Source organism: Xyrauchen texanus, chromosome 7 (assembly GCF_025860055.1).
Source record: "Xyrauchen texanus isolate HMW12.3.18 chromosome 7, RBS_HiC_50CHRs, whole genome shotgun sequence".
Lineage (NCBI taxonomy): Eukaryota > Metazoa > Chordata > Actinopteri > Cypriniformes > Catostomidae > Xyrauchen > Xyrauchen texanus.
Window position 1 is genome coordinate 14,504,571 of NC_068282.1, and position 72,089 is coordinate 14,576,659.

At 39.3% G+C, this 72,089-nt stretch overlaps 2 protein-coding genes across 3 annotated transcripts; one reads left to right on the plus strand and one right to left on the minus strand.

The window, feature by feature from the left end:
• The first annotated feature begins 16,570 nt into the window (after nt 1–16,570).
• On the plus strand, nt 16,571–20,448 carry LOC127646213 (peptidyl-prolyl cis-trans isomerase-like 1). 2 transcript variants are annotated; one of them, XM_052129711.1, is made up of 5 exons: nt 16,571–16,736; nt 16,952–17,106; nt 19,240–19,308; nt 19,744–19,946; nt 20,178–20,448. In XM_052129711.1, exons 1-5 carry the CDS (start codon nt 16,681–16,683, stop codon nt 20,268–20,270), a joined length of 576 nt encoding a protein of 191 aa, XP_051985671.1. In that variant the 5' UTR covers nt 16,571–16,680; the 3' UTR covers nt 20,271–20,448. The 2 variants fall into 2 exon arrangements, with proteins under 2 accessions (XP_051985671.1, XP_051985672.1); XM_052129712.1 differs by having other exon boundaries at nt 19,744–20,305.
• A 1,204-nt stretch (nt 20,449–21,652) lies between these two features.
• slc6a11a (solute carrier family 6 member 11a) lies at nt 21,653–53,642 on the minus strand. The gene is given in 14 exon segments (XM_052129677.1): nt 21,653–21,777; nt 22,215–22,385; nt 23,380–23,480; nt 23,566–23,668; nt 24,617–24,754; nt 24,882–24,994; nt 25,378–25,508; nt 30,306–30,409; nt 30,559–30,693; nt 42,795–42,927; nt 43,173–43,260; nt 51,864–52,004; nt 52,505–52,646; nt 53,481–53,642. Coding segments are annotated over 14 exon segments (1,779 nt in total). The 3' UTR covers nt 21,653–21,660.
• Nucleotides 53,643–72,089: the final 18,447 nt, after the last annotated feature.

The window sequence follows — 72,089 nt, forward strand, 5'->3', positions numbered from 1 at the left end:
AGTTACTATGCGCACACAGAGACCAGGTGCTCAGCCACCTCAGCCGTTTGGGAAAAGAGCAAGCTCTCCCCGGTCCAGAGCATCTCTTTTCTCGGTCTGGAGTTAGACTCAGTCTCAATGACAGCACGTCTCTCCAACGAGCGTGCTCAGTCAGTGCTGAAATGCCTCGCTTCCTTCAAGCCAGGCGCCGTGGTCCCGCTAAAACGTTTCCAACAGCTCCTGGGGCATATGGCATCCTCGCGGCGGCGCGCGCCGGGTTGATGCATATGAGACCACTTCAGCACTGGCTCCGGACTCGAGTCCCGAGACGAGCATGGTGCCGCGGCACGCACAACGTAAAAGTTACCTCTGCCTGCCGCCAAACCTTCAAACCCTGGACAGACCTCTGCTTTCTAAGGGCAGGAGTACCCTTGCAGCAGGTGTCCCGAAGCGTTCTGGTCACAACCGACGCCTCCAAATTGGGTTGGGGCGCCGTGTGCAACGGGCGCGCAGCCGCAGGCCGGTGGAACCGAGGCCCGCTGCGCTGGCACATCAACTGCCTAGAGCTGGCCCTGCAGAAGTTTCTTCCATTAATTCGGAACAAACACGTCCTAGTCAGGACAGACAGCACCACGGTCGTAGCCTACATAAACCGCCAAGGCGGAGTACGAAGCTCCCTCCACATGTCACAGCTCGCCCGTCGTCTCCTCCTTTGGAGTCAGCAGCGACTCAAGTCACTGCGTGCCACTCACATCCCCGGCAACCTCAATGTGATAGCGGACGCGCTGTCAAGACAAAGCTTTCCTGGCGGAGAGTGGAGGCTCCACCCCCAGTCGGTCCAGCTGATTTGGGACCGGTTAGGCAAGGCTCAGGTAGACCTGTTTGCCTCCCAAGAAACCTCCCACTGCCCGCTCTGGTATGCCCGGACAGAGGCTCCCCTTGGGGCAGACGCGTTGGCACACAGCTGGCCTGCGGGGCTGCGCAAGTATGCATTTCCCCCAGTGAGCCTTCTTGCACAGGAGCTATGCAAGGTCAGGGAGGACGAGGAGCAAGTCATTCTGGTAGCCCCTTACTGGCCCACCCGGACTTGGTTTTCGGACCTCACGCTCCTCACGACAGCCCCTCCCTGGCGAATTCCCCTGAGGAAGGACCTTCTTTCTCAGGGACGGGGCACGCTCTGGCACCCGCACCCAGACCTCTGGAACCTCCACGTCTGGCCCTTGGACGGGATGTGGAAGATCTAGCCGGCCTACCACCGACCGTCTACCAGGCATCTTTACGCTCTAAAGTGGCGTCTGTTCGCGGACTGGTGTTCTTCCCGAGCCGAAGACCCGCAGAAGTGCGCAGTTAGGTCAGTGCTCGTGTTTCTTTACGAGAGGCTGGAGAGGAGGCTGTCCCCCTCCACCCTCAAGGTGTATGTCGCTGCTATCGTGGCCCACCACGACACGGTAGACGGCAAGTCTCTTGGTAAGCACGACTTAATCGTCAGGTTCCTAAAAGGTGCCCGGAGGATAACTCCCTCCCGGCCTAACCTGTTAACCTCCTGGTATCTCTCGGTTGTCCTTACGGGACTACAGAGACCCCCCTTCGAGCCGCTTGACTCAGTTGGACTCAGGGCCCTCTCTCTCAAGACCGCCCTGCTGATCGCGCTCGCTTCCATCAAGAGGGTCGGGGACCTGCATGCGTTCTCTGTTAGTGACGCTTGCCTCGAGTTCAGTCCGGCAGACACTTTCGTGATCCTAAGACCGCGACCGGGCTATGTGCCCAAGGTTCCTACCACACCCTTCAGGGATCAGGTGGTGAACCTGCAAGCGCTGCCCCGGGAGGAGGCAGACCCAGCCCTTTCACTGCTGTGTCCAGTACGTGCTTTCCGTATTTACCTGGACCGCACACAGAGCACCAGACGCTCTTCGTCTGCTTTGGGGGACAGCAGAAAGGGAATGCTGTCTCCAAGCAGAGACTCGCCCACTGGGTTGTCGACGCCATTTCCCTGGCTTATCACACCCAGGGCGTGCCCCCCCTTGCGGGTCCGAGCTCACTCCACCAGGAGTGTTGCGTCCTCATGGGCACTGGCTAGGGGCACTGCCCTAGCAGACTTTTGTAGAGCAGCAGGCTGGGCAACACCTAACACTTTTGTGAGATTCTACAATCTCCGAGTTGAGTCAATATCGTCCCTTGTTTTCTCAGGTACCTAGCCCATAGAACTCGGTAGCACGCCCATGATCTGACCGGGTGAATCGCTTGCACCTAGCTCCCTTCCCCCTAACCAGGGGAAACAGTGCGCCTTCATTCCCAGGAGATCTCAGGTTTGGGACACTGGTTGATTCCTCCCTAGCCCTCGTGTGTCACAGTTCAGCAGAGGAACTCGCCGACCCAAGCCACTGCGGGTACCGCAAGCTACCCTGTACTGGTACAGGTGCTCCACAGGTAAGGCCTCCTTCGGACTCCCCCTGTGTGTAACACCATGGTTCTTTCCCCTCTGGCGAGCGGACTCCCGTGTTTCCCTTAGGCAGTCACGGCTGCCTCGGTTGCCGTGCTGTATGTTCCCCCCTCTATGAGGCTGGCTCCACCACCGCACCAACTTTTCCACATAGGCCCTGTAAGCCCGTTTATCGGTCCAATGACGGTCTCCAATAATACGGGTGAAGGTCTCTGCGCGTTACTGTCTTTCTTGTACGTAACACAACAATATTAAATGAAATACATTTTCTCTTATGTATTATCTCGTTATTTCATCTGACTCCATAAATGAAAAAGGTTTTTAATGATATCTGAGCATCATTAAAAGTGAGCGAATGTTTGATTATTCCTTTAACTCTTTAATTATACTTTACCCGTTTAGATTAAGAAACTATGTCGCTTTGAGGTCCTCGCGTGTTTTCTCTACACCGCGGGTCTCACGATCACAAGCGGCCAGTATTGGATCATCAAACAGAGGTAATTGCTATATACCTGAGATCGGTCACGTTCACGTTATACACAATCAAAGATACTTCAGTATAGCCCCATGGAATTGCATACACTTGAATGTAACTTAACGTTTTCTTCAGTAGAGGTCACGGCCACTATTACAGATGTAAGTTGACCAACATAACTTCTCTTATAATAGCTTTGGATTGGCCATGCGTGGTTTCCCACGTACACTTATCTGGAGAAACATCAAATTAAAACAGAGGTAAGACACCCAGATTTAGATTGGTCAAGCAGCGTTTGCTGTTCTAAACGGAAATTCCCTTTTGTCTTTGCAAACCAAGTACACTTGAATCGATGCCAAATATTAGTCGTCACTAATCTGACGCAGACTTGCGGTAACATACGAATCGTTTAATCTGTTTGGGAAACACAATGTCAGAGTCAGTCAGAATAAAATCAAATGTTGACAATTTATTGACCAGGTAACATAATCAATTCCTCAATTCCAATTAGACATTGATAAGTCAAAGTTAGACATTTTATCAAAACATAAGAAATACGAATTGCAATCACCTGAAATAAACTACAAACAGTAAACTGTTTGGGATCGCTCTGATTACAGAGAGCCATGAGCAATGTGTCGCCCTTCCTTAAATACCCAGATAATTCAATATGCTAACCAAATGGTGGTGTCTGTCATTCTAATTAGATTTTGGTCCCCTGTTGAGGGGGTTCCTGTAGATTAACATACAGGAGGTATGGAGGATCTGGGGAGGGCACACCTTTAAGGGGCACACCACAGTTCTCATATTTTATAACTTCTTTTGCTTTTCATTATGGCTGGGAGGATGAGACCAGTTTACCAGGCGCACTGAGAGACTTTAAATGATACCAAACATGTTATAGTTACTTTTTGTACACACTTCACATTGCATAGGTTTTTAGTGAGCTTTAAGTGAGGAGGAGGAGTAAGATGAAGATACTTTAGAAGGGAGGTGTTAGCTGCACAGTATGTTGCATCTCGGATGTTGCTGTTACATCTGCGAGAGAGAGTTCAGATGTTAATTCTCATGAGAGCCTTTTGTTTTCTCGAGGAGTAGCCCAGACTCACTGGCACCCGCCTTACAGCCCTAAGGCAGGCCTCTGATGGTTTTGCCACTTAAACTTGCCTCCCCTCTCGGGTAGGCGTGGCCTCCGCAGGGTCTTCTCCGCCCTGAATAAGGGCTAAGACCCCCTTCCCTCAATGCGTGTAAGGGCCCAGGCCTTAGATGCTCTATGCGAGAAACATAGAGAGAAAAGAGGCCCGGCCAGGCTTGGCCCGTTCCCAGGTTGGCGGCCAGCACCTTGTTCCCCCCCCCAGGGTAACGATAAGGAATCCTGATGGCTTAAATGGGGCATTGGGGAAGGGTACGTGCAGCCTGATACAGTTGGTCGTCCTGCACGTAAGAATACCTGCTCGCTCCTGTATCAGCAGTTCACGTACACGGCTCAGCGCATGGCACTTTTATAAGTGGACCCCTAGTGTCGCTTCTCTGACACAATGTGGAGAGAGCGATAGAAGGGGAACATCTAGGTTACGTATGTAACCTCCGTTCCCCGATGGAGGGGAACTCCATCGGGGAACGGACCATTTCCGGCTCCTCAGAAAAATCCTGAATGAACTCCCGTATTTGCGCCGCTTAAATACCCGTATGTCCGGGGGCGGGACATGCAAATACTGGTTGCCAACTCTCATTGGCCTTTTTTCATAGTTCAGAGGTGAATATCGGCGCTCAAGAGAGATCCCTAGTGTCGCTTCTCTGACACAAGGTCTCGTTCCCTCCATCGGGGAACGGAGGTTACATACGTAACCTAGACGTTTGTGTGCCCTTTTCACTTTATTGGCAAGAAGTCAACAGTGGCGATTACTTCTATTATCCACCCTTACGGTCTGATAGCTTCGATAGATGTCCAGAAATGTAGCGCAATTAATTATATAAATATATATAAATCATATAATTATTGTGATAACAGGTGTGTGTGTGTGTGTGTGTACATGTGCTGAAATTCAAGAGACATTTTGAGAGTTTGTTCATTTCTATGCATCGTTGACCTTTGTTGAATGCTTCACGTGTTTTGAAATGCCATTATTACTGAGTATAAAATGGAACAATGCTTTACCTGAACTGTCTGTGAGTAGTGACAATGTTTTCAGCTGTTTTTGTGCTGTGATGCTAAATGGATAAATTATACAGTGTTACCTTCTACCCAAGTGGCGATCTCAGCAGCTGTGCGTGTGTAAAAGTTTGTTAAGTTCATGTTTGTGTAAATGATGAGTTGGATAGGATTATCCCAAACATGCCACTTTATTTCCTCAGCACAGATCCATACAATACATCTTCTGTATTGCAGTGAACATAAATTCCCGGGTGGTTCAAGAGAATGTAACAAAAACAACTCTATGGCTCTCCCATATTTTTACAGAGCCACACTATGACCATGCTTTTTCCCGGACTTCACTACCCATCAGTCACTCCGTTAGGACTACAAAAACCACAGTCTTACAATCTTAATGTAATAGTTCTCCCCTCCACCCTTGTCCCGCAACGACAGTGAAAGACCATCATTTTTTAGATGAGGCATTTACAGTAGTGAGATGTTTTATCACGTTTGAAATTAACTGTATTCTGATTTCCGTCTTTCCTGCCTGCAATTCACTTTCTTTTGAGTGTCTTTGCAGAATGTGCTTGCCTTCCCTTAAGGGGAAAAGGTGATTTGGAAACAGTGTGAACATTAATTCAGTATCAATTAAATGTATTTGTTCAGTGCTTTTAATAGTACATTTTACAGTTGCTTTACAGAGAACACTGAACTTTTGTGTACAATGTTTATAAGGTATGTCCAAATAAATGTTTATTTGTATTGTATGTAGTTCTTTTTGTATGGTACATTTTATTGTGTGGCTGCTAAGATATTGTTATTTCCTAAGAAAAATAAATTCAATCTATCAACAGGATCAGTTGTTCAGTCAACACTGAAACATTTAATGTAGATTATAGCATTTAAGTAGGAGATTAAGTATGTAAATTGACAATTATAAAGCCAGTTTTAGCTTACTACACATTAATTTCCTGCAAAATATTTGTATTTTATCCAAAAAATGGCAGCATCACAGTCTCATTGCCTGAGTCCTGCAATACAAGAGCAACCTACTGTCTGGACCTCCCCTGTATCTGCAGTAAGTAAATAATCTCTTCAGGTTCTGATTACACTCAATATATGCTTTAAAATAACTATAATGATTACAGTTCTCAAAACATGTCCAAATTTACAGCAGTGAGGTCACTAATAGGCTACATAGTTTTTCAGGTTCGTCTGCTCAGGTTCTTCCATTGATGGATAAAGACTCAACAAAATAAATAAAATGCTCCAATTTGTGATATTTGGCCATCATCCTGAAACCCATAATCATTAACAGATAGGTGAGGAAGGACAATATAATCCTGTGATCATTTGTTCTCAAAGTTTCTGTCACTTTTAATGCTGTGTTAGCATATAAAATTGTTTACACTTAACCGAAGGTTCCGCCTACACCGCCCGCAAAACTTCATGGGGCTTAGAAATATTGTGGATAGGAAGTGTAATCAAGATTGAAATCATGATCGCCAATGAGACTGCTGATGTCAATGTTTATAGTGAAAAAGGAGTTATATTTTGGTCAGAATCGATTGGATCACTTCAGAAGACTGGAGCCTTATGGATTACATTTATGCTGCCTTTATGTCCTATTGGAGCTTGAAAATTATGTCACCATTCACTTGCACTCTCTGGATATATTCTCATAATATCTTAGTTTGTGTTCAGCTGAAGAAAGAAAGTCATATGAGTTTAAGACATCTTAAGAGTGAGTAAATGATGAGAGAATTATCATTTTTGGGTAAACTGTTCCAAGTACACTATTAGAAGAAAGGTTATTTAAAACCCGAAAGGATTCTATCACTTGCTTCAAATTTCGAGTCCCTAAATGGTTCTATATAGAACCCTTTTTAAAAGTTTATAGAACCCTTTATGGGTTCCAAACATGGAATTATAATACTTAGTTCTTGTCAAGATTTTAATGAATGCTTTATTGCCAGAACATTTCATGGGTTTGTGAATAAAATAGTTAAGATACTGTAGATACTACAGTATATCACTAGAAAAAATAGAATAGAATAGGCAAAACACATTATTTAGTCCTAAGAACTATTAGTGTTTAGTCAGTAGTTACAATAAAACACGCAATAACATACATCTCTTTATGCAATAGCTTTAAAAATCTATAAATAAACATTTGTTTCTAATAGCAATGAGCTAAAAGTGTAATCAGTAGTAGTAGTAGTAGTAGTAGTAGTAGTAGTATCCTTTATGAAAATCATAAATATTAAATCTTTTATCAGTAACCATAAATTACAGTTTTATCATAAATACAACCCCCAAAGCTAGTGACTCACTCATGCAGTTCTCTGAATGATTCTCTTTGTCTTTTCAACTGTAAATGTATAAAAGGAAAAACAATCTCACATTACAGGTTGAACTGTTAAACCAGTCTGGATTTAATAGTCAAATTCACTGAATCAGTAAAAAGGGACAATGTGATGATGCATATGTCTTCTCAGTAACATCAGTCCTTTTTGGAAAGAGGCATTTGCTATGAGCAATTAGTAAGTTTAACATATATATCTCGCACACTTTCTGATTATTCATGTTTGAATTAGAGAACATGTGCGTTATGTGTAACCTGACAGTAACAGGTATGATTGTGGAATTATAGTGTAAATGATTGAGTTGATTATATTAATAAAACTGTAAGTATAGAAATGGCAAAGGAGTAATTAAATAATGTTAATTGAATAGTCACTATCACATCCTTTGGTTTCATTCATGCTTTTTTGTTTGTTTTTTACTAAATGTATTCATTGTATAGTTTATCATCGTGTAACTTTTTTGATTTGTTAAATGAAGGATTCCTGATCAGTTTTTAATACTATCTAGTGATGAACAAGGAAATGGAGAGTAGACATTAAATAAAGAAGAGAGGAGGCTTATTCTTGTCTGGTGCCCTAAAGCCTGACCCAGAACAAGAGACACTGAGTTTGGGGCGTGGTCTCGTTGAAGGTTAAAAGCTTACCTCATATGTGTACACAAAAACCCAAAGGCACTTTCATACTATATAAGCCAATAACAGGCCACAAGACACACCTGCCCATAGAAGAAGAGCTAGGATTGGTCATGGCGTAAAAATAGCACCTGGGCAGGGCTTCAAGGTGTACCTGAAAACATAGATGTTTTGTAGAGTCAGTTTCTTCGCTTCAGGAGCTTTAGGTGATTGTTTTCTTGTTGTGCTTGATATTCCATTCCTATTGTCCTTTTCTTCTCCTGCATCTTCATCAGCTCCCTTCAGACTGTCGGAGAGGTTTGGTACAACAAGGAAGGAGCAATCATATTTTAATAAATGGAAGAAGCAGGAAGTGATCTTCTTCAGCTAAAGCGACGCAGCGACACAATGGCTTCTCTTATCCATGATTCCATACTGAATGACCACAACAGGAATTAATAGGGTAACTAATGGTTATTTGGGTAAGTTCACCAATTTGACCAAATAATAAACTAACTAAATATCTTTAAATGTTATAATGGAAATGCTACTCTTTTTACCAAACTAGTTTTAAAGATAACTGAAAGTTACATAGTGATTGAATGAATGAATGGCATGAAGACTGATGTATACATTTTGGTTAAGTTTTTAGTTTTTAAACATCCCTTTATTCTTTAGCATAAAACTGAAGTATGAAAACATTTAGTATTAAATTTGAGTCTTGTGAATCACTGAGTTTTGTAAAACTAAGGATTAAGGGTGCCCAGAAAGTTAACTTTCACTTCTGTTATGTGTCAAACCTGTTTTATCAGTTTAAAACAAAGGGGTAAAATATATTGTATATGCCAAATGTATTTCATATGTTAAATAATGCCTGTAGCAACATTAGTTTTGAATGATTTATCATAACTATCTATTCAACATGAAAGACAGAAAATTATAAGTGAAAAGTGATAGACAGACACTCGTGTCTCATATACACTAATTTGCCTCTATTAACCTAAATAAACAAGAACCAGGGGTACTTCCGTAATTGTCGCTTATAATTTTTCTGTGAGCTTTGTCGTTGAGCATATCAATGAGCATATGGGCAAAACAGACAGACTTTCTGGTAGCTTTGTTTCAGTTGTAAGTGAGTTATCTAATCTAACCTTATCTCATATACATGTGAGAGGTCAGTCAGGTGCACACTCAGGTGTTGGTGACAAAGATCAGCCATTTTGATTAGCATGATTAAGCACTTTCTTACCTCCTACTTTGTGTGGTTGAAATGGGATTTGGAGGCTGTAGCCACAATTTTGTTTTGATGAAGGTGCAACCAATTAGTTCAATTCTCCCAGGTCAAGGTTTCTCTAGTGAGGTCTCGGGAGGTTATGATTGCCAAGGAGGCAGGCCAGGCATAGTATACACTTGTGAAATAAACCTTTGGGATTACATTTTATTTTTTTATAAGGATAGTTGCCAAAAAAGGTGTGTGTAATGACTTAAAAGATGCATGGTGGATGAAGAGGTCCCATTCATTGCAATGAACAATACAATGATATGCTTTCATCTAGGTTAGAGGTCTGTCGCAAGATTAGAGCAATTTAAAGGAAATATATAAAGCTATAAAAGATGGTGAATGGCGAGCAGTCAGGACAAGGGGGTAATGATTAACAAACACCTCACAATGTCTTGTTAAAGGCTCTTTAATTTCATACCACAAAAACAGTTGTGATGTGAGAAAAGTATCCAAATAAAAACAATTAGATAAAAAATTGATTTAGATGGTCAACTCCATCTTACGAGGCAGTTTTGGATGTTATAGTTTTCTCTAATACTGCCTGGTAATGATGCTGATGGTCATCTACAGGCATCGTTAAAATTGTTTTGCATCTGGGTGTGGATGCGCAGACCATGCAAATACACCCAAACACATACAAAAAGGATTTACAAGGGAAAATCTTACATACTCAAATGATACTTCAGCTTGATCCTTATACCCAATGATTTGAATACTGTGATTTCAAAGAAGTTCACAGGTGCATACATTGTCCTTAGGGTACATCTTACCAGACAGTGCTTGGCTGTTCTCTGATGTTCTAACACTGTCTGGTAACGATGCATTCTGGGGGTTCTATGACAAAAAAAAAAAGGTTATCAAGTTTGTATTTTTACTAGAATATGAACATAAAATGCTGAGAATTCGGATTATGTATTGAATGTAGCATCCTTTGGATACAGGAAGCTTTAAGACTTTAAAATGTATTATACTTTGTGTTAGTTTTTTATGAACTCAAATCAATTATATGAAACAAGTTGCAAAACAATGTCTTGTAAAGACCACAAATGTCAGTGGTAAGATTCGTTAATACCGCCTGATAGAATTAGTAAAAATTAAAGGGAGATTAAATAAGAAAGGAGTTATGAATTGACTGCATATAGATACTCTCACTGATCTTACCTGTTCATGTCACTATTGTCTAGGGATGTCCAGATCGCCACTGCTATAGGCCTGAACTCCACCCTGTTATGTAGAAATAGCTTCATGAAAGTAATTCCTCCACACTCACACACCTTCTAATGTGTAAAGTTTCTGTGAATAAGCAGTTCATTCTACCTTTCCTGTCTTATTGTGTGAATGACACCTGAGATCTGTGTGAGAATAAAATGTAAAGTGCACCTACACTTCAGCCAGTAAAATATTAAAGATTGAGGTTTATATAAATCCTTTCCTTGTTTTTTAGATGACTATAAACACTGCCTGGCCAAAAAAAATGTTGCATACTCTAATATTTCATTGGACAACCTTTAGCTTTGATTACAGCATGCATTCATCGTGGCATTGTTTCGACAAACTTATGCAATGCCATTTTTATTTCCATCCAGAGTTGCATACATTTTTGGCTGAGATCTTGTATTGATGACGGGAGAGTAAATCCACATCGTAAAGTCTTCACCAGTACATCCCAAAGACTTTCAATGGGGTTGAGGTCAGGATGTAGTGGTGGCCAATTCATGTGTGAAAATGATTCCTTATGCCACTCTTTCTCAATTTGTGCCTGATGAATCTTGGCATTGTCGTTCTGGAATATGCCCATGTTAGGGAAGGAAAAATAAATCCATTGATGGGATAACCTGGTCATTCAGTACATTCAGGTAGTCAGCTGACTTCATTTTATTGCTTCATAATGTTGCTGAGCCTAGACCTGACCAACTTATTCAACTTCAGATCCTAACATTGCCTCCAGAAGCTTATGCATTGGGCATTATGCATGATGGGTGCATCGATTCATGTGCTTCCCCTGACATGCCCATTGCTTTGGAATAGGGTAAATCTGGACTCAACAGACCATATTACTTTTTTCCATTGCTCCACAGTCCAATCTTTATGCTTGCTAGCATATTTAAGGCTTTTTTATGTCCACAAAGATGTTTAGTCCCAGTCCTGTCAATTCTTGTCACATTGTGTGTGTGGAAATGCTATTACTTTCACTATTAATCATAGCCATGAGTTCTACTGTTCTTTGTTTTTTTTTACGATGTGAAACCAAGTGTTTTAGTGATCTCCGATCACAATCATTCATGATTTTTTTTCTGATCACATTCCTTCCACAAATCTGACGGTTCATCACTATCCTTCAAGGTTTTAATAATGCGTTGGACAGTTCTTAACCCAATTCCAGTGATTTCAGCAATCTCCTTAGTTGTTTTCTTTGCTTGATGCAGGCCAGTAATTTGCCCCTTCTGAAACAGTAAAAATGTTTCCACGACCACGGGATCCGTCTTCCAACATGGTTGTTTAAGAAATGAGAAGCAACACACTGCATCAGTTTGGGTTAAAAGAATTGTTGCCAGCTGAAACATATTAATCACTGCAATAATGATCCATTCATAGGCTCTTAAGTATCTGCTTATTTAATTCCAAATGGCGACTTTTGTTTTTGGCCAGGCCGTATATTATAATGGAGCATGCAAAGAAAAGCCACACACTTTTTTATTTTTAAATGATAAAGGAGATAAAAAGCCCATAAAATATGGTTCTTATGAAAATGATCTGTCAACATGACCCAACAAAACATTTAGTGGTATTCTGAATGTGAATAAGTGTCGTATTTTGATCATTAAGTTATTTGCAGTGTTGACTAAAACACATCAATGGTCAATTGTGATGGGTTCAAAATAACCATTCTGTCTCAAGTTGTCTCTCGTTCACCTCTATAGATGCTGTCAGTGAACTGTTTATGAACCACCCCTCTGCCTCACTTTACCCCTTGCTAATATAATTCTAAACAGTTAAAGACCTTCCTTCTGAACTCTAAACACTTCTAAACACTTGAATTCTCTCAATCTCTGTATGTCTGCTTTCCTCTTTCCTAGAGTCACATGACATCAGTCCCTTTCTTCTGCGCCTCTGCTGCAATAAAATCCTCTGATTTGTGTCTTACCAGGCAAGTATAGATGTTGATACTCTGTCTAATACTGCCTGGTAATGCCATCAATCACAAGGAATTTGATCACCAATTTAATTTTTTCCTCCCTAACTATGCTGCTAGAATGGAACAGTTATATATTTATTTTAAACAGTGTTTAGATTTATTATAATGAATGTGAACAAATCAGTAGCTGATCATATCTTGTTTTTTTATGACATGTATAATAGAACATGGCTCAGGCCCTTCCTTGTAATGTTGTTTAATTGTATGCTGTTTGTTTAAAATGTAAACTAAATTCATGCTGTAATTGAGTCAACAAAAGCAATAAAACATCTACATTCATGTGTATTTGACTTTGTGTGTCAATTCCAAATGAAACAATGGTTGTTTTTATTTCTTCTTTATAAAATGCAATAGCCTGTTTGTTTGTTGTTTGTTGTTGTTTTTTTTTTTAATAAACTGAGACTGGAAACATGTATGGAGGCCCAAACCTGCATAAATAATAAATAAATAAATGTAATAATAAAAAATAAATAAAGGAATAAATGTCTAGATAAAACAAATATAATTAGTTTTTAATTAAATGTATTCCTGAATTTATTATTGTATGACTTTATTCCTTTATTATTTTCTATATTTATTTTTTACTTTATTTTTATTCTTTTAAACTTTTAATTATTTATTCATTTATTTTGCATATTTTTTATATTTATGTATTCCCACATATATTTATTTCCATATTTATATATTCCCATATATATTTATTTATTTATACATATACTTATTTTTACTTTTCTGTGTGCAATATTGAAATAAGGGAGGCGGTCCTTGCGTAGCTCCAGTGCATCATTGGTTTAGAACTCAATATTACTTATCGGAAGCAGATGGACGTCCCACGTTAGCACTCCCTGACTCGCACAGATTTTGAATATGGGAACGTTTTGCAGAGGGCTTAACAATCCAGAATGTGCTTCGACATTCGACATTCGCACCTCTACTCTAAATGAAACATAGTCATTTGATGTGTGGTTTTCGACTTCATTCGCAAGTTGTGCAACTCTCTATTTTTTTTTTTTTGTGTTTTTTTTTTTATTGCAGAACTTATATAAACATACATAAACGATCAGGGAAATGAAGCATGGTTGTATCTTTTACAATGAACAATCATAACAACATAAATCAATATATGGATTTGCAGACATTAAAATATGATGTTATATACACAGAAAAAAAAAGAGAAGCATAAGGTTAAATCATATCATTTATGAAACTTGCTCGTTTTGTGGATTTGTTAAAGAAACAGCTCCCCATTTATTTTGTGATTTTAGTATAACCAGTAAATCTTGGATTGACTTAAGCTCTTATGTTTTTAGCCCCACAAATAGTTAGTTTACACGCGATGACCTAACGTCACATCAAAACAAGTCAAGAGTAATGGAGCACACGCTTCAATCTACAATAAGCAGGACCCGTCCACATAATTATCATACAAGAGACAGAAATATAAGAATAAATACAAAAATAAATAAATGTGGGAATATTTAAATATATAAATAAATACATGTGGGAATAAATACATATAAAAATAAATGAATGCATAAATAAATAATAATAAAAAAAAGAATAAAAAAAGTTTTAAAGAATAAAAAGAGAACATAATAAATAATTAAAAAAGTCATACAAAAATAAATTCAGGAATAACTTTAATTAAAAACTAATTATATTTGTTTTATTAAGACATTTATTCCTTTATTTATTTTCTTATTATTACATTTATTTATTTATGTATTTATTTATTATTTAACTACTATGTCCTTAACCATTTGATTCAATGTACTTATTATGTATACATGAGTTGTTGCATTGCACTTACATTTAAAGTACCTGCATTTAATTAAATCTGTAGTTAAACTGTTAACCTTACCACTAACCAGAAACCTAACCCTTAAGGCCTCAAATGGCCCTTTCCGATATATATGTATTTATATATATATTCTAGTGACATTCTAGGTCACTAATCAAATGTAAGCTAATTTTACATTGACCACATTAACTGCTTTGTCTGAAAGATCAGATGTGCTTCCATTAACGGGATAGTTCACCCAAAAATAAAAATGCTCTCATCATTTAATCCCGCTCATACCATCCCATGTGTGTTTCTTTCTTCTGCTGAACACAAATATTTTTTTAAGAAAATCTCAGCTCTATAGGTCCATACAATGCAAGTAGATGGTGACCAAAAATTTGAAGCTCCAAAAAGCACAAAGCATAACAGTAATCTATACCACTCCAGTGGTTTAATCAATGTCTTCTGAAGTGATCCTAACAGTTTGGGTGAGAACAGACCAAAATGTAACACATGTTTTTCTGTTCTTCCTAGCGTTGATGCATGCGCAGAATGCTAGATGCCGCTAAGGAGTATAAGCTTGAAATCATGATCGCAAAAGAGACTGCTAATGTCAAAGATATAAAGTGAAAAATGTGTTACATTTTGGTCTGTTCTCACCCAAACCTGATTGGATTTCGTCAGAATACATGGATTACACCACTGGAGTTTAATGGATTACGTTTATGCTGCCTTTATGTGCTTTTAAGTTTTGGTCACCTTTCACTTGAATTGAATGAACCTACAGAGCGGAAATATTGCAGAAGAAAGAAAATAATACACATGTGAGATGGCATGAGGCCATGTAATTATGAGAATTTTCATTTTTGGATGAACTTTCCATTTAAAGCACACAAGATGCTCTATATCAGTGTTTCTCAACTGGTGGGTCGCAACCCAAAAGTGGGTCGCAGGTCTATTCGGACTGGGTCGCGGACAGCAACAAAATAACAATGCCATGGTTCTCCCTTGAAGATTTTTCAGCAGCTGCCCAAGTGATAGCCTATTTAGGACTGCTGAGGCAGATTTAATGAGAATATTGCTGCTAAAGTCTTTTCATCTGCACTGCGATATTTTCGAGGTGCAATTAATAGCTTTCGCACGAGTGTAACGGAACCAGCTTGCGCTTATGATCTGCTCTGCTCTCTGCAACAACCGGACTTCTCTCGATAATGCGGTGCACTATACCTCAAAACTTCTGAGATCAATTTCAATTATATTGAGACTTTTCTAGATTAAAGCGTTACGGAGAAACTCAAGTCAAACCTCTCAAACGGTAGGCAGCACTGACATGCCAAACAGCACTGAGGAGGAAAAGAGCAACACTGTGCCATATGCGCTCTTTATTTATTTTTTTAATTACACATCACCTTTACAAACTTGTTTAATGATTTTACATGAATAAAAGTAACTGATATATTTTTACAAAATGTTATAGTTTCATATGAAATAAATCTATAGGTAGAATCTATTACACATCATTTTTATATTAACAGTGGCAGTTGTAGTTCAAATATTTATTTTCATATATACTATAGATTATTCTTATTCTAATCCTTTTTATATATTATTATAGACTAGCAACATTGACCTAACCATGGTAATGAGGAGTCTTTCCTCCTGTGTAATATTTATTTTCTGTTTGAATTATTTTTGAAATTTGGAAAAAAACGGCATAATAATGGGCTCATTTAAATAAATATGCTCTTTATTTTTAAAAGGGGGGGAAGAAACCTTCCTGTAGCTTTTGTCAAAAACAAATATAAAGATGCATGCCCTTATACTTGAATACATAAAAGGAAATGCGACACAGGATACATTAAATACAGGTTATGTTTTTACTATGGAAATCAAGTGGTGACCCACCAATGTAAATTATGTCCTGAAAAAAACCAGCTGGGAACCACTGCTCTATGAAACATTCTAAAAACATGCTGGGATAGATCAGTTTTAGTCCATACCAACTAAAGTGAATGCTGTGAATAGTGCAAAAGGGGTGCAAACCAAATACTAAGAAATTATTAAATGTATGTAGGCCAACATTTTTTTAACTAAAATGTTCGCTAAAATGACCCTGATAATACAATTAGTAAAAACGTTTTTGTTTTAACGTATTAAATAGCTAAATATACGCATTTTCATTAGTGGTATACGAATTTTGGAGCCCGTTGGACATTATTGTATAGAAAGACAAAAAGGCAATATAGCATTTCACCCAGTCCGGTAGTGGGCAGCACTACCGTCATGTGTTCTTGGCGGATTACAACAACGAGGGAACCCAACCGGCCACTGCTTCCGTATCACGCTTTGCGACATAATTTAAAATAGAGTTAATACATTAATCTAACCCCGGTTTTAATTAATCTGAAGAGATGTCTGGAATACCACCGGATTCTTGGCAGCCACCCACTGTATCGTTGGAAACAACGTAAGTCGAACAACTGATTTGTGTTAATGAGCAACGTCTTTAAAACACACAAGGCTATAAGCAAAAGTAACGAGACACGCTGTGATTATTGTTTGAAAAATAGAGCTTTACATCATGTTTGTATAAAGAGTGCAGAAGGGCAAGAGACCTGTAAAAAGTGAGTAACTTGTAACCCGCATTTTACCACCTTCTATCACTCCGTGTTGTCTTTTCAGAATGGGAACTATCGTGCTGGAACTGTACTGGAATCACGCACCAAAAACCTGCAAGAATTTCGCAGAGTTGGGCAGAAGAGGATATTTCAACAACACAAAGTTCCATCGCATCATCAAAGACTTCATGGTTCAAGGGGGCGATCCAACTGCAACAGGTAAGGGCCAAAAAATAAACGTTGTTGTTGATCAGATAACCCTAACGTGAATCATGGATGGATAATAATACCCTATAGTTCATGTTCCTATTTCACACTTTGCACGTGTAATTTAGTTCTTTTTTTTTTAATTCATATGTGTTCATTTATTCCATTTCTATTTTATATTCAAAGCTCATTTACATATTGTATTCATTCATCTACTTGTTCTGCAAGGCAGTTCATTTGGCAAAATTTGGTGTATCTGATATTGTATTTTTTTTTTTAGTGGCTAGTGTCTCTGTGATTTGTTTAATGCTATAAAGTTCTTAACAAACATGTGGTTGAATCCTGCATCCACATTTGTATTAAATGGTGAATATTCTGTAGAGCAGCTTCTTTGGCAAACAAACATGTCTGCTTGGTAAAACCAACTATTGTTTTCAATACAATTAGGAAGTTAGTTATGATATAAACTCAAAAAAAAAAAAGTCCTCAATTTCAACTGCTTTTATTTTCAGCAAACTTAACATGTGTAAATATTTGTATGAACAAAGATTCCACAACTAAGCCATAAACTGAACAAGTGTCACAGACATGTGACCTACAGAAATTGAATAATGTGTCCCTGGAAAAAAAAAAAAAAAGGCTGTGTGTGTGTGTGTGTGTGTGTGGCCACCAGCTGCATTCGGTACTGCAGTGAATCTCCTTCTCATGGACTGCACCAGATTTGCCAGTTCTTGCTGCGAGATGTTACCCCAATCTTCAACCAAGGCACTTGCAAGTTCCCGGACATTTCTGGGGGGAATGGCCCTATCCCTCACCCTCCGATCCCCAGACATGCTCAATGGGATTTAGATCAGTGATCGTCGCTGGCCATGGCAGAACACATTCCGGTCTTGCAGGAAATCACACACAGAATGAGCAGTATGGCTGGTGCCATTGTCATGCTTGAGGGTCAAATGAGATAGATTTAGTCCTAACCCTTAACTGTAAGAGTAATTTGCTTTTTTTGAAAAGCATATTTAGTTTTATTTTTTGCAAATCGAAATCCCCAATTTCCTGCTCATCTTTCTACTTCAGCTACTGCCAACTTCATGCTTTGTACTATATGGAATATTTCACCCTTTCTTCAAGAAAGCCCCATTATCTGCATACATGGACTTCCCTCTTCCTGATTCAATTTGGGAAAATATCATGAATCATCATATTGAACCGAACTGCAATGCACACACTGGCTTGTGGTGTTCCGTTTTCTATTGAATAAGACTTTGAATAGGAGGATCACACTCTGACTTGTATTGTTTGGTCAAACATAACTCATTATCCAGTTGTACAGTCTCCCTTTAATTCCCCAATCTGTCTAATTTAATTAAAAGCCCTTCTTTCCACAGCATGTCTCATGCCTTTCATTGTCAAAGAAAATTACTACTACTACTACTACTACTACTACTACTACTACTACTACTACTACTACTACTACTACTACTACTACTACTACTACTACTACTACTACTACTACTACTACTACTACTACTACTACTACTACTACTACTACTACTACTACTACTACTACTACTACTACTACTACTACATTATTTGTTTGTGCCTTTCTGATATCATCCTCTAGGCATAGAATAGCGTCCATTGTAAAACCACTTTGGTCATCTCATTACATACCACCTCTTTCCTTGGGGAGGATCTCCAGCAAGTGCCCACTTTAATTCATACATTGTAAAATCAATATCTAGTGCCAACCAGACAGATATTTTTGTACCTTTTAGAAAGGTCTCTTTAGTGTCCTAAGTTTTTATAACTGTGAATTTAATTGCCTACCATCTGTAAGCTGTTAGTGTCTTAATTACATTCCACAGGTGCATGTTCATTAATTGTTTATGGTTCATTGAACACGCATGGAAATTATTGTTTAAACCCTTTACAATAAAGATCTGTAAAATTATTTAGGATTTTAAAAAAAAATATCTTTAAAATACATTGTCCTGAAAAAGGCACATTTCTATTTTTTTGCTGAGTTTATTTACTTACTGAATGGGATCAGATTTAGAGTGAATTTAATGTTATGTCATGTTTGGTTTAACCATTTAAAAGAGTGCTATAATCTTTAATAATAAGAGTAAACCTTTTTTTATGCAGGTCGTGGAGGTGCATCTATATATGGCAAGCAGTTTGAGGATGAATTGCATCCAGAGTTGAGGTTCACTGGTAAGTTGTTTTAGAGATAATGACCCAGCAAGATTGGAAACCACGTTAATGAACACTTAATTGCTAGGACACTATTTTTGGTTATTTGCTAATTGGCATGATGGCCATTTGTTGCATTCATGGACCTATATTTGATTAAAGTGTAAATTAGGTTACAACTGTTCTGGAATCAACAATTGCTTGATTCTTCAGTTGACAATGAATATGTATGGCAACTGTAGTTGTCCTAATATATATATATATATATATATATATATATATATATATATATTTTTTTCAACTGTACTCTTAAGCCATTATTAATTTTACAGTTATATAATTTAATCACAGTGATTCTTTTTATCTCAATGGCCTGTCTTTTTTTTTTTTTTTTTTTAATACTTTAATACTTTAAAACACATGATGTCTACAACAAAAGTGTTATACATATTGTAGGTGCTGGAATTCTTGCAATGGCCAATGCGGGACCAGATACAAATGGAAGCCAATTCTTCATAACATTGGCTCCCACACAGTGGCTGGATGGGAAACACAGTATTTTTGGACGGGTCTGCCAGGGCATTGGAGTTCTTAATCGAATTGGCATGGTTGAAACCAATAGTCAGGACCGGCCTGCAGATGACATTCAAATTCTCAGAGTGACTTTACCCAACTAAGAATTATGCTTGCGTAACATTTTCTGCCTCATTTTTGTACAGCCATTTTATTACATTAAACTTTCAGGGTTTCATAATTAAAACACCAGAGAAAATATTTTGTCATTTTGTATTCTGATGTCAGTAATTATTATTCTTACTGGTGCAAAATCATTTTTTTAAACTGCATATCCCATCCTACAGTTGTTTTTCTTTTCTTTTTTCTGCATCTAGATATTAAGGTGGGTGAATTGGCTCCTTCATTTTACCAGTACAAGTCCATGGCCACATGGTGGTGTCATATGGATGAGAATTTGGGTTACTTAGAAAGAAACGGTTATGTTTGGATTCCTCTACATATTGCCAAATCCTGTTTGATTCGATTAAAAAGAATTCATTATTTGGGCTGGTTTCATTCAATATCACGTTAATCCTGGTTTTCTGGACAGATGCTTCAGGATCCTTGACTTTAAAGGGGTTTTATTAAAATCTGTTCAAACCGTAACTATGCTCAGGATTTACATTTCATTTGTCTATGAAAAATGGAAATTAAACAAAACAGTGGAGGTTATGACTTGCTAATAATAATCCTATTATAGTTGGAATCGAAAACCATGGAAAGGGGTGCTTTTTATTTCTAGAGTTCCTAAAGCTCTTTGGATTTTTTTTGAGGGTCAATGTCCAGAGAAAAATTATTTTTCCTCTTAAAAGGCATGAAACATACCTCAAATGCCTTTTACCCCACAAAGATGAAAGAAAGGCATACTTGCATGATTTGAAATGAAATCTAGAAGTAAAAATGTGGATAATTTGGAGAAAAAAATACATGTATATTTTTTGCCATTTACATTTTACTTACTGTTTATTTATAATTAATATAATAAGGAAATATGTATAAGCAACGATGAGGTACATAAAAACACAAGACAGTTCAATAAAATGTCAGGACATAACCCACTGATAAATTCATATAATTATTCTGGTAATTTGCTAAACTTTTATAATTTCATAATTGTAGTCACATAATTGTCTATACATAATCATAACATTTGTTATTAAAGAAAAAAGCTTTTAATACATGGAAAAACGGTACAATTTCTCTGTCCATGAATTGTATTTTAAAACACTGGTGCTGATTAAGCATATTTTTCAGCACATAGAGCCATCAAGGTTTATGAAATGCTGAATATACTTAAACGAAAGACTAAAAGTAATATCAGCAATAAAGGATAATCATACCGATCACATAAAAGCTATCCCTGGAGGCTTAATATATCTAATAATATGTGAAATTGCATGAGAATATCATTAACAGAATCTCTAATCACCTGTCCACTGAGGGCACTCTCCAACTTTCAAAATGCATGATTGGTTTGATGTTCACCATGTCCCATGTAAGGCAAGTATTTATGTACAGTGCTACAGGTTTGTATAGTAAAAGTATCTGAATCTATAAGACTGAGGAGATATGAGGTGTTGCATATAATCTTGCTCCTCTTTCATTAGTTAAAAAATAATTTGTTAGTGGCTGTTTGTTTCTGGCACATACAGTACTGCTTAAAAATCTACTTAAAACGAATTACATTTTCTTAAGGAAATAAAAAGGCTTTTTTTTTATTATTTATTTACCCAATATTTTTGTCTTCGAAAGACCATGTAAACTTGATTAAAATGCTCATTACAATTTAGAAACACTTGGCTAAATGGCATTTGAGCACTAAAGGTTGTTGGTTGTCTTTTGTCTGTCAGTACATGTTGACAGAGTGTAATGATGTGCTGAACGTCTCTGAGACTGAGGCAGATCCTGTGCTGGAGTGCATGCCAACTGGAAACGCTGGGGGAAACACATTTTGTTTTAGATATCAATGTAACGTTTCATTTCATGGGAAATAAATAAAAATGGTGAGTTGTTTGCTTAAAATGTTTAAGAAATACGTCCAGACAATTAGCATTTATTACTGTAATAATACTTTTTCAAAGACAACTTTATTGTCACTGTCCAGCTCCAAGAATAGTTGATACAAGATTGTCAACAGAGTTGTTACTTAAAGATTAACTCGATTAGCCAACTTAAATATTTTTATTTAGTAAAAATAGGCACAAAATACAACACGTAAAACATATACAATTTGTGTCTTATTCTTTAATTTTTTAGTGACAACTACAGTTGCAATTCACTTTTTTTTCACTTTACAGAAATCTGAAGTCACAATTTTATTGTTGAATAAATTATATTTATTTATAAATTATTAATACATCAATAAAACCTACCATCCACAATGTCCCTTGCCCCTTGTACAGTTTGTATATCATGGTGAGGGGGATAAGGGAAAGAGAGGATACAGCCAGGAACCAGCCAAAAGCATATGCCCACCATGGATACACATATGTGTTATTCAATTTCAGGGGACTGTACTTGACGAGAGAGAAGATAAAAGTGCCCTATGTAACATAACGTTTAATACAGGTTTGATCAGAAAGCAGGTTAGATAGAGTATAGCATGTCACATGACAAACTACTTTTAAAAAGTTGACATGTATTTGAACTCTCCCCATATGAAGTTATGGGCTTATATAATGTAAGCAATACATAAAATATGTGGCAATAGATTGTTTTAAGTGCTCTTATTTTTACCTTATAACAGAAGAAAATAGGTTAAAGGGATAGTTCACCAAAAAAGGAAATTTCTCTCATCATTTACTCACCCTTTATGCCATTCCAGATGTGTAGATGTTCTTCTGCTGAACACAAATTAAGAGTTTTTAGAAAAATATCTCAGCTCTTTTGTTCCTTACAAAGCAAGTGAATGATGACCAGAGTTTTGAAGCTGCAAAAATCACAGAAATTCCACATAAAAATAATCTATACATGGTTTAATATGTGTCTTCTAAAGCGATATGATAGGTGTGGGTGAGAAAAATTCAATATTTGTCTTTTGTTTTACCATAAATCTCAATTTTCACTTTCAGAATGTGAAAGTGGAGATTTATAGTTAAAAAGGACTTAAATATTGATCAACTTCTGAAGGACCACTGGGGTTTTATGGATGACTTTTATGTGGCCTTTATGTGATTTTTGAAGCTTCAGATTTCTGGTCACCATTCACTTGCATTGTAAGGACCAAAAGAGCTGAGATATTCTTCTAAAAATCTTTGTTTGTGTTCTGCAGAAGAAAGACAGTCATACACATCTGGGATGGCACGTGTCAATGGATGATGAGAGAATTTTCATGTTTAGGTGAACTATTCCTTTAAAAGGAACAGTAGTGTGTTATATTGTACAAAGTGGTAACCTGCAATTCTTACCTTAAATAGCTTTTTCTACATGATCTAACCCTTAAAATGATTTTTGTTGGGTGTTACCTGTTAATTTAGATTTTACCAAATCTTTTAGGTTAACATTTTTTTTCAATGTAGCAGGAGATGACAAACTTACTATGCAGACAGTGGGTGTGAAATAGCGCCAGCAATACTTCAACATAGGCCAGGGCTTGTATCCAATCATATCTTCTATATTCTCATATAATCGGTCAGCACCTTGGAAAGAGACTGCAAAATTTTAAGCACATACTGTAATATTGGTATATACAATTTACTGTATGGCTCATTTCAGTGTACACACCGTATACCCAGCCAATGGCCACAGACTGGCAGGTAGCAAGGAACAGGAGAGTGATTCCACTGCATACGTAATGGTCAAACAACAGAATGATATATAGGCCACCCTGTACAAAAAGAGAGTATGTTCTTTATAACGTTAAAGGGATAGTACACTCAGAAATGAAAATGGGTAAATGAGTAAAATGGCTTTCTTTTTCTGTGGAACATAAAAGGAATTGTTAGGCAGAATTTGAGCAGTCACCATTATCTATCATTGCATCTTTTGTCCGTAGAATGAAAGTAAATTGTGACTGAGGTTAACATTCTTCATAACTTTTCTTTTTATGTTCCATAGAAGAAAGAAAGTCATACATGTTTGGAACAACATAAGAGTGAGTAAATGATGACAGAATAATAAAGGCAGAGGCTATTTGCACTAAGTGTATAGCAACAAATAGCATCTTCTTGCACCAAGTGCAAATAGTGTTAGATGCTATTTGCACCCAGGTATTTAAATACCTAACTAAATGCTAACATACAGTATAGGGGCATCATTGCAGCATGTTTATTGTGCTTATTTAGAGTCCCACAGACACCCTACACTAACCCCTAAACCTTACATTCCTTTACAAATATTAACCATGATTTTACTACATTTACCATAGTGTCACCATGATATTTTGTAGTTAAATCATAGTTACCACAAAATTAAACACGGCTACTATATTAACACCATATTACTGTAGTAACATAATGGTTAAGTAGTATTAAAGGAAATATAAATAGTGGGGACAGGTAACAGGATGGGAAAAAGTGGGACAAAAGGCAGAATCCAGCCCAGGTTGTCCACATGAACCATGCAAATCCAAACCGTTGTTACACCCCACACCACTGCAGCTACTTAAAGGGTGCACTTTGTCATCAATTTCTGTTTTACCACCACACTATTGTAGTGCAAATATGGCAGGTGCTATTTACACCTAGTGCAAATAGTCAATCAGACTAATAAATGAAAGCAGAATAATAATACAAAAATGTACCTGAATGAATTTTATTCTGAATTGACTTCTTACCTCTGTGATCATGAAGAGGCCCATCAGGTAGCAGAAAAGGCAGACCACTAGAAGCAGCATCTCTCTTCAGAAGCCACGCCTCAACACAGTGGGAAAACTGTCTGTCGCTGATGTCATTATGCTCTCTAGTCCAACAAACTGGCTGACAGAAGACAGGAAATTTGATGTGGAGTAGGGACAGAGGGAAAAGGAAAGCAACAAATGTTAGGCTGAAAAAGAGAAGGCGAGAATTTAACCTAAGAATCTAAGTAGTAGAATATCTAACCAGGCTGTCCAAACCCAAGAGTATGACCATGGTAAAGAAACGTACAGCCCAGAACTGAGACCATGGCAACATTGTCACTGCCTGAGGGTACACTATAAACACCAGTCCTGGACCTAAAGAGACACACGAGAGACATGAACCTGGCACAGCTACAGTATACATGAAATTCATTTTCTAGGATAATGGTTAATTAGACAATTTAGCAATCATTACACAAAAATATATGTTTGCAAATTGAAGCGACTGACCAATGAGAATCATGATTTACAGGGAGTTGTATAAAAATGACATAATAAAATAGATGTTAACAAATCTATTACAATAAAAAATGGCCACTACTTTAATTTCTACTATTATTTTAATAGGTTGTGTATTGAGATACAAAAACACACAATATTATTCTATTTCAAAATTAAATTGAACTAATGAACTACATGTGTTGTAATGTTTCAACGCCAGGAAAATAGAACAAAAAACAGCCTTGGATTTCTCTTACCAGACTCAGCCACAAGGGATATATCCACCCCCTGTTCCTGTGCCATGTGACCCAGAACAGAGAAAATGGCAAACCCCCCCCCCCCCAAAAAACTGTTACCACTGTTCAACAAACAAAGGTAGAAGGAATCCCTGTAGGTACATTAAATAGAAATATTCAACTTCACTCATTCACATCACAAACATCAGCTTGCATGTGTACTGTCAGTGTTTTGCTTGTGTTGTGTTTTGACCTCTAGAGGTCCTCCTTGTGCTCTCAAACCCAGTTTCTCTACTTGCAATCAGTGTAATTAAGTTTACACGTGTTCTCTTTCATCATCTCGTGTTTCAGAGAACCGGGGTTACGTGAGTAACCTATTGTTTCATTTAACCCTGTGTATTTAAATTAATCTGTCTTCTAGTTTCTTTAATAGGTGTTTAGTAGTCCTGAAGCCAGTTGCCTGAGTACAGGTGAAACTCGAAAAATTAGAATATCGTGCAAAAGTTCATTAATTTCAGTAATTCAACTTAAAAGGTGAAACTAATATATTATATAGACTCATTACAAGCAAAGTAAGATATTTCAAGCCTTTATTTGATATAATTTTGATGATTATGGCTTACAGCTTATGAAAACCCCAAATTCAGAATCTCAGAAAATTAGAATATTGTGAAAAGGTTCAGTATTGTAGTCTCAAAGTGTCACACTCTAATCAGCTAAACACCTGCAAAGGGTTCCTGAGCCTTTAAATGGTCTCTCAGTCTGGTTCAGTTGAATTCACAATCATGGGGAAGACTGCTGACCTGACAGTTGTGCAGAAAACCATCATTGACACCCTCCACAAGGAGAGAAAGCCTCAAAAGGTAATTGCAAAAGAAGTTGGATGTTCTCAAAGCGCTGTATCAAAGCACATTAATATAAAGTTAAGTGGAAGGGAAAAGTGTGGAAGAAAAAGGTGCACAAGCAACAGGGATGACCGTAGCCTGGAGAGGATTGTCAGGAAAAGGCCATTCAAATGTGTGGGGGAGCTTCACAAGGAGTGGACTGAGGCTGCAGTTACTGCATCAAGAGCCACCACACACAGACGGGTCCTGGACATGGGCTTCAAATGTCAAACGCCTTACCTGGGCTAAAGAAAAAAAGAACTGGTCTGTTGCTCAGTGGTCCAAAGTCCTCTTTTCTGATGAGAGCAAATTTTGCATCTCATTTGGAAACCAAGGTCCCAGAGTCTGGAGGAAGAATGGAGAGGCACACAATCCAAGATGCTTGAAGTCCAGTGTGAAGTTTCCACAGTCTGTGTTGGTTTGGGGAGCCATGTCATCGGCTGGTGTTGGTCCACTGTGCTTTATTAAGTCCAGAGTCAACGCAGCCATCTACCGGGACATTTTAGAGCACTTCATGCTTCCTTCAGCAGACAAGCTTTATGGAGATGCTGACTTCATTTTCCAGCAGGAATTGGCACCTGCCCACACTGCCAAAAGTACCAAAACCTGGTTCAATGACCATGGTATTACTGTGCTTGATTGGCCAGCAAACTCGCTTGACCTGAACCCCATAGAGAATCTATGGGGCATTGCCAAGAGAAAGATGAGAGACATGAGACCAAACAATGCAGAAGAGCTGAAGGCCGCTATTGAAGCATCTTGGTCTTCCATAACACCTCAGCAGTGCCACAGGCTGATAGCATCCATGCCACGCCGCATTGAGGCAGTAATTAATGCAAAAGGGGCCCAAACCAAGTACTGAGTACATATGCATGATTATACTTTTCAGAGGGCCGACATTTCTGTATTTAAAATCCTTTTTTTTTATTGATTTCATGTAATATTCTAATTTTCTGAGATTCTGAATTTGGGGTTTTCATAAGCTGTAAGCCATAATCATAAAAATTATATCAAATAAAGGCTTGAAATATCTTACTTTGCTTGTAATGAGTCTATATAATATATTAGTTTCACCTTTTAAGTTGAATTACTGAAATTAATGAACTTTTGCACAATATTCAAATTTTTCAAGTTTCACCTGTAAGTGTTCTCTTAATCTCTGTGGCATTTGATTAACTCTGCCCTAGGATTGTCACTGTTTCATTTCTCGTGGACTTTATCCTCTGGAGATGTTTTGCTTGAACTTTTTTTGCGTTTATGGAAACATTTGGACTGTTTTTGTTTTTAGAGTTTTACCTTTGCCTTTTTTTTGTTTTTTTTTTGCCTGAACTTTTATTAAAATATTTTATGCATCTCAACTTCTAAGTGCGTTTTATTGGATCACAATCCTACATTGGCTCAAGGGTTTAATTTGACACTCTTATGCCGGAGATTCGAGTTCTAGTCCCGGCTCTAACAGTGTACATTTATACAGGCTCAGAAATGATCTAATATACAGCATTAATGAGAAAGATGAGCAGCTGTATTTACAACCACAGCAGTTATATATTGTATTTGATTAGTTATATAAAATTAAAAAATAATTAACTGTAAAAACCCTTTTCAGACTTAATAGATGTGGAATGGGTGCACAATTTATTACACCGTACAAGTACACCCACTGGGCAATATATTACACCTGTACACCTACATATTCATGCAATGATCTAATCTGTCAAGCATGTGGCAGAAATGCATAAAATCAGATTCGTGTCAGGAGCTTCAGTTAATGTTCACATCAACCATCAGAATGGGGAAAATGTATATAAGTGATTTTATTCATTTATTTATTTTACCATGGCATGATTATTGGTGCCAGATGGGTTGGTTTTAGTATTTCTGATACTGATGATATCCTGGGATTTTTCATGCACAACAGTGCCTAAAGATTACTCTGAATGGTGCCAAAAACAAAAACCATCAGTGAGCTGCTTTCAAGGAAATGCCTTGTTGATGGGAGAGGTCAGCGGAGAATGGCCAGATTGTTTAGAGCTGACAGAAAGGCTACGGTAACTCTGATAAATACTCTGTACAATTGTAGTGAGCAGAATAGCATCTCAGATTACACAACATGTTAAATCTTGAAGCGGATGGGCTACAACAGCAAAAGACCATGCCGGCACTGTATTAGGACCATAGTGTACCTGATAGTACAAAGATAATTTTTTTATTTTACTGTCCCAAAACATGGTGTTGCATGAAAAAAATAAAAGATGTAATATATTTGTATTTTTAGTTTAACCACTGGCTGTTAAAAAGTACATGGATTTGAAAAGGCTACATGTAAACCACAAAAGTGCAATTATCAGAACATGAACAAAATAAAATATTGTTTTTTATGCTAAATAAACTTTACTATTGGACCATGCAAGATTGTTAGGAAAATAAGACCTGTGTTGTACATGTTTCTCTGAGACGAGATGAACAGCATGTGAAAAGAGGTGCTTTGTATTTTTATTTTTGCATAATGATCTGTTATTTTTAACATTTTGACATTTGTAAATTTTTCTTTTTGAATCGCAATCTATTCAAACTTTTTATTCTAAGAAAATATCTTGCTTAAAGGCCAGATAGGTAACACTGAAGCTATTGAGCAGATGTGTCTAAAACATTCACAAGAACCTCTGCCCTGAGCATGAAAGTTAACATTTACATTTAGTGACTTACAAACTTTTGTACAGCTCTCCTTCTCTTGTAAACAATATTAGCTGACACTTTTATCCAAAGCGACTTACAAATGAGGAATATAGTAAGCAATTTGTCATACAATTTTCAACAACATCTGCAGTGTTGTACTGCCAAGCTCTAAAGGTGCTGGAGTAGTATAGGTGCTAGCGCAGAAGAAAGAGACAGAGAGTGCTATTAGTGTGGATTCGTTAAGTGCTCACTGTAAAGGGATTAAGGGATAGGAGGAGGCGAGAACTGTCTTAACAATATAAACAAATTCCTCCCTCTGTCTCTCAGGCTGGGGAGCCTCCGGCATGAAGTACACACCCCCGTGCTGTACGCCCCATCTGCCGGCAGGTCATCCCCGCCTTCCTGAATCTGGGAGGGGACAGGAGGAGGGAAACAATAGTGATTAAAATAGGGGGTACTTCCTGTGTCATTGTAGTACCCCCAACAACAAAAAAAACACTGTAACATTTAAAAGAGAGGGAAAAGGCCAACGCGGAGCAGAGAGAGAGAGAGCTTGGTCCTCTGCCACTCTGCCACTCCGGCCCCTGGCGGACGGAAAGCCCCGGCGCATTCTCAGTGGATGGTAGGGGTCTCCCCCGTCCCTGGCAGCGGTAACCGCTCCAGGCGGTTGATTGGGATCCCCTCCTCCCCTCGTGGTCGGCGGCCATTCTAGCGCTTCCAGGCGGCCGGGCTCCTCCATCCTCCGGCAGATGGCCGCAGCTGCTCTGTTGGGGAGGATGGTAGTGGCGAGGACTCTACTACGGCATATCCCTCCTTCCCAGAATTCGGCACCTGTGTAAAGGGATTAATGGAAAGGAGGAGGCAAGAACCAGCTTGAAAATATAAATAAGATTTTATGACAAACTTAACCCAAAGACAAACACACACACATATATGATGGTCAGCTGCCCGTAAACGCGCTCTCTCTGTCGCACCACCGTCCGCAGCCGGCCTTTATCCCTCTCGGAGGCTTGATTAGCCTGATAAGGGGCCGGGTGTGTAGAATCACGACCCGGCCCCACCCTCCGCCCTGTCACACTCACAAAACAGATGTCTTTTCAACTGGTTCTTGAATGTTGAGGTGATAATCAGCAGATCGTGTGAAGGTTGGAAGCTCATTCCACAACAGAGGAAAATAGAAAGTGATATTAAGGAGAATTACAGGTGATTTAAATTAATTTAGCTGAATAGACAAAGAGGAAGTAGAAAGCAAAGCTTAAAAAGCAATTCAGGTGTGAGAGAATGTGATATGACTGATTTTAATAAAGATATGACGTTTACTTGTTTTATCAGCTTTATCAGTTCAAGTAAAATGTCATGCACCCATCTCATTATATGATATCCACTCACCTATAGCAGTTATTGTTATATTTGTTGTAGCTTCCGAGAGAGGTGAGATATCCAAGACATATTGCATAAGAGTAGAAGATCTGTGTACCAGCATCTATCCATACCTTGTAAACAAACATGAAACAATATATTTCTGAGAGAGTACATATTTATATTCCATTGTTGTTGGCAGTATTACAAATTAAGAGATAGTCTTTATTATACTGTAAATGTAGACAATCTCTGACCTATTTTAAGTCTACATGGTGTCTACCTGTGGATCAGCTAGCCGTGTCAGATTTGGGTACATATAATAGTGGATTCCATTGATGGCACCAGGCAGAGTTACCCCTCGTAGGAGCAAGATCAGGAGCATAACAAAAGGGAATGTTGCTGTGAAATAGGTTGCCTGTGCACAAAGCAATGTCATTTTATAGCAAACCGACTTGACAGTTTTCAGTGTTCTCTAAAAATATTATTTCTGTTAACAATAGTTAAAGGTGCACTCAGTAATTTTTTCCTCCGTAAAAATGTTAACGCCTAAAGACATGAATTGTAATTTTGCAGTATATGTAGGAAATCATGACCACTCACATTAAAAGGAAGGTTCCAGTTTATGACAGGGCGAAGGGTGGGGCCGGGTTGTGATTTTACACACCCGGTCCCTTATCAGGTTAATTAAGCCTCCGAGAGGGATAAAGTTGGTGAATCCACCGCCACCCCAAAAGACACAAACACACACACATGACGGACAGCTGCCCGTAAATGTTCTCTCTCTCTCTATCGCACCACCATCCACAGTCAGCCTTTATCTCTCTCGGAGGCTTAATTAGCCTGATAAGGGACCAGGTGTGTAAAATCACGACCCGCCCCCACCCTCCGCCCTGTTACACAGTCATATCAGTAACCTTATTAAAGATGTTTTATTCTACATGAAGAGGTCTGCAAGAGAATTCTTGGCTTAAAAGCAAAATGCGGAAATGGCAGGACGGCTGAGGTTAATATGATGTATTTATATCTATAAAGCGCATATATGGGATTACATAATTCATAAATCATATCTTGCAAATTCTAAATGCGATAAAATTTTGGGGGACAATGTATTTTTATTTTTTTCTCCCCTTTTTCTCCCCAATTTGGAATGCCCAATTCCCAATGCGCTCTGAGTCATCATGGTGACGTAGTGATTCGCCTCAATCTGGGTGGCGGAGTACAAATCTCAGTTTCCTCCGTGTCTGAGACCATCAATTCAACCATCTTATCATGTGGCTTGTTGAGCGCATTACCGTGGAGACATGTGGAGGCTTCACGCTATTCTCTGAGGCATCCACACACAACCACACCCCACTGAGTGCGAACAACATTATAGTGACCACAAGGAGGTTACCCTATGTGACTCTCCCCTCCCTAGCAACTGGGCCAAGAGACTTAGGAGACCTGGCTGGAGTCACTAAGCATGCCCTGGATTCGAATTCACGACTCCAGGGGTGGTAGTCAGCATCTTTACTCACTAAACTACCCAGGCCGCTGGGGACATATTTTTAAAACCATGATGGTTAAAACAGCTATTTGTCTTTTTTGTGTTGGGGCCAGTGAAAATTTTGCTAGGGCCAGTAAAAATCTGAAGCAATGGCCCAACCGGGCCAGTAGAAAAAATCCTTAGTGTTGAGCCCTGATACTACTCACTTAGTCTCAGTATCCATCCTGTTATTTGACACTTTCAATCATTGATTAAAGTAATCATGGCTGACTGTGAATAAAAAATTTCTACAATGGCATTTGAAACGGAAAATTATTGATTTTAAAACGATGCTGCATCCAAGCCGCTAGGTGTCAGTGTCCAAGATGACACAAAGACAAAAGTTAGTGAGTGCACCCTTAACGCAATGGGCTAGTTGCACAAGACACCATGATTGACTTCTAATTTAGAGAGTGTGTGCATAGCTACTTCTGGTTTTGCTAGGCGCCGGTCTAGAGACTGCTGAAAATTGCAATTTTATATGATGTGTTTACAGAAAAGGGTATTGCAACATCGCAATTAAGACACGGGAAGCCAATCTCATAAACGCATAAACAGTGTATTTATTTAACACTGTTGTTTCCCACAACCACGCTGAACACTCTGTAATTGGTAGGTGAAATACACTTGATACAGCGGTGAATCCCTTTTGCACACAGTCTCCCCCTTTACACACACATTCTGTACATGAAACATTCAAGAACAGCTCTCAATGCAAGCCAGTCAAATGTATAACATATCAAATTTCTGCATGACAACAACCATGTTCCAAGGCTGAATCCAGCTCCTGATTTTCCAAAATAACCGTTCCACCTTAAAAAATGATGGGTGGCATATAGGGCCTCCCCACTGATCTATCAGTGGGCCTCCAACTTATTTTCATTGGCAGTATTTTTTAAAGGTATAGATGCACTGAAAATCTGTCGGCAGGTATTTGAATAGACTATCGACAGACCTTTTTAATATTATTTTCACAGCGTAATGTTTTATTAAACGTTTCTATAAAAGGCACGTGACAATGTTTAAGCTAAGGAAGCCTGCGCCTTATGTAAAACCCATCCCATATTCCATATTCATGTGAAAGTCTGTGTAAATGTGACATTAGACAATGTTTGCTATTGAGATTTGATTTTCTTTATCACTTTTTTATGAATAATTTAACGTCATGAGTGAACAATACTCACATACAGTAAATATCTCCTACTTTTCCATGCTATTTTTAAAGGCTTTAATAAATATGACGCCATGCTGTAACGTAGAAAAGTTGATAAAAGTATATAATAGTAGCGTTGCACTTGCTTGTAGATGTCTTTAGCTATTAACCCAAGACCATGATAAACATATTGGTACAGTATATGTCTACAACACCTGTATGTAAAACTAATATTGTAGGCTTTCTTTTATCATATCCACTACAGAGCAATACAATTTAATTACAGTATACGCCTAGTGCCAAAATACATACACTCTAATGTAAAAAAGACTAAAGTTCTTGACAGTCTGAGTGTGTTGTGGGCAGTGGTGGGTAGTAATGTGCTACATTTACTTGAGTAACGTTTGGTGGGATAAAATTATTTTAGAGTAGGTTTAAAAGTGGGCACTTCTTACTCTCACTCAAGTAAAATTTACACTGGGTGGCGTTCCTGTCGTTACATTACTGGGTTTAATTTTAATTGATGCCTAATTTATTGAGAGATTATTGAATGGGACTTTTAAAACAGCAGAAGTTCTCACAGCTACGCACACTGCTGTCACAGACTGTCACAGACTGTCACTCAAGTCATCACTGCAGCAGCATCAAACTCTTCAAAGTGAAACAATGTCTTTGCTCCGTACAGTGAAAAAAATTATAGTTTTGTCATGCAGTGCATTCATTTAACACCAAGAAAAGTGTTATGAAAAGCGGATATTTCAAGATTAAAATCAATTTAAGGCAGCACTCTGAGGTAAGTTTTGGCTCTGATGATAATGTGGGCTTTTCTGTGAGAATGTGATGGTAATTTTCAGGGTGATAATGTAACTGGGCTCTTATGACATTTAAGTGTACATTTTTAAATCAGTGCAGCGATATATAATTGCGCTTTGTCCCCCCATCCCACATGCCACGAGCAGCATTTAAGCATTTACCCCGCACCCTCCCGTGGTTCTGGCAACTATTGCAGGTACTTCAGGTGATTTAAATATAAATCCATGTAAACATCCAAGTTAAGTGTAAAAACTTGCCTTAGCTCGGCTGTTCGCATGATTGACAACTGGCGCGCGAACAGATAGTATTTCTGCATGTGCACCACAACAGGCGCAAGGTGATCTGTAAGTTTTGCCTCTCTATATGTTAACTCTATAAAGTTATAATTGGGTTCGAAGAGTGAGCAAGTAATTGACTCATTGGAATATTTGGAATATAAAACGATGCTATCCTCAGCCTTAAACAGATCCTCTACAGACAAACCTTGTCTGCCCATCTACAGCAGCGTTGTTAATCTGCTCTAAAGATAACTCCTTTCTTTTACGACTCCGCTCCATCAGACTCGTTTCAAGTACCAGACAACTGCAACCTTTAGATGTTTCCATTCTGAGAAGTAATTGATAAGTCAAATTGTGGTGTTCTGTCCACTCTGCAAGATCATAGCATTTACCTTCAACTCCCTTTTAACCTCTGGGTCATCATCATTGAAAGTCAGATCACTTGTGAGAAACAATGTGTCGCTTGGATTCCAGAGAACGCAAGGACCATCAACCCATCGCTTACTGTTCAGAAAATGTTCCACCTTTAATCCACGAGATGCATCGTCTGCTGGATTTTCTTTAGTAGGAACATATCTCCACTGTTGAGGTTGTGTCACGTCTCCTATGAAAGATACTCTATTAGCAATAAATGTATGAATCCGTTTGCTCTTGTTCCAAATGTAGTTAAGGACAGTCGTGCTGTCAGTCCAAAAGACTGAATCTTCCAATGGGAGTTGCAACTCCTTCTTCAACATGATGTCAACCTTGACTGCCAAGACAGCCGCTGTTAGTTCCAAATGAGGTATGGTCACCGGTTTCAATGGTGTTACTCTAGCCTTTCCCAACAAGAAAGCTACATGTACCATGCTTGCACTATTTAGCATCTTAAGATAGGTGACTGTACCATTTCCAACTTCACAAGCATCAGCAAAGTGATGTAGACAAGCATGAATGTGTAGTCCAAAATCCATGCGTTTAAAACATCTGCTCACCTGGAACTCTGCAACTTTGTCCAATTTGAAAATCCAGTGGTTACATTGCTTCTGGAAGACTGATGGTATGGCACCATTCCAGCCTAAGTTTTGTCTGCACAACTCCTGCAAAAGCACTTTAGCAGGCTGTAAAGGTATTCAATGGAAAGGAGGAGGCGAGAACCGGCTTGACGATATAAATAATAGTTTTAATGATAAACTTAAAAGACAACATAAACACACACATGACGGACATGTCCGTAAACGATCTCTCTCTCCCGCACGATCCTCTGCAGTCAACCTTTATCCCTCGGAGGCTTAATTAGCCTAATACGGGACCGGGTGTGTAGGATCACGACCCGGCCCCGCCCTCCGCCCTGCCACACAGGCAAAATAAGTGGTGCTAAAAATCCCATAGGATCATAGATAGAGCTTACTACAGTCAGAATACCCCTCCTTGTACATAAATTGAAAGGTGTCGGTCTCCACACTCCATTGAAGACCTAAAACTCTTTCAACTGACAATTTATCTCGATCCAGATCTAGCTGCTGTATATCTTTTGCTCGGTGCTCCCCAGAAACTGACTGCAAAACTTTGCGACTGTTGCTGATCCATTTCGTCAAATGGAAACCTCCTTTTTGACAGAGAACAGTGAGATTTTTAATCATAGATATGGCCACTTCCTCAGAAGAGACACTCTTTAAACAGTCATCCACATAAAAGTTGTTGTTGATGGTTTCAATTACCTCTGCTGGAAAGTGTGCTTGATTGTCTTTTGCTGTCTGTTTCAAGGCATAGCAAGCACAGCTTGGAGATGACATGGCTCCAAAAAGATGAACAGTCATCCTGAATGTACTGGGTTCTTTAGTCAATTCTCCATCAGGCCACCACAAAAAACAAAGAAAATCCACATCTTCGTCAGCCACTTTGACTTGATGGAACATTGCTTCGATATCAGCTATGAAAGCTATTGGTTCTTGACTGAATCTCATCAATACACCTACCAAAGAACTGGTAAGGTTAGGGCCTTGCAACAATTGACTTTTAAGCGATATCCCTTTATTGAATTGATTGTTAAGCAGCTCCTCCAAATTAACAATATCAATTCTGTTAACAGTAACAGCAGAATGCCCAATTTCATTCTTGTGGTCACCGTTTTCTTCCACGGTCCCATTGACGACCCATCCCAATAGGGTTTTAATGGTGAATGGCCCATTACCATGACTGTTTATTATTTCATATGGTTTCATCACATTGGAAGCATTATTTCCAATCAGCAAATAAATACCTGCTTGAACGTATGGTTTCTTAACCTCATCCAAGTATGACCATTTAGATAACTCCTCTTGAGTAATGACGTTTTCTGAGTTAACAGGCATCTTCTGCTGTGTGTATAGAGCAGGAAGTGAGAAGAAATTATTGGTATTGATACCACTGATTTCAAGTCCATCAATAACATTGCAGGACACAGATTGTTCCTGACCCATAGTCATGCATTGATAAATCATGATCTTGCTTTGGTTTATATTTCAGCATTATATATAATGTCCTTCTGGGCCATTTTCATGTTTTCACCATAATAATTACTAGAAATTATTCCAAACCGCTCCTCTTATTGACAAATTCATCCAGGTCTGACAAGAGCCCTTAGAGGGATAGTTCACACAAAAATTTTAATTCTCATTATTTACTCACCCTCATGCCACCCCAGATGTGTATGACTTTCTTTCATCTGCTGAACTCAAATTAAGATTTTTAGAAGAATTTCTCAGCTTTGTAGGTCCATACAATGCAAGTGAATTTGTGGCAGCATTTTAAACAAAATCACCTAAGTCAGCATAAAAGTAATCCATATGACTCCAGTGGTTAAATCAATATCTTCAGAATTTATGTGATATAAGAATGTGTGGATGAGAAACAGAGAAACAGATCACTTTCACATTCTTCTTCTTGTGTTTTTGGTGATTCACATTCTTCTCTGCATATCACCCCCTGCTGGGCAGGGAGAAGAATGTCTTGCAAAAAATTACTAATATGACAAATATAAAATAACAAATACTGTTTCTTACCCACACCTATGATATCAGTTCTGAAGACATTGATTTAACGACTTGAATCTTATGGATTACTTTTATGCTGACTTTATGTGCTATTTGGAGCATCACAATTTTGGCCTGTAGAGCAAAAATATTCTTCTAAAAATCTTAATTTGTGTTCTGCAGAAAAAAGGAAGGCTGAACTATACCTTTTAATTGATAGCCATAATTTAATATTCCGTTATTATTTCCCTACCCTCATGTTGTTCCAAACTAGTGTGATGCTTTGTATTATGTGGAAAACAATATATGTTAGACAGAAAGTTAGGGACTGACAGTCTCGGTCACCATTCACTTTCAAAATATGGAAGAAAAAAAACATTCACTGAAAGTAAATAATGACTCAGGCAAACATTCTGTCTACCTTTGATGTGATATGAGAATGTGTGGATGAGAAACCGAGAAACTGATCACTTTCACGTTCTTCTTCTGTTTTTGGTGATTCACATTCTTCTCTGCATATCCCATCTACTTCGTGTTGCATGGAAGAAAGAAAGTCATACGGGTTTGGAACAACATGATGGTGAATAATGACAGAATTTCCATTAATAATAATAATAATTCTGTAATAAATGTTAAATTTGTATTATGTAATGGAATATAAGGGGGTTAACATCTAATATGTCATTTGTGAAAGTAACGAGTTACTCACTACTTGAGTACTCTTTTAATTGGATACTTTCTTACTCAAGTAATTATTTATGTTAGTACTTTCAGTACTTTTACTTCAATTTGAGTAATAATGTTAAAAGTAATTTTAAAAGTAATTTTACTTTTACTTGAGGTTTTGGCTATTCTACTGACCTCTGGTTGTGGGATAGAATTAAACATTATATAATTTTCTATATATATGAATCCAAGAACATTATATAAAATAGGTCAAGTATATCTTGCCAATAACTGAATACAATTAATAACATACTCAAAAGAAGATGGTGATGGGTTTGTGTAAATTATGGACTAATGGAATTAAACATCATGCTTCATCATCAAGATATGAACTTCAGTAAAAAAATCTAAAAAATCAGAGAACATTGTGCCATAGAGAGACTCACACACTAACGAAATGAGCAATTATATCATAATCTGATGTGTTATGTTTGAAATATGATCTTGGAACACCGCCACCAACAGGTACAAAATATGCCACATATTGGCATAGCCCATAACTACATTATTTCAAAAATTCTCAAAAATCTAAGATCGTGGTGGCATAGAAGGAATCATACACTAATATAAATATAAATTTTATCATATTCTGATGTGCCATTATTTAAATATGATTCTCTGAACACAGCGAAACACAGGTACGGTATGTGCCGATTGTACCTATCTGCATAACACATAACTATATTATTTGAAATATTCTCCAAAATCTGAGATCGTGGTGGCATAGAAGGACTCCAACACTAACGAAATTCATAATGACATCCAGTTCTGATATGCTATGTTTGAAAAATTATCCTTGAAACACCATCACCCACAGGTACAGTATATGCCGGTTGCATCTAACTGAATAGCTCATAACTAAATTATTTCAAATATTCTCAAAAATCTGAGATTGCGGTGGCATAGGACTCATACACTAATGAAAATACGTAGCATTTAATCAGCTGATCCTGTATCTGGAAGAACAAGCAGAGTTTTAATTTTTATAATCCCTATCACTATCCCTAACCACTTCTCACTATATGCATTACATGTGGTACTGGATAAAGACGATGCACATAATATTTTGTTTGTCATTGAAGTGCTAAAACCAGAGGAAAGGTAATTTTACAACACATATACAATTAATTGGTATTGTATGTTTTGATTATTTTGTTTACAGTAAATACTGCTAATTTATTATGTGTAAATTATCTTTATTGGTTTAAAGATTACTGTTGTCAAGCTTGAAGGATTTAACCAATATCTAGCAGAACATTTTTTTGGCACTGGATTACAGAAATTTGTAAAGGTAAGTAGCCAATTATACAGTATATATTGGAAAACACAATGAATGCCCAACAGTTTAATGAAAACAAATAATTAATATAACTCTCCAGCCAGAAGACGTATCTTCTCAAAATATCAAATAACTTCTGAAGGTTTGGAAGGAATTGGCAGGAGACGTTTGGAATACAAATGTTATTATCTTGTTGTTTTTTATTGTATGTTATTGTAAATAAATTCTTGTGACTGGAAACTGTTGTCTGCCTGATTTCTATATTGGTGAGAAGTGGCTAGGTTTAGGGATAGTGCTGGGGTTATGTGCTTAAAAATACCCATTATAAAAAAAATTCACCTCTCCTACTTGTTCCTCACAGGATCAGCTGAATAAATTTGTAGAATTAAACGTATTATCAATATATAATAAATATTTCTTTAGAAAAAAAAAAAGATACGTTTTAGACAAAGATATTTTTGAAAAACGTCCAAGTTACTAGTGTAACCCCCGTTCCCTGATGGACGGAACGAGACAATGTGTCGATTGTAGTGACACAAGGGGCTTCTTTCGGGAGCCTCAGATACCGCTGAATATGAAAAAGGCCAATGCAAAATTGGTGAACAGAATTTGCATGTCCCGCCCCCAGACATATGGGTATAAAAAGCGGGATGTCGATTATCGACGTTGGGTCGATTGTAGTGACACAAGGGGTCCCTATTCAATAGCGCTACCTACACTGACCGTGTTACGTGATCTGCTAATGCTGGTGCTGAAGGCTATAGCATGCCAAAGGCGCATGAGCATCAGACTGCACGTAACCCTCCCCGATGCCCCGCTAAGACGACATATTGTTTTTATTAGGTTCCCAGCATCCGGCCAAGGATTCCCTTGGGGGGTGAGAACAAGCGACGTGGCAAGCATGGGAGCAAGCCTCACCAGCCGCGGCCTTTTCTTTATGTTTCTCCCCATAGAGTGTTAGATGAGGCTGGGGACATCTAGCTATAACACACATCGGGGAAGGCGTTCTCTGGGAACTCCTATTATTTCAGGGGGAAAAGACCCCTTGGAGACCACATCCTGCCAAGGCTGGGGGAAGATTAAATGTGGCGAATACCTTACATGGGTTTTTAGGCCACATGTGGAAGTGATGTGGTGGTAGATCCTACCTGATGAGAGGGAGGAGTTTCTACAAGCACAGTGACCGGGGGGCAGAGGGGACTTCCCAAGGGAGACGTGGGTCCGTCGGTAGGGGGACCTAACCACGGAAAATACAAAGGGGCATTAATCCAAGAAGACGAACCCTGTGGAGCACCTATTCCAGTGCAGAGTAATTGGTACATGTAGTGGGTCTGGTCGGGAATTCCTCCGCTGAATTCGCAGACCAGAGTGCTAGGGAGGAAAAGACATCCAGGGAGCGTGAGTTTAGTGGACTCTCCTGGGAGAAACAGTGCACGTGATCGCCTCAGTGAAGGGGAAGGAAGCTAGCGCAAGCAGAACACCCGGTCAGTCGTCCTGTGTTACAGAATTCTACATGCTCGACCTGACAAAACACGGGTCAAAACCGACTCAGAGATTGTAGAATCTCACAAAGGTATTCGGTGTCAGGGCAAAATCAAGACGTGGAAGTACACGTCCTTCAGGTCTACCGCTGCAAACCAATCTTTCTTTTGCAAAAGGGTAGCGATTTCCACGCGCAGGGTGCTGGCTTTTTCGCCGAGCACCGAGGTGGGGCGGATGCTGCTGAAACAGGGCAGACCGGTCCAAGCGCTGCGTGAGGGGCACTAAAAGGATGATTGTTTTTGACATACCCTGTGGGGCTTCGCAGCAGTGGGGACCAGGTAGTGTAGTGCGTCGGGAGGCAAAGTTGCGACCTGAGGCATGTGTGCTGAGAAGGGACTCAAGGCACTTTCCTTGCTCCGCGTACCCGGTAGGGGGCAGGTTAGTGACTGAGGAGCAGGTCCTGGTAAGGCGTCCTCTGGACTCGTCAGAACTGGCCGATCGGGGTTGTGAATGCTGTACAGATGCGGATATGGAGGTGAAGTTTCTACGTCCGGGGTGCCACTTCACCTGTAAGGTTCTGTTGGCTTCCAGCGCCGCCCTGACCCGAGGAACCAAACGTCTAGCCATGAGGGTTGAAGGGAGGACAGAGGGTTCCAGTCCAGGCCCACGCTCACGGTGGCCCGGGCAAGCATATCGGACATCTGAGCATCAGCCTCAGACTGGGTTGGGAAGCCCGAAGGTGGCAGCCCAGCTGAGTCCTCCATGTCAGATGCTGCGACGCTCTCGATGCAGCGGCTACATCATCATCCTGCTCCATGGCTCCAACGTAGACGTCGAGCCCGGACGGAAGCAATTGAGCGTGCTGGGGGTGCGGGTGGTTTGTGGGGATTTACCCGGTGAAACCGCGCACGTTGAACTCCCCAAATCGCCTCCAACGCCAGCTGGGTCAGGAGGAGTGTTTTAGAGGAGTGCTGCTCTTTTAAAAGACTGTCGAAGCGCACAGGGATGTGGACTGCACTGGCGTGCAAAGGAGGGAGAAAGCCGCTGGCAATGGGCCGTAGATCCAACAGGAAAGCTCTCTAGAGGTGAAGTGGAACAGAGTGAGGCTTCAGCTCGCTGAACACACACAATTGCTTGGCTTCGAAGAAGAAATCTGTCTGAACAGAGGCACATCCCTTTTATACACGCATGTCCAGGGGCGGGAAATGGAAATTCTGTTCGCCAATTTGGCATTGGCCTTTTTCATATTCAGAGGTATCCGAGGCTCCCAAAAGAAGCCCCTTGTGTCACTACAATCGACATAACGTTGAGTGAGTGACAGAAGGGGAACTAATATTTTGATCATGAAATATAGCTGCAGTAATTTGATGCTTTCTCATCAAATTACTGCATCATTTAATTTGAAAGGTTTCTCGTTGAAAGCAGTGGGTTTACCGGTGGACCGGTATCTGAAATCCTGTTTATCACTGTGTTCTGAGGATCATATTGAAATAATGCCACATCAGAATATGATGAAATTGATAATTTGTTAGTGTGTGAGTCCCTCTATGGCACCACACTATCGGATTTATGAGAATATAAATACCATGGTGAATGCATTTGGTATAATAAACTAACAATTAAAATATTATACAGCATTAATCTAGGTTAATGATTCATTTAAATATACTATTGTTCATTGTTAATTACCGTTCATAGGAGGCATACCTATTTGCACGTTTACGATTTGAATCATGGTATATTTGCAAATTAACTGGATACTGATGACGATGTAAATCGAAAACATCTTGTCTTTGCACTTTTGCACTTTTTGGCCTCTCAATGAACTAAAATGGTAAGACTTTTTCTACACATTGTGTGTGAGCTTCCCCTCTCTTTTGGACTATAGGCCAACTTATACATGCTTACATGTTATGTAAAGTTTAATATGTTAAATGAATGCATTTGAACTAACATAAATTAACAATGAACAATAGTATATATATATAAATTAACATTAACCAAGATTAACAAATGCTATGAAAATTGTTCATTGTTACTTCATGATACCTATGCATTAGCTAATGTTAATATATACAATTGTATTGTAAAAGGTTAATAATTATTAATATTACTACATAATATTAAAGTACCAATGTTTATTAAGCATTTCTTAAACGTATATGTTAATAAAGTGAACTCGTTAACTAGACATTTGGTATACCATTTTTTAAATGACAGTTAAACTGTCATTAATCTTAATTCTCAGGTAATGTAAGGACTTTAACCTTCCCAGTAGATTTCACGCCTCTCCAGATGCAGAAGTAGACCAGGATCCAGACAAGCAAGAGAATAAGCGCCAAGTCCCAACTTACTGTCCCTAAATTCTCTATCCCGCTGGACATTCGCAAAACTCTGTAACTGAACCCACAGAATGGAGTTTTCACAGTGTAGTTGTAACAGGCATTCATCTTGTTGTTGTTAATGTAGCACAACTTTGAGTTGATTGACAGTAAATGGCAAAAAAGTATTAATTTACAGAGGTGTTCTGACTTATCACAAAATATAAAAAAAATATCAATTAAAATAAATAATAAAAATGACAAGTCATTGTTACTTTTTACGTAGCGAAAGACTATGAGGTTTTTTTTTTCTCTTTTGCTCACCGCCAGAACTCAAACACTGAGGATGTGGCATTGAGAGGGGACGTCCACTCTGAACTGGAATTCTTGCCACCAAGCACAGTACATGCATCTAAATCAAGACAAACACAAAATACATATACACAATAACAGGAGAGCTTAAATATAATTCAGAGGATAGAACCCCAATCCTGAAGAAGCAATTGTAGCCCTTAGTGTTTCAAAGAGACATATAAATATTGCCCCCCCATCCCCCCCTTTAAATTTTGATCTGGATAATGACTAAAGTCTGGAAACAAGTTGTCTATATTTCTGTATTGTAAGGTATTATTAAATGAGTGACGTTTTTCCTCGCTACACTCAGTTTCGTCAGTAGGCTTCACCCTAAGCTTCACCCTAAGCTTTACACTAGACTGGGCATCAGTAACTGATGCTGATATAGTTGAAATAGTATTCATAGTAAGTGATTAGAGAGTTCAAGTGTACATGCTACAGAGAGCGCTCCTAATCTCACCTGTATTTCTCATATTTCTTACAGGTAAGCTGATGGTAATTAATACTGTAGTAATGCACAACAATATTTTGTTTCTGTAGAGTATGTGTGTTGGTACCAGAGACATTAAGAAATGTTGAATTTGACTGTGGTTAAAAGTGTGGGATGACCGCCATGTGCTCGCACATGAAATGGCTGATGGCAATGTGAATAACTCCGGTAAAAGCTAGTCACTTTCCGGGTGAGCTAAAGTGAGAGAAATAAGTGCTTAGAAGCACGTGTTAACAGGCCTATGTTCACCTTGCTAACATGTTAATACCTCAGCTAGTGTCATTCCCTCAACCATTAACTTTAAAAAGAGCATTTCATGGTGTATTGTTAGTTAGAGATTGTTTCTGACTAAGTGTTAAAATGTTTTTTTAATTAATTTTCTGTGAAAATAATAATGTGGAAGAAACACAGTAACGGATGTTGGGTTAAACATGTTAGTCAAATAAAGTCAGTTCATAAGCATAATTCATAGTTAAAAACTGATTCAAACAAGGAACAAAGCAGTGATAAAAAGAGTAATAAGATAAGTAAATATAATAATTAATGCTGGAGTAATGTGGATGTAATGAATTGTTCATTTCACGGATATGCAGAGTTTATGCATTACTCATCTGTATTCATGTCAAAGAAATATAATGTGATACTTTAATGTTGTTTTCCATACGTTTATGTCATGACAGAGTGAGTACTGAACATGTTTAAGTTTTTGTTATCATGTTTATGGGTTTAGAGAAGGTAACCTGTGTCAAGAGTATTGTGCCCTGTGTCATGTATATGGGAAGATGTTTGTACTATAAGACGTATAATTGTTTATAGGAAAACGTGACGCTGATATAGTTAAAATAGTATTCAGTAAGTGATTGGAGAGTTCAAGTGTACATGCTACGGAGAGTGCTCCTGATCTCACCGGTATTTCTCATATTTCTTACAGAAATAAAAGTGTTGTACCAATAGTGGACGCCACATCATTCTTAAAAGTGTAACATGTTTTGGCGAGCCAGCCAGGAGGAGACGACGAAGTGACCAGCACTATTAATCCCCCCTCCTTCCAAAAATTAGAGCCTTCAGCAAATGTTAGTGAAATGGACGTCAAACAGCTCCTGCGTGATCGAGTTAGTGCAGCTCTATGGCATCTAGGGGAAGTGTCTCTCATGGATGTCTGCAGGCAACTGAAATGTGATGGCCTGGACAGTGGAGAGCCCTGCAGCAAGACATGGCGGGCAATCATCAAGATGTCACAGAGTATATTGGATGAGGTTGAGGAAACTCAAGAGACCGATGAAGTCAACCAGTACTGTGCTGACCTATCAACATTTTTCGAAAGACAAAATAAAAGATGTAGTCAGCCAGACCAAGAGTACCCATCAGGGGAGCCAGCTCCAAAGGAAGGGCTGGAGAGAAATTTCTCACTACACACCTCTCTTCTAAAGACTACAGATTCTCCACTAAGGAGAGTATTGCGGGAGGAATGTGAGACCTTTGCCTATGACAGTGATGATGTGGGCAGTATACCATCTCTTAAGATGCACATCACCCTCCATGATACTAGCCCAGTACAAAAGACCTACCTGTCCATCCCAAAGCCTCTGCACAATGAAGTTAAGGAGTACCTGCAGGATCTACTGAGAAGAGGGTGGATCACACCCTCCCGATCCCCTTATTCATTGCCTTATACATGGATGGTAGTCTTCGTCTTTGTGTCGATTTTAGAGAACTGAACCGCAAGTCAGTCCCTGACCGCCATCCAATACCAAGGTTTCAGGACATGTTGGATGCACTGGGAGGGAGCTTGTTATTTTCGGTCTTAGATCAGGCTCAAGCATACCATCAGGGTTATCTGGATGAGGAGAGCCGTCCGCTCACAGCTTTCATCACACCCTGGGGCTCTACGAATGGGTGCATATACCCTTTGGCCTGAGCTCAGCACCCGCAGATTTTCAGAGGAGCATGGAGCACTGTTTGGCCGGCCTGAGAGACACGATCTGCCTCCCATACCTGGATGACAACCTGGTACACAGCAGCAGCTTCGAGGAACATTTGGAGCATATTCGTCTTGTCCTTCAGTGTTATAGAGAGCATGGTGTGAAGTTGACACCGAAAAAATGTGAACTATTTAAATCAAGTGTGAGGTTTCTCGGCAAGTTGGTGACTGGAGAGGGGTACACAATTGACCCCACAGAGATGGCTCCGGTGAGGGCTCTAAAGGGACACCCGCTACACCCGCTACTGTGAGCGATGTGCGCCAGATGCTCAGGTTCCTCTCCTATAACAGACCCTTCATCCCTAATTTCTCCCATGTGGCCAATCCACTTTATAACTTACTAACCATCCCGAACCCCGAAAACCACACTCCAGACCTGAACAAGAAGAGGCCCACGAAAGCTGGAAAGGAAAATTAGGGTCATGTACTATCCCGCACACCCATAGAGTGGACCAGCTCCCATCAGGAAGTATTGAATCAGCTGATATATGCATTCACAAAGCCCCCTGTCCTCGGATATCCCTACTTTGCCCAGCCATTTGTGTTACATTGTGATGCATCCCAAGTTGGCCTGGGTGCTGTGTTATACCAGAGACAGCAGAGGAAGATGAGAGTGATAGTCTATGGCTCCCGCACCCCCCGAGTCCATTGGAGAAGAAGTATAACCTGCACTATGGGAAACTAGAGTTTTTGGCGTTGAAGTGGGCCATTTGTGAACGTTTCCAGGACTACCTGTACCATGCTTCATCATTTGTGGTATATACAGACAACAACTCGCTAATGTATGCGCTCACTACAGCATAACTCAATGCCACAGGACACAGATGGTTGATGGCAGAGGTTAAATTGGGCTGGAGCGCACTGGAGCGCAGCTCCACCTCCTCGGGTCCACAACACACCCTGCTCAGCTCCGTCTCCTTCAGCACCAAATATTGTTATTCCACTTGAATAATTTTTTATCTCCTGACTCCTGACAAATACATGGCATATGAGACTGAATAATTAGCAAGACTACACAGAGACACCCAGGCTACATGGAATTATCAGACATCATAAATGCATTAATCGCTGATTCAGCACCCCGCCCACAACCATCAAGGGAAAACTGTCACAATTCTAAGCATAACAGCGACGTTACCATGGAAACCCGCTAACGGCTAGAGCGATCGAATATATCCTGCTCCTGTCTGTAACTTTATCTCAGTGTTTCTCAACTGGTTTTGCTTCAGGACAGATTTTATATTGGACATCAAGTGTCGACCTGCCATAGATTAAACATAACCTGTATTTAATGTATCCTGAGTTGCATTTCCTTTTATGTTGCATAGTTTTGTTCATGGTTTTTCAGTACATGAACATGCATCAAGTGACATTATTTTTGTTGTTGATGTCAAAATCTACAGAAAATGTACTTATATGGGCCCATTATTATCCCATTTGTTACCTAATATTACATTTTTATACACAGAAGGAAAGGCTCCTCATTACCATGGTTAGGTCAGTGTGCTAGTCTTAAATAATAGTAATAATAATAAATGTATGTATTTATGAAAAATACATACTAGCTTAAACACATCTTGAAACTTTAAACTGCCACTGTTGATGTCTACATTCTATCTTTAGATTATTTCATATGAAACTGAAACATTTTGTCAAAATATAACAGTTACATTTACTCATGTAAAATCCTGAAACAAATTTGTAAAGGTGATGGTGTGTAATATTTTAATATTGTGTAATAGTTCATATTTTTAACTATTTTGGTTAAGGGGCCACATCGGGTTTTAAGTAGTGCATGGGGTTCCACATTGTATTGCTTTTGAGATACAATGTTCTGCATTTATTTGGTTTTTGTAACTTTTAAGCCCAGAAATAGTTGTGTACTCAATTTTCTGAAGTGTATCTGTGACTAGTGAGACTATTCTGCAATTGCCTAAAGAATTGTATTGCTCTACAAAGATAGATACTTTTCTATCAAGCGTTAAAAAACTCAATAAAGGCAGAGATTATACATTTATTTTGCCAACTCTACTTCCCTGTTCATTTATTATTCAGTTTGAATAATAATTTTAAAAAATGTATAGAACGACTAATGTTTGTCGCAAAGCGGACGAGTTTACTCTTTTTTTTCTTTCTAAAACTTGTCATGATGCGTTTCTCCTCGATGGTTTTTCAACACTCAACAGAATAACACAGGCTGCATGAATATGATAAATAATTACTGCATGAGTTACATTAACATTCAGGTGCAAAGGGACTTCAACGTTTCTAAATTGCACAAATAAAAAATACATTTACATATTCGTCTCTGGCTTGCAATATTTTCAAACATGTTAATTTCATACATTTTCCGAGGGTGAAATCCATTGCCTGCCTGTTAACATTCAAGATAAAAAATAATAATAAAATAAGTGAATTGTAAAGTATTTGTCTTTGTTTGAATAACTACTCAACCCTAACTTACACATTAATACTGGAAAAAGAGCCCCTTTGGTGTAAAAACACATTAAGTCATTTTACGGCGGGATTTAAAATGATGACCATTCACCGTAAATTAGGGCTCCCCCTCCCAACAAAAGCCAATTTAACCACTGGTTGACGGAGTTGGCCGATTATAACTTCACCATATGATATCGCCCAGGCAAGAACAACTCCGATGCGGATGGGTTGTTGCTGATGCTAGTGGACATGGAGGATTACATGAACAGCTGTACTGTTGAGGCCAGTCCAGATGTAATCGGTGCATCTATGGAAAGAGTGGAAAGGAGAGACCCTTGTTGGAACATTGGGGTGATCCAGGTCAGCGCCTTGAGCCTGGTGAAGGATGATAAGACAAGTCAACGTCTCACTCTGGATCAAATCTGCAAGGCTCAGGAAAAGGATGAAGTCCTGTCAAGAGTCCTCTGGTATCAGCTTAACTTCACTGGCCAAATCTCATCAACCACCCTGCCATGCAAGTATGCACTTTACAACATCAAGAAAATCAGACCTGTCTGTGCAGCTCTTGTCATATCAAGATTTGACTACTGCAGTGATCTGTTGGCCGGCCTCCTCAATAACACAATTAAGCCATTTCAGTTGGTCCATAACGTGGCGGCGCGTCTCGTCTTCAACTAACCAAAAAGGGCCCTTGTCACCAAATCGTAAGTCACAGAACAGGAGGCCAAGTAGAACTAAAATAAGATCAGAGAGCCCTGCAGTAGCTGTACTGCTGAAACAGTGGTTAAAAATGTGTATTTGTAGGAAAAAGTGATGCTGATATAGTTAAAATAGTATTCAGTAAGTGATTGGAGAGTTCAAGTGTACATGCTACGGAGAGCTCTCATGATCTCACCTGTATTTCTCATATTTCTTACAGAAATAAATGTGTTGTACCAAGAGTGGTCGCCGCATCATTATTAAAAGTGTAACACAATTAACCTAATTTGATTAAATACTCAGAGATCACGAAACATCTGAGTGATATTTACATAACCGATAAACTATTTTTACAGGGCTACATTAGCATGGAATGCAAAGATCATTTTTTTTTCAAACTAATATCCTAATTTGCTTCCAATAGCTTGCTGATATTGGATTCTGAAAATCCATGGGAACATATACAGATAAGAAGATTTGAAACAACTAAAATCGTCTGAGACTTTTTGTTTTATTTTATTCATTTTATTTCTGGCTTGACTTCAATACCAACAACCTTACAATCAACTACTGGAATTAGCTGTGCTCTACATATCAGTTCTATCCAGTGGTGTAGTGACTGAAGAGGTGGGCATACTGTGAATTTATCGAGGATAAATGTCCTTTTCTGTGTATAGTGAAATGGCTTTCCCATTTACAAATATAAATTAAGATGATCCGATATCACGAGGAAAAAAGGCACCACTGACAGCAGTAAAAGACTGGCTGATTTTGCCAGGGCTTCAGCCCCGAATGTTTTGAGTGTAGCCCCGAATGTATTTTGAAAAGTTGACTGACAAATATGAAACTGGACAAAAGCCTATGTAAACCCCCGAAATCATAAGTTGCCTTATTTCATTGTGCTTTGGCTTTGCACATACTGCATACAGCCTGTAAAAATAGACATAGGCATAATCTAGCCTATAGAATAAGTTCCTTTGCTGTCGGTAGCCTATGGGCGACTCCGTTTCTTCCTCTCTGTTGAATATGCGGCAGGTAGGGGAGGAGCTTGCACAGTCGTTGACATCAACAGTCGTTGACATCAACTTACGTTACTTGGTGGCGAGTTAACAGCAGTTAGCAGGAAAGACAGCAAAAATGAAGCAAATGAGGCTTTGGGGATTTTTCCGAAAGAAGTCAGTGGGTAAGAATTCACATTTGTTTTTGTCCTTAAGGTCTGAAGATTATCATCTGGCCCACAGTAGGCTAAACCTCAACTCTCCTAACCTCAAGAGGTGGACTAGCGACTAACATTTAAAGTTGTAGCCTATAGTTTCTGTGTTAGTGTACCTGCCTACCACACCGTATACGTTGGTTCGAGTCCCGTGCGGAGCGTATTTTCATTATTTATCAGGTGTTGTTTTAAAAGTATGTGTGACTTGTTTTGTTATATTAGTTTGTAGGAAATATACACTTTGATTTGATTAAATGGTTTTGTAGAGAGTAGCAAAGATGAGCAACAGACTGAGGAGCAGCAGCAGCAGCTGTACCAGAATCAGGCATGGAAACTGCTAAAATTAATCAGTCACTTTACTTTAGATAAAGTTAAAAGTGAAACATTGTTTATCCCAATGCTCCTAATGATCCTAATGAAAGGATTTTGACAGATGAACATTGAGAATTATATACAGTTCGATGCCATGGTGTGTCAATGAACTTAGACTGAAGTCGTTCATGTATTGCTTAACTTAGGATCTTATACATCATTTTGACTATTTATGTAAAAAATATAAATTATTTATATTCAATATTTTTTTACCTCACTGTACTCACTATAATATAACTCTTTTGTGATGACTTTATGTTAATGTACATGAAAATTCAAGAATCATGATAGATATTAGGGCAATCCCACTGATCTGCTCTTCCCAATACATTTTCTTCAATGGTATTGGTCTACAATTATGTAGCACTTGATGAATTAGTTGTTTGAAGCTGATTTGCAATAAGTTATGTGCTGTATGTGTTATTTTGAGAGAGGATGAGTTAGTCGAGGATAGTAGTGGAAGATTTAGGAACTGTAGAAACAAGTATTTGAGCAAAACTCAAAGAATACCCTTTCACCAGATTTGGACTACAGAGAAGTGGTTGCTAGTGTGAAAATAAAATTGTCTGGGCTAAGCCCCGGACGTCCTTCAATGCTGGAAACGCCTCTGACTCCAGCGCTGCTGGCACGTAAGCATTTCACAGTACAGTAGACGCTAGAAATGTCCCGCCCCTTATTGAAACGGAAAATATGATTGGTTAAAAAAATATCCAATCGCGTTGGTAGCTCAGCTGAGTCGAACTGTCAATTATGCCCGTACCTTCGGTTCCGCGCTCCCGCCTCCCGCTGCTACGGGCGCAGTTAGAGATAATTTCTGTATACGAATTAAAAAAAAATAAATAAAACAAAATAATAATAATCACAATTCCCTTCAACGCTGCATCACCTCAGTATAATTACCTGCAGCTTGACCATTACAGAGATCAACATGAATCCGGTCCATAATCCTGGAATTCTAAAGTTCATGTTTAGCCACTCTCTTTCTGGGTGTTAGGGAAAGTTCACCCAAAAATGAAAATTCTGTCATCATTTACTCACGTTATTCTAAATCCATATGAATTTTTCCCTTCCATGGAACACAAAAGCAGCAGAATGACAGAATCAGTCATCATTTACTTTTATTTCATGGAAAAAAAATATGCAATGAAAATGAATGGTGACTGAGACTAACATTCTGCCTAACATCCCCTTTTGTGTTCCACAGAAGAATGAAAGACATGTGGATTTTGAATAACATGAGGCCAAGTAAACGTCATCATTTGGGTAAACATCAATAAGAGAAAACTTGGAGAAAACTTATCCAGATGAGCCAGAACCCTAATGAAACAATCCTAGAATATATATATATATATATATATATATATATATATATATAAAAGTATATATATATACTTTTTAAATTTTTTTATTTTTTTTTAACATAATCATTTCATATAGTTAATCTGACCTTGAACCAAACGTATGTACCTGTGTTCCACAGATTGTTGCAGCTGGCCCATGGCAGTTCTACACTGAAGGACAAGAAAAGGTAAAGGAAGGCCCAAGCTATGATGATGATGTAGGTGATGCAGCTATAGACAATTATAAGTTGACTGGCATAGCCAATTCCTGCAAAGTATGAGTTGTGTTAGATTTGATTTTGTTTTGACAAGAATTTGAATTGATGTGCTCCCTATAAATAAGAAAAATACATAATTTTATAAAAAAAAGACTAATACAAAATGTATAGTATAAAAAAAGAGAAACAGGAAATTGAATACACAATTAATTAGTAACTCATTGACCAGGACAATGTTGGCAAATGTATTGGAGGCTGTACAACAGCAGCATCTGTAATTACCAGTTACATATTAAATGTAATTACTTTGTTTGAGATTACAGTGTTATGTTTTTTAAGGTCAGGTTATGTAACAAATTAAAGCATCTAAATGCAAATGATGCATTATGTATGCTATAAATTTAATTTAAATTAAAATTTAATTTGTGGTGTACACAAGTGCTACACCTATGTGTAGAGAGAGGTTGCAAAAATGTAACTTTCCCACTGCATACAAATCCTTCCTTATTAAGGAACATTATGCATGCAAATTGACAAGTCAGTGACCCACCTTCAAAAAGAGGGCAGATCTTTCTCCAACAAGTGATGCCTCCCTGACTGGTGTACTGACCCAATGATATCTCAAGCACAAAAAGCGGGATACCACACATAAGCAGGAACAGGACGTATGGAATGAAAAAAGACCCTAAGGATTGAAGAGATGGTGATCAGTGAAAATGTTCTTTTTTATTTCAAGTTCTGGCAAATTAACTGAAAAAAATAAAACAACAATGTCTTTTGTTTAACCCTAGGGACATTGGGGTTAAGCATAACTGCATGCTCTATTAACATATATATTTTATTTTCACTTGGCCTCCTATGAAAAACCCACACTTCAAATGGTGATGTGAATGTTCTCTTTAAAAAAAAAAAAAAAGAAAAATGTTGCATATTTATTGCACATCACTAAGGTTAATTTGACCTCAGGTAACCAGAATGTCTTAAACGCGATAATGAATTGCACAGTAGGCAATACTGAAAAAAATGCTAACCTACTGTAGGTAGTACTGTAGCTATGTAAAATGCTTCATGTAGTAACATCTATACTAACTGGGTTCAAGTAAAAAAATATATTATTCAACATAACTGAATCAACCTGAATAAATTAGGTTACACCAACAAAACACATAAAACATTTTTTTTACAGGAGACTGTCAGTGATCTGGAGAGAGACTTTGTGCCTTGTTGCAATGGAACCACCAGGTGTCACTCATTCTTGATCGCAAGGATCAAGAGTGGACATACTCTAGATGTGGACGAGTGAGATAAAATAAGAGGGTGCTGTTTCATCGGCTGTCCTGAATGAAAAAATCAAAGCTAAAGTATGTGGAGTAAGATCAATAGGGGGTGACAAGGGCCATCTTTGGTTAGTTGAAGACGAGACGCGCTGCCACGTTATGGACCAACTGAAATGGCTTAATTGTGTTATTGAGGAGGCCGGCCAACAGATCATTGCAGTAGTCAAATCTTGATATGACAAGAGCTATATTTTTATAGCAAAGATATGGAAACCTCCAGACATTTCCAAGCCCAATGATAAGTCCGATTACAGTCAGCAGAAACTCTGTCTTGTTTGCCCATTGGCCTCTCTCTCGAAGACTTTGATCAGTCTGCTGGTTCCATGCCCACCTGCTGGAAGAGCCTGCCATTCTCATACTAATTTTAGTGTTTGGGAGTCTGTGTGTGAATGCTTACATAGGACTGTGTGTGCGATTCAAAGAAAAGACATGTTAATATCTGAGGTTCCATTGGATTTGCTTAGCCACAGCTTTTATGCATTTCCAAGTGGGCGGTCACCTTCTTTATCCTGAGGGCGAGAGTAGAGAAGTGATAACTTGCTTTTCCGTTGAAGCTGTTAGTTCTGCGACTAAAAGCATTTGAATAAAAGAGGTTTCATCTCAGCAGTATAGCTAGCCTTCAAATGATGGAGTTATGGAGTCAGTTATGGTGTGATCTGTGCAGTTCTTCCATTGTCCTTTGTTATTGCCATGATAGATTCTTAGGTTTGATAATGTTTCTTGGTCTTACCCTTGAAAATACATGAACATGGCAGCTGCAAGACTATCTATCTCTGTGCCTTTCTTCTAAGTTTTGAATGCTTGTAGAGGACTGTTTAGACAGGGTTTAAAGTGTTAGGTGTTAGAAGGATGAGAAGAGTATTGCTCAAGGCACTGCAGATTACATATGCTAACAACAGTGCAACATGCCTCATATATTTTCCTCATGTAAAAATGTGGACATGAGCTCTAATAAACATGTAAGAAAAATGTCATAAAAGTATTCCCTTGCCTATCAGACTAATTAACTTCTTTCAGGTATTTCATGTATTTCACATTAAAGTCATCACATTAATTATATTGTGGATATACTTAAATGCATTTGTTATTTCATATCAAAAATACAATTTGTAATAATTCCATAATACTTTGGTCTTGATTAGTCACCAGCACTCTGACATAACACAAATTAATGCTACCACACAGAATTTTGTGCACGTATTTGCATATGTGTGTGATAGAGTAAAGAACACAGCACCCTTTTTAAAATTAAGTTTTTTTCTTTTTCTTTTTTGCTATTGGGTAACCAGTCAATGCAAAACATGTATAACAAAAGGATTGATGACATTAGGGCCAATAATTTAATACATTTTAATGTAAGGTGTTGAAACACCTTTGGCAAATTCTTCTAGAATTACTTCAGCCATGTCTGTCAATTTTTGTCATGATACCTTTGCATGACTTCTGCCTTAGGTAAGACAGCAGTATCTTGCTCAGCCATTTCAGAGCACCCGATGATGGTGTAGTTATATGCTATGAGCAAATATCATCAAAACAAAACCTTTATCACAAAAACCCAAATTTCACTGTTTTTTGACCCTGGCACAACATTACCAACTAATATAATTTCACTATTAAAGTGTGAACGAGTAAGTCTGGTGAAATCACTCTAACATTCTGATTGGATTATAAGAGCAGACTGATTGCTATAAAAGGAGGGATGAAGTGCTTCCAATCATTGTGTTTTTGTTAGCAATGGTTACCTCAAAATATTCTGATTTGTGACATTGGTGATTTAAATTCCTTAAATTGATGCAATAAAATATACTATAAATTCAATTATGCATTCTTAAAGGGATAGTTCACCCAAAAATGAATATGATCCCATAATTTACTCACCCTCAAGCCATCCTAGGTGTATATGACTTTCTTCTTTCAGCCAAACACAAACACTGTCTCTTCCGAGCTTTATAATGGGAGTGAATGGTACCTTAGATTTTGAAGCCCAAAAAAGCGCATCCATCCATCAAGAAACCATCCATACAGCTCCAGGGGGTAAATAAAGCCCTTCTAAAGCAAAGCGATGCATTTTTGTAAGAAAAATATCCACATTTATAACTTTATGAACTATAATCACTGGCTTCCGGTCACGCCGTCCACACGTTCACTGGCTTCCTCTATCCGCTGCGCTTTCACCTTTGTCACTTATCACCAGAGCTTACGATACGCCTACGTCATACTCCGGAACTCGAATCTCTTGTGAACATGTGGACGGCCGTTACCGGATGCCAGTGATAATAGTTTATAAAGTTATAAATATGGATATGTTTCTTAAAAAAAACGCATCACTTCAGAAGGCCTTTATTAACCCCCTGGAGCTGTATGGATTACTTATTTGATAGATGGATGCGCTTTTTTGGGCTTCAAAATCTAAGTTACCATTCACTCCCATTATAAAGCTTTGAAGGGCGGGATATTTTTTAATATAACTCCAATTGTGTTCGGCTGAAAGAAGAAAGTCATATACACCTAGGATGGCTTGAGGGTGAATAAATTATGGGATAATTTAAATTTTTGGGTGAACTGAGCCTTTAATAATTCAGAACAATGTAAAAGAATAAAAGTATTCCATTGAACTTGTGATTTTCCAAATCTTCTGAAGACATGCAATATGATACAGTAAACTAGAAAACAAAGTTCATAGTTTTTTTTTTAAGTATTCTAGTTCACCCAAAAATTATAATTCACCCTTATGCTTCTGAAACAATATGTTCTGTTTTGTAACTCTGTAAATCTTGTAATCTCTCTCATGATTTAAAGCTTGATTACATTTCCTTGTGCTTGATGTTTGCATTGTTCACTGTACACCTGCTGTGGTTATCAAAAAATTAATGAAGTTTTAATTTTTTTGGTTAATGGCCCCTGGTTACTAGAATATATCCAGTACTGTTGCAATGAATAAGAAATTCACACTTCCTATTTTTCATTCTCTTAGAGGTCATATTCAGATGTAGATGCAGGCTTCAGTGAATTAGATGTTGGACTGCTCACAGCTTTACCTGAAGGCATACCTGCCAAACGTCTACATGCCCTCAACATGGATGCAATGGAGGGAAAAATTGTCATGGATGATGTCCCAAATTTGCCACATTCTGTATGTCTCCATTTGCTTTGATCTATGCTCTAAATTTAGACCATCCAAAGACAATGAGGAACACGTTTGATTTTATTCAGCGGGTATTTCTGTCTTTGGGAGGAAAGAATCTCAAACCCAAACTCCAAACCCTTAAAAAAACTTGTTTCTGGCATATTTTTCTGTAATTGCAGTTCAGTTTAAGAATCTTTCCAAAGACACATGCAATTTGGTTTTTCCAAATTGTAAAGGCTCTTTTCTTTTTTTTTTAAATACCTTTTGGGAGTTTGCACAGTGACTGTTCTGCAAATGCTCTATACCTTGTTTTTGGTCCAGATATTATGTTGTCATGCAGCAGAGTGCTGAAAGAGGTCGAAGTCTTAAGAACAGATTGTTTTAAAGGCATAGTTTTTTTTATTGTGATGTTCTTACAGAGTTTCTGCTGTTTTTTTACACAAACAGTTGAGAATTTCAAACTTGTTAAGTGCGTTATTTGAACTAGAACAATTATGTTCAGTTTACTTAACGAGAATGTGGAAACCGATTGCCCATAGTATTTTAAATGTACACAACTTGAAGTGATACAGTAAACTCATGTTGAGATTAGTGGTATTTCAGATGTAAAGTGAACGAATTGTATTAATTTTAAGTTAATTGACTTAATAAATAAATAATTTTTAAGGTTACTAATAAATTTATAGTAATTAACAAAAAACAAACAAGCAAGTAAACTAGAAATTTACTATTAAGTTTAATAATAACAAATTGACATTACTTGCATAGCAACTTTTAATATAACTTCATTTTAGCTAGTAAGTTTGCTTTGCAAAAATAAGGTTTCTTTAATTTAAGTAAACTGAACATGTCCAATTTTACAGTGTATGCAGGTAACACATTTAAAATACTGTTTTGTGTAAGACGATGTAATGTTTAAAGTATATTGTACAAAGTATAGCTAAGTAATAACAGTTTGTTATTGAAGACAAAGTGTGCAATTTGTAGTATTTTGAATAAGCCAAAGGTGTTACTGAGCATATACTTTTTACTCAAATATAATACATTTATGGTATATTTCTTGTATGTTTCGAAGACACTCGCTGTACTGTTCTCCTTGCATGTACAGATGCAATTTAACAGCCAGCCAAACTCCATCCATAAAGTACAGATGAGTCAGGATTCATCTTAGTCTTTGCCGTTTAATAAGATGCCAGGTACATTATGAATTAGGAGTAAAACTGTAAATAATAACAAATAAACAATAATCAGAACAATAATACAATGACTAAAGACCATTCATGTAGTTCTGAAACTCTTGTCTGAAAATACCCCAATTAAATTAGTATCATCAATTTACTTAAATGGAATTATCAGGTAACAAAGAAAATAGCAACAAATACAGATATTGATTCATATAGTGAAGTTATCACATCAAAGTAGAACGGAATCAACACATTAAATACTATATCAAAGAAAGGCTAGGCTAATAGCAAAAGGCTATAACAAAATAACATTCAGTCAAAGCTTCAAATAAACCTATCACAAATATATATATCATCAAGCATTATGCAATGAAGAATTAACTTACAGATGATGCTTTTACAAACGCAAAACAAAGGATGACTTTCAAAGATCCAGGAGAAGCTGACTGCATGAAATATGATCACTTATATTTCTAGAGAACCACCACAGGGGGGCGCCAGAACTAAAACAACTATACAAAACAATACCAGTGACAAGTAAACTTGAGGCAGAACACTCCCCGCCAGACATCCTAAGGATGTCTCATTTTTTTATTAAGTCTCATTTAAGTCTTAATTTTCCTTAGGCAACAGAAGAACCACCTCTGTAATTGGTCTGAGATACTTTACTTCCTTTCCAGATCCATTTTTAGTAACTTTCAACTGAACCTTGCGTACTCTCCCATCAGTGCTTGGAAATACTTTGGACACAAGAGCCATAGGCCACTTGTTACGAGGGCTCTGATTGTCTTTTAGAAGTACAAGATCTCCTTCTTGAATGTCAGGTTGAGTACTATTCCATTTGCAACGAATTTGTAGTGTTGGGAGATATTCACGTCTCCAGCGATACCAAAAATTGTCAGCAAGACTCTGCACCTGCTTCCACTGTTGTCTGAACATATCACTACCTGAGAAATTCCCAGGAGTTGGAGGAGCACCAACCTTCTGAGTCAAAAGCATAGCAGGGGTCAGTATAAGAGGTGAGTCAGGGTCTGAGGAGATTGGAACTAAGGGCCTTGCATTAATTATTGCAGAAATTTCAGCCATGAATGTACATAGGACCTCATGTGAGAAGGGACGAGACCCATACTGCATCAACATTGAATCCAGAATCCTCCTCACTACACTTATCAAACGTTCCCAAGCTCCCCCCATGTGTGAAGCATGGGGCGGATTGAATTCCCATGTGCATGAGCAGTTGGTGAGGTATTCTTGCATCTCTGGGTCCTTTACCATTTTGGAGAATCCCAGTTCTTTGCTTGCAGCTACAAAGTTAGTTCCACAATCTGACCGGAATTGTTTCACGGGCCCTCTAATGGCAAAGAATCTCCGTAGTGCATTTATACAGCTGGATGTGTCAAGGGATTCAATTACCTCTATGTGAACAGCTCGCGTGGACATACAAGTGAAAAGAATAGCCCACCGCTTGCTCTCTGCATTACCTCCTCTTGTGCGACGAGCTGAGACTGAGAAAGGACCAAACACATCCAAGCCAACATAAGTGAAAGGTGGGGATGGACTGAGACGCTCTTCTGGAAGATCTGCCATTTTTTGACTCTCCGTATTCCCACGCAACTTCCTACATACAACACATTTATGTATGACACTACTAATAGATCTCTTTCCATTAATCAGCCAAAATCCTGCAGTGCGCAAAGCTCCTTCGGTGAAAAGACGGCCCTGATGCTTCACTTGATCATGGAAGTGACGAATTAGTAAGGTGGAGATATGATATCGTCCAGGTAAAACAATGGGATATCTCTCATCACTGACCACAGGTGCATGTGTTAAAGGACCACCAACTCTGATTAGCCCATCTTCACCCAGAACAGGATTCAACTTAATTAGAGGACTATTCTGAGAGATTTCAACATGTCTCATAAGAGCACTGTACTCTTCAGGAAAGACAGACCGTTGGACTGAAAGAAGGATGACCCTTTTGGCTTGGGCCAACTCACTCAGGCAATAAGGTTGATGACATTTATGCCAGCTTATACGTTTGCAGGTCTGTCCTCTAGACATCGAATGAAAGGATCGGGCAACATGGATCAAGCATGCCACTGCTTTTAACAGAGAGTTCCATGTGGCAAAACGCTCAAAACGCTCTGGGTTAAGTGGTTTCTCAGTTATACTTGTGGCAGCAGTGCTCACTTGAGGTAAAGGACGAACCTCGGAATCTGTCTCTGGACTCATCAGCTCAAAGGTGTCTTGCAAGGTTAGATCACTTACCAAAGGTCCATAAAGAAAGTCTGGTCCTGTCAGCCACATGGTGTCTGTAAGAAGAGAAGCTGGAACAGACCTAGAGGCACAGTCAGCTGGATTGTGCTCTGTAGGGACAAAATTCCATTGCTCAACCTTCGATGATTGCCTGATTCTTTGAACACGATTGTGCACATACACATAGAACCTCCTACTTTCATTGTGTATGTAACCCAATACGACCTTGCTGTCGCAGAAAAACCTCACAGAGTCTGGTTTAAAATCAATCTCGTCCAAGATGAAATCTGAAATCTCGACAGCTAACACAGCTGCGCAAAGTTCTAACCTAGGAATAGTAGGTTCATCTAGAGGTGTCAATTTAGCTTTACCTAAGACGAAACCAACGTTGGTCTGTCCATTTTCATGAATAGTCTTGAGGTATGCTACTGCTCCAATAGCTTTGAAAGAGGCATCTGAAAATATGCACAGCTCTGTAAATTTTGCTTTTGACAGTGACTTCAGGCTATATGTCCTCTGAACATGAATTCTCTCCAGGTCTTGCAATGAATTTCTCCACACTTCCCACTCTCTGCATTTCTCTTCCGAGAGGGGCTCGTCCCAGTTATCTATTCCCTTTGACAGCTCTCTTAACAGGAATCTTCCATGAATCGTTACAGGTGCTGCAAAGCCCAAAGGATCATACAAGCTGTTCACAGTGGAGAGAATGCCACGACGAGTCAAAGGTTTGCTGTTATCTGGTGAGTGGAATGTAAAGGTATCTGTTGATATTCTCCAGTTTAGGCCAAGACTACATTGAGCAGGCATGGTTTCATCTCCAAAATCAAGATCTTTGACACCTTCAGCACAGTCTTCACGTGGAAAGGCTGCCAACACCAGTGGACTGTTTGACATTATCTTATGGCGCCTCAGATTCGATTCTGCCAGGGACGCTTGTGTCCTCTGAAGTAAATCAACAGCTTCCGAGGCACTCGGAAATGATCTCAGACCGTCGTCCACATAAAAATCTCTCTTCACAAAGTTATAGGTGTCAGTTCCATGCATAGGCTCTCCTTCTTTGGCAGCTCGATGCAATCCGTAGATAGCCACTGCTGGGGAAGGGCTATTTCCGAATACATGGTCTTTCATCCTACATTCAATTACATCCTTGTCGAGATCATTGTCACGGAACCATAGGAACCTCAAATAATCTCTGTGGTCTTCTTTCACTGTGAAACAGTGGAACATCTGCTGGATATCTGCAGTCACAGCAACAGGCTCCTTCCTGAATCGAATCAGCACACCTAACAAGCTGTTGTTCAAATCTGGTCCTGTCAAAAGGACGCTATTCAGAGACAGACCCTGATATTGGGCGCTGGAGTCAAACACCACTCTGATTTGGTTGGGTTATTTTGGATGATATACCCCGAAGAATGGTAAATACCAGCGTTCCTGGTCATCACTTAGGGGAGAAGCATACTCAGCATGATCATTTTCAAACAACCTTTGCATGAAGTCTGTAAATTGCTGTTTCATCTCAGTTTTTTTCAGCAAAGTGCGACGTAGAGAGCAGAGCCGAGTGAGAGCATGCTCTCTGTTATTGGGAAGTTGAGGCCTTGGGTATCTGAAAGGAAGTGGACCCACCCAGCTATTGTCACTATCTCTGGAAAACTCCCTGTCCATGATCTCCAGGAAGAGATGATCCTCAACAGATAGAGCATGCTTGTTGTCATCCCTTGTGCGCCTGAACAGCCAAGGTGATTTTCTCTGCTTGCACCCTTGTAGAAATAAGGGATACCTTGTACTTCAGCTGTGAGACCTAAGTTATCCTTCAAGTTAATATGACTTTGACATGGTGGAAAGTATGAGGTCCTACCATTGTCCAGCACATGTGTCTTGTAGCTCAACACACTTGGTTTGTGAGAATTACCCAAGCATACATCTCCAACTATAATCCAGCCCAAATCTGTTTTAATCGCAAAGGGAGCATTATGAGGCCCATTTATCTGGCGTCTCACCTTATGGACTCTCAGAGCATCACGACCCAACAGCATGAGGATCTGGGCACTGTCATCCATTTCTGGAATCTCAGAGGCTATTCTTCTAAGATGAGGATGATTTTGAGCAACCTCTGGAGTAGGTATTTCTTCCCTGTTATCTGGAATATCATTGCACTCGATTAGAGTAGGAAGAGCCAGGTTAATATCACCGCTAACTGGCTCTATCTGAAATCCATCAGCTCTCCTTCCAGATGCTGCAATAGTTCCGGCACAGGTTTTCATGAGATAAGGAGAAGCTGGACTATTAATACAGAAAAGCTCGAAAAACTCTGATCTTACTAGTGACCTGTTGCTCTGGTCATCGAGCATTGCATACATTTTTACAGCAGCTTCTGGACTGCCATTAGGATACACTCTAACTAAGCATATCTTAGAACAAGATTTGGCTGACGACCCTTCCCCACAGACTTTAGTACAAGCACTGTTCACAGAAGGCGATGAACGTTCTTCCTCCCCGCCATGCTCTGAAGAGGTTGAGATTTTTGAGACCCATGGTGCTGGTCCTGGGTGGAGGGCAGTGGTGTGGTCCTCACGATCACATTCTGTACACTTCACTGAAGCTTTGCAATTGCGTGCAATGTGGGAAGAAGATGAACAACATCGAAAGCAGATACCATATTCCTTTAAGTAGGCCTTTCGTTCCTCCAATGGCTTCATCCGGAAACCACGACACCTTTTCAGTGGATGAGGCTTGTTATGTATTGGGCAGTTCTTAGGGTTTTCATCACTAGTGCCCGAATCCTTACTGGGGTAGGCCTTTTCAGAAACATCAATTTTATGAACAGAAATGGGCATCCTCTGATATGTTTGTTTTTTCAAGAATTTCTCATCTTTAGGAGGACCGGCAATTGTGAAGCTTGGATCGTTTCTGGCTTTTGCCTCATAACAGACGAAGCTAACAAAATACCAGAAAGGAGGAAAGGAGGCATTATACTGTTCTTTATATTTCATGCCGTGAGAGAGGCATTTCTCTTGAAGAAAGTGTGGTAGCTTTTCCAGTATGGGTTTAATTCCTCTAGCAGTATCCAGATATGTTAGCCCGGCCATCTTGCTTAGCCGCCTTTAGTTCTGTCAGGAGATCACCTAACTCTCTTAACTTGATGAAGTCCTTACTAAGAACCCTGGGGAAGTTTTCGAGCCTTTGCAGAAGTGCATTTTCAATTATCTCAGGCGCGCCATAACATTCTGTTAATCTTTCCCAGGCGACGTATAGTGCTGCCTTAGGATCTCTGACATGAACTGACCGTAACCTTTTCACATGGTCAGATGATTCTTTGCCAAGCCACCTGATAAACAGGTCCAGCTCTTCACCAGCTGTCAGGCCTAAACCTTCTGTGGCTCCAACAAAAGCCGATTTCCATGCTCTAAAACTCTCAGGTCTGTCATCAAACTTAACGAGACTTGTATTTACAAGCTCACGACATGCTAAATATTTTGCTAAGTCCAACATACCTGAGGCTTCAGGCTGGTGAAAGGGTACTGGCTGTGGCCATGCCAAGATAGGTTCCCTCCGAGAGAAACATGAAGCATGAGGATCATATGTTTCCTGTTTAACTTCATCTCTGAATGACCGATCAAAAGGTGGAGATGGCAATTCGGTGAAGGCATCCTGTGCACATTTAATTTTAATGGTACTATGAGCAGAGCAGTTGGGGTCTGAGGCCTCAGGGTACAGCTTGTCACTGTAATTTGAATTCTGCATGTATGTTTCTTTTTGCTTATCTAGTTCCACCCCACTTTGTGTTTCAGCATAGTCTTTGGTGCGCTCCACTTTGCTATGTGAAGACACAGAGAAGCTACCACTGGAAACGCTGTCCTCAATTGCTGCTACCGCTGCTTCTAGTACCTCTGCCTGGGCCAAAGCAGCGGCTTGTTCCCTTTCATGTTGGAGCACCTCCAAATCTGCTTCCATTTTTGCTACGTCCAGTTTATGGCTCATTTCTAATTTAATCTTATCCAGTTTGATTGCGTTCTCTTTCTTTACAAACAATACACGAGTTCGTGCCGCTTCTGTTTGAGCCCGTGCAGTGGCTGCAGCCATGCTAGCTGACATCCTTGATGATCTCGATGATCGTGAGCGCTTTGAGCCCGCCTCAGAAGCTCGGTCTTCTGTGCTCATGGTTTTCTCTGCGTTTTCTTCAGCAGAGACTGTAGGTTTCTCGTCGTGGTTCATGATACAAATATGACTGCAATCTTCTGCCATGTAACTTGATTTGCTTGTAGGATTATCATCTTTTTACTGTACTGTTCTCCTTGCATGTACAGATGCAATTTAACAGCCAGCCAAACTCCATCCATAAAGTACAGATGAGTCAGGATTCATCTTAGTCTTTGCCGTTTAATAAGATGCCAGGTACATTATGAATTAGGAGTAAAACTGTAAATAATAACAAATAAACAATAATCAGAACAATAATACAATGACTAAAGACCATTCATGTAGTTCTGAAACTCTTGTCTGAAAATACCCCAATTAAATTAGTATCATCAATTTACTTAAATGGAATTATCAGGTAACAAAGAAAATAGCAACAAATACAGATATTGATTCATATAGTGAAGTTATCACATCAAAGTAGAACGGAATCAACACATTAAATACTATATCAAAGAAAGGCTAGGCTAATAGCAAAAGGCTATAACAAAATAACATTCAAAGCTTCAAATAAACCTATCACAAATATATATATCATCAAGCATTATGCAATGAAGAATTAACTTACAGATGATGCTTTTACAAACGCAAAACAAAGGATGACTTCCAAAGATCGAGGAGAAGCTGACTGCATGAAATATGATCACTTATATTTCTAGAGAACCACCACAGGGGGGCGCCAGAACTAAAACAACTATACAAAACAATACTAGTGACAAGAAAACTTGAAGCAGAACACTCGCAATTAATTTGTAATGTACTTATAACACAAATAAAGTACACTTTAATATCACTAATCAAGCATGAACCCTACACTGGCATATACTTAAAGTATACTAAGTATACTTCAAGTTGTTCCAATTTAGTACACAAAAGTACACTAAATACACTTAAAGTTATGCTTTACTACAATATACTTGGTACAAAATTAGTTGTTCCAAAATAGCACACTTCAAGTTAACTAATCATTAACACACTTGAAGCATACTTATTAGTCTGGATTAAAGTATACTTAGCATATTTGTTTTTCACCAGAGTTTCCAGTCTGGTTTGTATTATGTGTTAGAATTTAAAGTTTATCGTTTTGCTTTTCAGTTTTTTTCTCCCTATTTAGAGTTTGATTTTCCTGTTTGCGTTCTTAATTTATTTGAATAAATCGTATTATTTACCTCATTCCTGCATTTGGGTCCTCATTCTCATTACATATATAAACATAAACATTGAGTCTGTCTGCACTGTAATAAGTACTATGAGAACTACATAAAACATATGGTAATATTACACTTAATGCTTTTATGATGTTTTTAAGCCTCATTTTTTTTAAAGCTACACTTGTTACGAATGAGGACGGAGGCAGACAAAGGTTGAGGATCCAAATGCGGGTTTATTGGTGAACGGACACAACAGCAGCAAACAAAACAACCACGATGGGTAAAATGAAAGCAAAACACAAAAACGCTGGAACACTGGAAACACGGGCATGGGAGCGAACATCAACAATTCAACAAACGACAGAGAGTGGAAGGCAAACAGGGTTAATATGCACACGAGGCAGGATAATTACAAACAAGACACAGGTGAGAACAATGACAGTGAACACCAACGCTAACAAGGAGACTATGGAATTAAATAACGGACAAAAGTGAAATCTAAGGAGCAAGGTGAAACACGACAAGGTAATACATGACATAGCCCCCCCTCAAAGGATCGGATCCCAGACGATCCTAAAAACAAACATACAAAAAAAAAAAAAAAAAAAAAAAAAACAGAATCGTCCAAGGAATGAGGGGGGGACTGGCAGACCACGGAGGGCACAAGGGGACACCAGACAATCCAGGGGGGGACAAGGGGCAGATAGGTAGACCAAGGGGGGCACAGAGGGCAGACAGGCAGTCCAAGGGGGCACAAGGGGCAGACAGACAGTCCAAGGGGGCACAGAGGGCAGGCGAGCAGTCCACGGGGGCACAAGGGGCAGACAGACAGTCCAAGGGGAGCACAAGATGGGGATTGGGTCAGGTGGCCTGGGACCTGGCCACAGGACAGGGACCGGGTCAGGAGGCCTGGGAGGAGGCCACAGGACAGGGACCGGGTCAGGAGGCCTGGGAGCTGGCCACAGGGCAAGGACAGGTTCAGGAGGCCGAACCGTGGGAGGTGGAGCCGTTGCAGGCGGAGGCGTGGAAGTAGGTGCCGTAGGAGGCTCTAGAGGCGGAGACCTGGAAGGCTCGGAAGGCGGAGCCGTAGGAGACGGAGCCGTAGGAGGCTCGGGCGGCTGAGCCGACGAAGGTGGCGCCGAGAGAGGTGGCGCCGAGGGAGGCTCGAGAGGCTCAGGGTGCTCGAGAGGCGGAGGCCTGGAAGGCTCGGGAGGCGGAGCCGTGGGAGGCGGAGCTCTGGAAAGCACGGGAGGCGGAGCTCTGGAAAGCACGGGAGGCGGAGCTCTGGAAAGCATGGGAGGCGGAGCCCTGGGAGGCTCGGGAAGCGTTGGCTCTTGGATGGTCATGGCTGCTGGCGCAGAGACGGTCGAGGCTACAGGCGCTGGCTCAGGGACAGTCGAGGCTACAGGCGCTGGCTCAGGGACAGTCGAGGCTACAGGCGCTGGCTCAGGGACAGTCGAGGCTACAGGCGCTGGCTCAGGGACATCGGAGGCTACAGGCGCTGGCTCGGGGACGGTCGAGGGCTCAGGCTCACTCACCGTGGCATGCGTGGGCTCTGGCTCGCAGACCGTAGAAGGCGTGAACTGGGGAGCGGAAGCCTTTCTTCTTCTCCTCCTCCTCCTCCTCCTCCTCCTCCTCCGGGCGGACGAAGCTGGCAGCATTGGCTCTTTGATCACGGCAGGCACGAAGGTTGGCTCGCTGGCAGATGCGAAGGGACAAACCACGGGCGAATGGAGAGTTACCACTATGGGAGGAGCTACGGGGTTCGCGCGGAGCGTCCAGCCGCGCGTTGCCGGTGGCAACCGCTCCTTGAGCGCACTGTTCAGGTTAGCCCGGAAGAATACGACCAGGGAGGAATCAGGGAAGTCGGTGGCACCCGCAATCGCGAGAAAATCGCGGATGTGGTCTTCCACCGGACGGTTTCCCTGCATGAGGCTAAGCAGCTGACAGTTCGCTTTTAGAACCGCTGGATCCATGTTTGTTGGTCGTTTGTTCTGTTACGAATGAGGACGGAGGCAGACAAAGGTTGAGGATCCAAATGCGGGTTTATTGATGAACAGACACAACAGGAGCAAACAAAACAACCACGATGGGTAAAATGAAAGCGAAACACTGGAAACACTGGAAACACTGGAAACACTGGAAACACTGGAAACACTGGAAACACTGGAAACACTGGAAACACTGGAAACACTGGAAACACTGGAAACACTGGAAACACGGGCATGGGAGGAACATCAACATTCAACAAACGACAGAGAGTGGAAGGCAAACAGGGTTAATATGCACACGAGGCAGGATAATTACAAACAAGGCACAGGTGAGAACAATGACAGTGAACACGAACGCTAACAAGGAGACTATGGAATTAAATAACGGACAAAAGTGAAAACTAAGGAGCAAGGTGAAACACGACAGGGTAATACATGACAACACTATGTAATTTTATGTTAAAAAATCCATCTTCCAAACCATGTCTTCACCCAAATACACTTTGATAAACCTATAATAATTTATATTTTAGAGCTGTCAGGATAGATTTCGTTGGAAATTGCACACATGCGTCATTCGCCCGTGTGTGTTGATGTCATATCCATAGACCATCTCTGTCATATCTTGGATCATTCAAAATGCCAAACCTCCAGGGAATCCCCGATTATAAAAACAAAGAAAGCCAGAAAAGAGCAGAGTCTAGCAAAAAGGGAAAGTGACAGAGTCTGTAATAAAACCTGAATCAACATCGGCTTGGCTTTTCAGAGGTGGCGACAACTCCGAGATCTGAAAGGATTTAAAAGCGACCCAGCGATGGATTTTTTTTCATACTCAACAGTTCAGATATTTTATTGATATGGTTTATGTATAATTGTGTAATCACACACACACACATGTCTGTGTGTGTGTGTGTGTGTGTGTGTGTGTGTATTGAAATACAATAATTATACTGTAATCGGTGCAGAACATTTCACTTGCTAGCACACGTGTATTTTTCTTTGTAACGGCAATAATTTATATAAATAAATCCTTTAGTCCTAGGCCTGCCAAGGACATATGAGTCTTGAAATGATGTTGACCACTGGTTGGTAACAATGACAACCTATAAATTAGTTACTACCGTGGTCTATTTGGCCAGAATATCCGGCAGATATAAAATCATTACAACATTTGAACTTATCAGACTAGCAATCGTTATGTCTAATGTTATCGAACGTTGACTCGGAGGCACACCTCTCTCTGCGTCTACTGTGTTCAGTGAGACTGACAGAGAGAGAAAGGGGTGAGCAGGTGAGAAGGTGGAGCATCACAATCAGTTGACCGCACGACAGCTGACATAGACATGAATGAGCTGCGCATGTGCAAACAGCGTTGTCAAGGACCAATCACGAATCTGTTGTTTGCTCCCTTTAGTTTTACATTTAAAAAGTTTAATTTGACAGTTTATTTTTATTCTTTTCATGCACTAAATCACAGGAGATTTTTAGACGGTTGTTCATTCCTGTTTCTGAACTCTGAATTCAGACACTTACTTGGACAACTCTGTATATTGTACTTTTTTCAAACACATAACAAACTTTACATTTTGCTACATTTGTATACACATACAATACAATCACAAATATTGATACAAATACACACAGAATTGGACATTACACACATTCAAAAAAAAGTAGCTAACATGTCACACTCTAAAATATACTCCCAAAAGTATAGAAAATTATTTGAGTTAATCCCTGAGTTCAAGGGGTGGCTGAAGCCATATGTGGGCAATAACACAAGGGGTTACTGTCTTTACTGCAAGACAGATTTCTGTGCCAAGATGTCTGACATAAAAAAAAAACATGTGTCAGCTCAGAAGCACACTGAACTCCAAGCCATATAACCAATCTAAGCAGTCTACATTGCCATTTTCTTCAAAAAACACTGACTCTTTCAAACAGGCAGAGGCAACAATGGCTATCGCAGAGCATTGTTCCATTCTTCAATATGACCACATTGGTCAGGCATGTAAGCCTACTTTTCCAGATTCCAATGCAGCCCAACATTTTCGGAAGCACCGTACCAAGTGTACTGTGTTATTGAATGGAGTGGCACCATATTTCCTAAAAACACAGATGGCTGACATTGGTGACAGACCATGTACAGCCTCGTCCTTGATGAAAGCACCATTGTAAGTGTCTCAAAGTACCTTGGGATCGTAATTTGGTATTTTAGCGAGGACAAGGGAAATGAGGTGGCCACTTACCTAGGCCTTGTTGAGCTGAAGGGAGGAGATGCCAGAGCAGTTTGATCTTTTCTTGGGAATTGTGGCCTCAAGAGGGACAATCTGCTTGGTATTGGCACAGATAATGCATCTGTAATGACAGCAGTGTACAATGGTGTGCACAAAATTCTGAGGGAAGAGGGTGACTTAATACATCTGGTCCTCATCCGCTGTGTGTGTCACTCACTACAGTTAGCTGTAAGCTCTGCCTCCAAAAACACACTTCCACGTAGTGTGGAATTCCTGGTTAGAGAAACCTATAATTGGTTCTCTATTTCACCAAAGCGCAGAGAAGCATACAAGGCTGTCTATGAGACAATAAACTGTGAGGAGAGGCCTTTACTGGTAAATAAGGTCTGTGCCACAAACTGGCTTTCCATAGAGCCTGCCGTGTCCAGAATCATAGATCAGTAGGAGGAGCTAAAATTGCATTTCAGCCTCAACATGGCAAGTGAACACTGCTACATGGCAGATGTTCTACATTCCATGTACAGTAACCCCAGAACCTCCTGTATCTCACTTTTCTAAAATCTATCATTAGTGAGGTGCAGTGTGCTGTTAAAGCTTTTGAGGGGAAACAGTCAGATCCACTCAAGCTGCTTGACTGTTTAATGGCTTATAAAGTCTGTCTGCAGCAGGATCGTTAACCCAATGGCAAAAATGTATGTGCTCAAAGAGCCAATAGATGGACACATATCTCCCAAGCCATACCTTGGCTATACATTAGAGTCCAAGGCAGTACAGCTGAAACTGTTTCCTGACGAGGAGGATTGCATCCGAAGGAGATGTGTGAGCTTCACCATCTAAGCTAATGAACTAAAAGCAAGGCTCCCAGATAATGTGGAGATATTGCAGCACTTGTCTGTGTTCAGTGTGGGGAAGACCCTAAAGTACAGCAAGAGCCTTGTAGACATGACAAAACTTGCAAATTTTGAAGGATATTGCCCAGACATGATAGATACAATTATTAATCAGTGGAGGTCTATTCATCTACAGAAATGAGAGGAAATTACAAACACTATGGCATTCTGGGCTGAGGTGAAGAAACACCAGGATTCAGCAGGTATAAACCCATATGAAGACTTGGCTTCTGCTGCTATTTCTGTCCTCTCTCTCCCACACTCAAAGGCTGAGGTAGAAAAACTGTTCAGTCAAATGGGTGTAATTAAAAACAAACTAAGTAATCGTATGTCCCTTCAGACCCTTAGCTCTATTCTTTATATTAGATATGGTTTGAGGCTGTCTGGAGATGCATGCTATGAGCACAAACTGCCAGATAAGGTGCTGCAGCTCTTTGGCACTTCAGCTGCCTATTCGTTTAAAACATGTAATGCAGCAGGTTCTAGCTCTTCATCTGCACCCAATATTGCCACACAGGGGGAGAGCACTTATGGATCCTGTGGATGATGATGAAGTCTGTTTCAGCACAAATCATGGAGTGATCTGGAATTAGATCAGAATCAAAAACAGTATTTTTTTAAATATGCACATAGTATTTTTGTAAATATGTAAAACATTTTGTAAAACTGCAGTTTTTTTCTAAACATGCACATAGATTTTTGTAAATATGCACATATAGTGGTTTGTTATGGCTGAACGCTGTGTGAAAGAAAATATAAGAAAGTTACCGTCACCTCTAACATTCTCTCTGAGTGATTGATAGATATAGGGACTTAATGGGGTTTTACAGTATGTACATTAAGCACAGAAAAGCAAACACATAAAAAGGGCAACACTGCCACCAACCGGCGACTTGATATAAACGAATTACTGCTGATCGCAAGACGTCACCTGGGTCTAGTCATTCATATATTTGTAGTCATCTTAGTTGGTCAGCACAGCAGAACATTCGTGGAGTGATTTCGAACTGGTGCTGACGTTAAAAAGCGTCCAACAGAAACAGAGTCAAAAGGAAAGAAAGCCTAAATCAGGAAATATGACGAAAAGTACTTCGAATATGAATATGTCTTCACTCAGTCGATGGGGATCACAGTGTGTGATTTGTGGCGACGTATCATCGAATGAGAGCCAAGATGCTAAGAACTAAACATTAATCACTACAAGCAAAACCACTGGAATTTTTCCAATGAAAACCAAACTATTGTCATTCTTAAAAGGGGGTCGCACTTGCAAAAAGATTAAGAACTACTGGACTATATCATAGACTGTATGTTAATACCAAGATTATCCTGTCGTCTAAATGAGAAAGGACCTTGGATCTGATCATCTATCATTTATCCTTTTCTAATGAAGCCCAAAGCTTTTTCTACAGTATGCAATGTATGCAATTAATGTAGTGTAGTGTTCAAAACTATTTATAAACAAAACTTTAAATAATGTAATGTACGCATCAACATATTTTTTTCTGTAAATCTTTATAAATAGAATCTTTTTGGCACAAAGGGTTCTTTGGAGCTGAATAAAGAACCCTAGGGTTCTATATAACCCCAAATAAGTTTTTTTTTTTTCTAAAAAATCAGTAAAGGCTTCGATATAAACTGAAAAACATAAAACGAGGGAGACATTCAAAATGTTCAATGTTGGCAGTGCTCCAGATCTGGATTGAACACACCTGGTCTATGAGACAATTTAAGAAATAAAAGGAAAATAAAAATTATAAAGGCTTAC

What these genes read in the sequence shown, in the direction of transcription:
- LOC127646213 (XM_052129711.1), top strand. Translation starts at nt 16,681, where the DNA reads ATGTCTGGAATACCACCGGATTCTTGGCAGCCACCCACTGTATCGTTG. An exon ending in GGGCGATCCAACTGCAACAG is followed by an intron (nt 17,107 to 19,239) that starts GTAAGGGCCAAA and finishes TTTTTTATGCAG; the next exon opens with GTCGTGGAGGTGCATCTATA. An exon ending in TCCAGAGTTGAGGTTCACTG is followed by an intron (nt 19,309 to 19,743) that starts GTAAGTTGTTTT and finishes TACATATTGTAG; the next exon opens with GTGCTGGAATTCTTGCAATG.